The 70,966-nt window shown below is 45.8% G+C and overlaps 3 protein-coding genes and 1 long non-coding RNA gene across 4 annotated transcripts in view; 3 read left to right on the top strand and 1 right to left on the bottom strand.

The window, feature by feature from the left end:
* LOC309354557 (serine/threonine-protein kinase NLK2-like) overlaps positions 1 to 10,691 on the top strand; it is a 20,787-nt gene extending 10,096 nt beyond the window's left edge. Inside the window, exons 6-11 of the mRNA XM_081884767.1 lie at positions 1,398 to 1,607; positions 2,591 to 2,692; positions 2,821 to 2,907; positions 3,835 to 4,033; positions 8,445 to 8,538; positions 9,006 to 10,691. Coding sequence (XP_081740893.1) covers positions 1,398 to 1,607; positions 2,591 to 2,692; positions 2,821 to 2,907; positions 3,835 to 4,033; positions 8,445 to 8,538; positions 9,006 to 9,054 — 741 coding nt within the window. The 3' untranslated portion in view covers positions 9,055 to 10,691. The remainder of the gene's footprint in view (positions 1 to 1,397; positions 1,608 to 2,590; positions 2,693 to 2,820; positions 2,908 to 3,834; positions 4,034 to 8,444; positions 8,539 to 9,005) is intronic.
* A 7,335-nt stretch (positions 10,692 to 18,026) lies between these two features.
* On the top strand, positions 18,027 to 20,882 carry LOC309354583. Its single transcript, XR_014162355.1, has 2 exons — positions 18,027 to 18,412; positions 19,822 to 20,882. It is a non-coding gene; the product is annotated as an uncharacterized lncRNA (long non-coding RNA).
* Positions 20,883 to 23,834: 2,952 nt separating this feature from the next.
* SPN (sialophorin) lies at positions 23,835 to 37,199 on the top strand. Its single transcript, XM_081884789.1, has 3 exons — positions 23,835 to 23,969; positions 24,822 to 24,940; positions 34,212 to 37,199. Exon 3 carries the CDS (start codon positions 34,282 to 34,284, stop codon positions 35,458 to 35,460), a length of 1,179 nt encoding a protein of 392 aa, XP_081740915.1. The 5' UTR covers positions 23,835 to 23,969; positions 24,822 to 24,940; positions 34,212 to 34,281; the 3' UTR covers positions 35,461 to 37,199.
* Positions 37,200 to 38,877: 1,678 nt separating this feature from the next.
* On the bottom strand, positions 38,878 to 46,494 carry LOC309354550 (uncharacterized protein). Its single transcript, XM_081884755.1, has 2 exons — positions 46,269 to 46,494; positions 38,878 to 41,627 (listed from the first exon to the last, which is right to left on the bottom strand). The coding sequence occupies exon 2, from the start codon at positions 41,625 to 41,627 to the stop codon at positions 39,918 to 39,920; it is 1,710 nt and encodes a 569-aa protein (XP_081740881.1). The 5' UTR covers positions 46,269 to 46,494; the 3' UTR covers positions 38,878 to 39,917.
* Positions 46,495 to 70,966: the final 24,472 nt, after the last annotated feature.

Here is a 70,966-nt window from a genome sequence, read left to right as displayed (position 1 = left end):
TAGCTCAGTCGATAGAGCATAAGACTCTTAATCCCAGGGTTGTGGGTTTGAACCCCACATTGGGTGAAAGATTCCAGGGGGTTGGACTAGATGACCCTTGTGGTCCCTTCTTCCCTACCGTTCTGTGATTCTAAGCAGACTCAGGCGACAAATCCTTCAGTGCTACAAGGTTCTTATGATGAGCAGCTTGGAAGTATCTCCTAATGGTTAATCAAAATCTTCTTCCCTGCATTTTCTACCAATTAATTCTAGTCCTGCCCTTTAGAGCAGTCCTCTAAAACAGGGGTGAGGATCCTGTTGCCGCCCCCCTCCCCCCCCAAAAAAGTGGCTGCTGGGTTGCAAGTCACTGGGCACAGGGTCCTTACAGCCCCTCCCTGCGCTGGAAGACTGGCTCAAGTCCGACCTCTGCAGCAGTCCATTGGGTTGCCTCCAATGAGTCGCTCGCCTCCTGCTCAGTTCCCCTGCAACGGGAATTAGATAATGACTAAATCTGCAGGGATAAACGTCCAAATTAAGCAATGTTGCAGATGTCCACCCTCATTTCGGCAAAGGGCAGCTTTCCCCTGATAACGGAGGTGAAGCAGGAGACTTTTTCTTCTTCTCATTTTGGAGAGAAACCATTCACTGTATTTTTCGCCCCATAAGTCGCACCTAGTTTTTAGAGGGGGGAATGCAAGAAAAATAATTCTTTAAGGGGAGCGCTGAGCAGAGCCTGTATGCAACGGGCTGCCCTTCTTCCTCCTTGGGGAAAAGCCTGCAAGCATCGCACACACGCTCCGCGCGGCTCTTTAAAGGGAGCGCTGCTCTTGGGGGCTTTTCTAGGAGGTGGGGGAAGGGACTGAGGGGCTGCCCTCTGTCCCTTCCCCCACCTCCCGGAAAAGCCAGGGATAGCCGCGCAAAGCCTCCTCAGGGCAGCGGGTTGAAGGCTCCCCGTGCCCGGTAGAGGCTTAGCCGCGCAGCCTGCATTTGCGCCATAAGACACACACACATTTCCCATTACTTTTTAGGAGGGAAACAGTGTGCCTCATAGAGCGAAAAATACGGTATAGTGCCAGGACTGACGTAGAATACATGAAACGACAGTGAAGGAAAGGAACGTAGTGTCACGCTCAGAAAAGCTTTTTCACTTCTCACTATTCAATGAATCATGGCAGCCCACCAATACACAGCTGGGATCCATAAGAAAATCCTTCCAGGTCAAAGGGTGTGACTTTCTGGTAGGCCTGAGCCCCAAACACCTCTAATGGAATCAGGCTCACTTGTGGCTTTGAAGGAAGTTGGCTCATTCCACCAGGGGGCACTGCATATCAGACTGAAGTTGGAGAGGACTTTGGGCCAGATGTCTATGATCTTTGTCCTCCTTCTAGTGCTTGAAACACTCCTTGTCTTCCCTTCAGATCTGCGATTTTGGCTTGGCCCGGGTAGAGGAGCCAGATGAGTCCCAGCACATGACTCAAGAAGTGGTAACTCAATATTACCGGGCCCCTGAGATCCTGATGGGCACCAGGCACTACGGACGCCCAATTGATATTTGGTCGGTGGGCTGCATCTTCGCTGAACTGTTGGGCAGGCGTATCCTCTTTCAGGCCCAGAGCCCAATTCAGCAGGTAATGTATAGGAAGCCAGTATTGGGGAAAGGGTGGGAAGCTGTTGGTGGCAAAGAGTGTGGCTGGATCTAGAAGTGTTTCAATTAAATGTGTTGTAAACTTCATATGAGAAAATCAGGTTGGCAAAAATGGGACTCCACAGCGCCATCTGGTGGCACAGTGTTAGAATGCATAAACAATGCATATAAAATCTTTGCCAGTGTAGCTGAGTCCCATATCACCGTTGCTTGTGATTCTACAAAACGGCCACCAGTGGGCACCAAACAGCAATCCATCCATCCACCTACAATGCGAAAAAGACAAATTCTCATTTTCCTTAAAGATGGGTGACATCAAAATGACATTGCATATTAGGCTTCTAAGGATGTTGATCACTCCCAAGTTGACGCCAGGTGCCTGGAAGGGCAATGAGGTTGGGGGCAGATGGATGCATCAGCCAGAGTCCTGTCACTTTAGCTGCTATTGGTCTCACCACTCGTCCATCTCACTCAGTATTGCCTTCACAGTCTGACAGCAACTTCTCCAGGGTTGCGGAAAAGGGGCGTTCCCACTTCAGCCTGGAGACTAAACCTGGGACTGGCGTGCAACTAAAGGAGGTCCGATTGAGATACTTTTGAATGGGTCTAGAAAACAAAAACACACATTAAAAATCTGGCCTCGTAAGAATCAGGAATCGGTGTGGTTAAAAACGGAAAGGCAGGCTGGATTTCCAGCTGCTTCTGAAGACGTATATTTGGAAGTGCCTTTGATAGTTCCATAGGGAGGGAGTTCCGCAACTGCAGGGCCACCACTGAGAAGGCCCTGTCTTTGGCTGGCAACGTAATGGACTGTACCTGTGGGCATTCAAGGCAGAGGGACTCTGTAGTTGATCCTAACGCAGGAGCAGTAAATTTCTTCCTTTCCTGTCCTCCTGCCCCCTCTCGCCACTCCTTCTTTCTCCCTTCCGGCCTCGTGGCTCCTTTGCATTGTTCTGTGGTCGGCAGCTGGACCTGATCACAGACCTCCTGGGGACTCCTCCTGTGGCCGCCCTCCATTCAGCCTGTGAAGGGGCTCGGGCGCACATTCTGCGTGGCAACCACAAGCCAGTGAGTACAGCTGGGACTGTCTGTTGGGAGGGGGGATCTGTGAGGACGGGGAGGGAGGGAAAGAGGAAGAGAATGGCGCCAGGCATGTGCCTCTCTTCGCAGACTCAGCCCTCTCTGTCTCTTTCCAGCCGTCGCTGTCTGTCCTTTACATGCTCTCTGGAGAAGCCACCCACGAAGCCGTCCATCTGCTCTGTCGGATGCTGGTCTTTGACCCGGTGAGTTGGTGTCAGGGAAGGTCTTGACCCGGTGACGGCCTCTTGGGGTGGCCTACCTCACAGGAATGTTGTGAGGGTGAAACAGGAAGGGGGGGGAAACTATGTCTGCATTTTTTAGCTCTTGGGAAGAATGGCGGGATGTAAAAGTAATGAAATAAAAATAAACTATGAAACGTTAGGCTGCTGCTCTCTCCCCTGCCCACTGCATGGAAAAGAAGCAGTTCTGGTGGTGCTTCCTCACTGGCACCACCTGCAAGCACCTAGTGTATAAAGTGGTACCTCGGAAGTCGAACGGAATCCGTTCCAGAAGTCTGTTCAGCTTCCAAAACGTTCGGAAACCAAGGCATGGCTTCTGATTGGCTTCAGGAAGCTCCTGCAGCCAATCAGAAGCTACAGAAGCTGCGTTGGACGTTTGGGTTCCAAAGAACGTCCGCAAACCGGAACACTCACTTCCGGGTTTGCGGCGATCAGGAGCCAAAATGCTTGACTCGCAAGGCGTCCAGGATCCAAGATACGACTGTATGTTCTTCCGTTCCACAGTCACTCTGTGTCCCTCAGTAGCGTAGGGGACACAGCCTTCGCTTTCTCAGCCAGCCAGCCAGACTTGAGCCTGAGAACCTGCTGGTTTCTTGGTACCCACTACAGGTTCCTTGAAGTTCTAGATTATCTAATTTTGATAATCCAAACCACCTGAATTCCATTCGCAAGCAGAACACCCAAAGAGCTGCCCTCAGCAGAAGCAGAAATGTTTTGTTGCAGACCAAAGGCAGTGCTTAAAGTGAATTGTGGTGAGCCGAGGTTTGCTTTTCAGGTGTGAAATTCCAAGTTCAAGGTGCTTCATTCTCATTTGAATATTCAGCTTCCACTGTTCAAGTTGCAGAGAAAAACATTCAATGTTTGTCTTGACTCTCCTACTCCTGCCTGCAGGCCAAACGGATCTCTGCCAAGGATGCCCTCTCCCACCCTTACCTGGACGAGGGCCGGCTCCGCTACCACACCTGCATGTGCACCTGCTGCTTTTCCGTGTCCTCAGGCCGCGTCTACACCAGTGACTTTGAGCCCCGGGCCGACCCGAAGTTTGATGGATCCTACGAGAAGAACCTCACCTCCGTCTGGCAGGTCAAAGGTAGAGTGTCCTCTTCCCCAGGCTCCCTCCTCGCACCTGGGCAGTTCCACCCTTGGCTTTATTCCTTCCTCCTCGTTGTTGTTGTTGTTGTTTAGTCATTTTGTTGTGTCCGACTCTTCGTGACCCCCTGGACCAGAGCACGCCAGGCCCTCCTGTCTTCCACTGCCTCCCGCAGTTTGGTCAAACTCATGCTGGTAGCTTCGAGAACACTGCCCAACCATCTCGTCCTCTGTCGTCCCCTTCTCCTTGTGCCCAACATCAGGGTCTTTTCCAGGGAGTCTTCTCTTCTCATGAGGTGGCCAAAGTATTGGTGCCTCAGCTTCAAGATCTGTCCTTCCAGTGAGCACTCAGGGCTGATTTCCTTCAGAATGGAGAGGTTTGATCTTCTTGCAGTCCATGGGACTCTCAAGAGTCTCCTCCAGCACCATAATTCAAAAGCATCAATTCTTCAGCGATCAGCCTTCTTTATGGTCCAGCTCTCACTTCCATACATCACTACTGGGAAAACCATAGCTTTAACTATACAGACCTATACGAATAGCCTATAACTCTACGAATAGCCAAGGAGGAAGGACCTTCCCCTTCACGGATCACTGCCTTGCCGTGGCGAAGGGGCTTGAATAACTCAGAGAAGCTATGAACTATGCTGAGCAGGGCACCCAAGATGGACAGGTCCTAGTGGAGAGTTTTGACCAAACGTGATCCACCTGGAGCAGGAACTGGCAAGCCACTCCAGTATTCCTGCCAAGAAAACTCCATGGACAAAGACAAAAGTTCCTTCCTCCTTGGCTATTTTAATTTCTATCTTGGCTTGCCACACCAGGATCCCCGAGGCAACTGATGCTGATAGCGTTTGCAATTAAGTTGTAATTACCATATTTTTCGCTCTATAAGACGCACCAGACCACAAGACGCACCTAGTTTTTGGAGGAGGAAAACAAGAAGAAAAAATATTCTCTATCTCAGAAGCCAGAACAGGAAGAGGGATCGCTGCGCAGTGAAAGCAACAATCCTTCTTGCTGTTCTGGCTTCTGGGATAGCTGCGCAGCCTGCATTCGCTCCATAAGATGCACACACATTTCCCCTTACTTTTTAGGAGGGAAAAAGTGAGTATTATAGAGCAAAAAATACTGTAATACGTTTTGAAACACAAGCAGCAGGGGGAAAAGATCAGCAGAGAAAAACTGCCTGGAAACTGAGAGAAGGGTAGGAAACGTGATTCCCACCGTAAGTTGTGGATCTCGAAAATCTGGAGGGCCAAAGGTTTGCCCCACCTGCGCCCCACTTGGATTCCTGGATAGTCCAGAAAGGTTGCACGGTTAGGCTCGCTTGCTAGGGGTGTGCCCAGTTGGAGACAGCGGGACTTACTTGCATGTAAACACGAACAAGGCGGTTTGTTAAATTATATATACAGAGGCCCATCAGCAGGGCAGGTTCTGGCTTCAAGGAGGAGATAATCTAGAATCTGACAGGGACCCACCCTCTGTCACAGCACCCAACTGATATGTCTATGTGGAAAAAACTGCTTGGGAGGATTTTATTATTGTTGTTGTTGTTGTTCTTCAGAAAGGCAGCATACCCGTATCGTTTAAAATATTTTGTATTTATAAAGAAAGCACAGAAACGGTTTAAAATCAGGAGAATTTGCAACCATACATTTGCAGCATATCGCCACGTTAGATTCCAAAACTCGCAATGTGTCTTTTAATTGCTGCAACGCTTTTTTTGTTTTGTTTTTAAGAAATGAAAAGTTGCTTTAAAACAAACAAGGAAGGCAGCATGTTAGCAGTTTGAAATAAATAGCAGGGAAAGTGGAAGGAAATGGGGAAGCGTGTGTTTTTCTGTTGGGCTGAGTTACCGGCTGAGTCACAGGAGGGGTCTGGGAACTCGGGGTCATGTGCCGCGCAAACGGGTTGTGGAAAATGTCGTTTTTGAGGAGGAGGAGGAGGAGGAGGAAGGGAGGGGCACTGTGGCGCTGACCCAGGAGGCTGTTCTAAGCATGCCAGGGCAGCAAAGGGTTGTAGCTCAGTGGTTAGAGCACATGTTCCGTGTACAGAAGTTGCCAGGTTCAACTCTGGGCATCGCCCAGGACAGGGCAGGGAGAGTCTCCTTGCCTGAAACCCTGGAGTGCTGCTGCCAGCCAGTGTGGGCAGTGCTGAGCCAGAGGGAGCAAAGGAGAAGACCTATTCCTACATTACTCGTAAAGGGGAATGTGGGAGCAGGGGACCCTCAGGCCCTGGAAGGGGGACAAGGAGGTGGAGGAGCCACGATTGAACTGAGGGAGAGAAGTGGGGAGGAGGCCACGGGGGGGGGGCAGCTCTGAAGGTCGGGAAAAGGAGCGGCTGCTGGATCTAGGAGCAGGCAGGATTAGGCCAGCCTTCCCTACCCTGGCGCCCTAAATTTCCCACCAGCCCCAGCCTGCATCTCCAGTGGTTTTAAATGAGGGGCAGGGCCAGCACCAGACTGCAGGGGGCCCTCAGCACCGTGCCCTGACCTCCCTCCCCCAGCCACATACAGTGGTACCTCAGGTTAAGTACTTAATTCGTTCCGGAGGTCCGTTCTTAAGCTGAAACTGTTCTTAACCTGAAGCACCATTTTAGCTAATGGGGCCTCCTGCTGCTGCCGCGCCACTGGAGCACGATTTCTGTTCTCATCCTGAAGCAAAGTTCTTAACCTGAAGCACTATTTCTGGATTAGCGGAGTCTGTAACCTGAAGCGTATGTAACCTGAGGTACCACTGTAGTTGGATCAGCCATCTTTCTGTAGGGTGTAATGGGGTGCTTTCCCCCCAGCCCCCTTAGTCCCTTTTCTCTCCATTCACTGGCCGGGGTTGGAATCTGCATCGGCCAAGGAGCATTGCATTCTGGGTAAATTAAGATGGCAGCTTCACTCCCATGCCGACGTGCTAACCCTGCCTGCCCACCGCTATAACAGCCTCCGCGATGAGCAACAGGGCAGTGAGGGGCCTACCTGAGCCCCTGCTGTTTTTGGGCAGTGCCAATGGTGCCAGGCTCAATGACGGGAGCTGCAGCCCCAAACCTTTGGCGGGCTCTAGGCTAGAGAGGCATGGGCTGCACTGTGAGTCATTGGTTGCGTTGGCCAACTTTGACCCACGTCTGTCGCCCGCCCTGCAGGCTTGCTCAACCTGTGGTTTCCTATGTGCGTCTGTGTGGGGAAAAGCACACAACAACAAGGTTGTTGAAACAGCAAAAGGTACACCAGAGCACCACAGGAGCATTCTTGCCTGCCAGCGCCGTGACAGGTGGGATATAAAAGCAACTAAATAAAAGGCCAAACACCAGCACACTGAACTGAGCTCGGAAACAGGCCTGCGGCCTGCAAGGCTAAGTGGACAGCTGGCAAAATGGCTTTTTTTAGATCAAGGGTCAGCAAACGTTTCAGCAGGGGGGCAGCCCACTGTCCCTCTGACCCTGTGGGTGCTCGACTATATATTTTTTTTTGGGGGGGGGAGGATGAACGAATTCCTATGCCCCACAAATCGCCCAGAGATGCATTTTCAATAAAAGGACACATTCTACTCATGTAAAAACACGCTGATTCCCAGACCGTCTGTGGGCCGGATTGAGAAGGCGATTGGCCTGGATCCGACCCCCGGGCCTTAGTTTGCCTATCCGTGGCTTAGATTGGCCCCAGCAAGCAGCCTAAACAATCTGTTATTTTGGATTAATGGAATTTTGCAAGCAGTCATCAATAGCCACCTTCATGTGCCCACCACGGCAGTAAGTTTTGTGTCCAAGTGTGATTGTTTGGCAGGCCTTGGGGCGGGAAAGAAAGGAGCCCTGGGTGGGAAGGAACAATTTTTTTAAAAAAATAATATTTATTTAAAAAAATTGTTTAAACAGTAAGAAAACATAGGAAATAACATATACTTTTTCAATATCCACATTTCATTCACCTCTTTGGACTTCCTCACGACTCTCGTTCCTGCATTCCAAATTGTCAGACAAATGGTATATTTTTGCAAGCTTGACTGGGGTCATGTACCACCTATATATCATTTTCATAACATTTTCTTTCAAGGCATTACATGCCGTGAACCTCAGACCGGTGGTCCATAACCTTTCCCAGTCAGCAAACATAATATTATACCCTATATTCTGTGCCCGGGAAGGAACAAATTTTAAGGCAAAATTACAGATATGAAGAGTTGCTTGAACTCTGGGGTAGAATAGAGCTGGGTTGGGAGAGCAATGGTGAGGCTGGGGGTGAACTCAGTGGCTTAGCATGGGTTGTTAGCACCCGGGGCAAGGCAAGTAATTTGCGCCCCCTAACCCATGGATTTGCCCCCCCTGCACCCCCCACGCTACGCCACTGAGTGAACTGGGCATGGAAAAGAGAGGCGAATAAATGGGAGGACTGGAATGACAGGGGCCCCTTTCTCCCTTTCCAGAGCTGGTGCATAGGTTTATCCTGGACCAACAGCGGGGGAAACGCGTCCCGCTCTGTATCAACCCCCAGTCGGCTGCCTTCAAAACCTTCATCCGGTGAGTGTGTGGTGCTGCCCCCTAGTGGCATAGCTGGAACCCCCCCCACCTTAATAATAATATTATACTACCTTTTTATTTATACCCCGCCCATCTGGCTGGGTTTCCCCAGCCACTCTGGGCAGCTTTCAACAGAATTTTAAAATACAATAATCTATTAAACATTAAAAGCTTCCCTAAACAGGGCTGCCTTTAGATGACTTCTAAAAATCTGGTAGTTGTTGTTCTCTTTGACATCTGGTGGGAGGGCGTTCCACAGGGTGGGTGCCACTACCGAGAAGGCCCTCTGCCTGGTTCCCTGTAACTTGGCTTCTCGCAGCGAGGGAACTGCCAGAAGGCCCTCGGAGCTGGACCTCAGTGTCCGGGCAGAACGATGGGGGTGGAGACGCTCCTTCAGGTATACCTTAGGAGTGGGTTTCTGGCCTAGAAATGAGGATCTTTAAACTCTTCTTGTTTCCGCTCGGCAGCTCCACGGCGTGGCATTCCTCCAAAGTGTCCAAAAAGGAGGAGAGATGAAGGCGCCCAGTGGCCAGGGTGGGGAGAAAGAGAAGAAAGGAGAAGAAGAAAAAGGGAAAGCAAAGGAGGAGAAGGGCAGAATGAGAGAGCCTTTTCATCGGGTGATGGAGAGAGAGAAAGAAGAAGAAGAAGAAACAACCACTCTTCTTAATCCTGCACTCTTGAATATTTTGACTCATGGACAAACATTTGGGGTGGGGGGAAAACGTCTGTGTCTTTTTTTTATTATGAATATTAATATTATTTGGGGAGGGTGGGAGGGTTGGGAAGGGATTGTTTTTTGCATCAATTGATGTCTTTTTCCCTCCACCTTTATTGTTCTGCACTGGAAAACCCTTTAGGTTGTAGGTATTCTCCTTGTGCAACTCTCCCTGTCCGCAAACTCACCCCCAAATCTGCACTGTTCCCCGACATGCCTGTATTTGCCCATCTCCTGGCTGAGTTACCCTTCCCTCTCTGTCCCTGTATTATTAGGGTTTTGTATTGCTACCCCTAGCGGGTTTGCAGTTATTGGAGCGAAGGGGTGTTTGCTTTTCTCAGTATGTTCCGCCCATTCTGCACCAAACCCTGCTGTTCCCCCACTCCTTCAAAAAAATAATCCTCTTTAGGATCAGTGAAGGGTCTTCTTACTGGCTGCGTCTTCACTCCTATCTGCAAGGCACTGTCCCATAAATAAGTGGCATGTTTTATTAGTTCCCTTAAATGCTCTGTCCCAAAAGAACCACAGGTGGGGGGTAGAGTGGGGGGAGAAACCCAATTTCCTAGCTGGTATCCATACAGCCTTTATCAACCATATTGTTCTCTTAACTGTTCACACTGAATATTCTGCCACTTCTTACAATCAGAAAACGGGACTCTGGGCCTAAGTAAATATGATCAGTGATGGAACACCAATAGGTTTTTAAGTAAGTAAAGTTACAATGAAAGCATGGGGCAGGGATTTGAAGTGTGTGTGGCAGAGAGGGCCCAACCTTTTCCTTGTTAGTTGCCCCACCACTAACCCCAGAAAGAAAACACCTGAGGTACCACCTGGCTCCATTTTGGCATCTCCCAACGTAGCCTTAAAAAAAAAAAATCACTGCTGGGGTTTACTGTATAGTTTAGTTAGGCCTTCATCCTGTCATCAGAATCTCTAGAAGTTTCCTTCTCGCACCACCCTACTCTGCAGCCAGAAAAGCACCCCACTTCTTCTTAGCACTCCTCAAGGACACTTACTCCTCCCTTATTTCCACACCCGTTCGAAAATCTACCTCTTTTCTCCTAGTGTGTGTTTGGTTTGTGTGTTTGTTATTTTTAGCCGGGGGTGGGGGTGTTGAACTTTCATACTTCTGTTGTTAATTAATTTGTATTTTGTTTTCCTGGCTTTCTTTTGCGGGGGAGGGCGGCTGTTGGATTTTTTTTATTCTTAATTTTTTCAGTTTCATTTATTAATTTATGACCCCGTCGGATTTTAGAGACTCAAATCCTGAATGCGTGTGTGCGTGTGTGCATTTTTCCTTTGTCCCTGAAAAAGAAAATGAAAAAACAAAAAACACAACCAACAACCTGGAAACTTGAACTGTCTTGGCTGTAATAATTTTTTTTCCCTCCTAATTTAATTGTGCTCCATGGTAGCTGAATTAAATTTATGCTGTGTATTTTTCTTCTGTGAATTTTTTAATTTCTCTTCCTATTATTATTATTACTATTATTACTCAACCCTTTGAATGTAAATGCACTTTTCCTGGCAACTCTTGTTGCACATCTGGATCCCTCTTCCAGTTCTGCTGGGGCGGCAGGTTGCTTTTGAGGGGCGGCTTGGGGTGTGCACCTGCCCCAGTGAGACTGCAAGCAGGAAGTGCCCATCTGTGGGCTCCCGGCCTCGCAGGGCGTGCTCAGGAAATGATGCGATCAGGACGCCTCGACCACATCCTTTTCTGCCACTGTTGTCAAAGTGGAGGCAACCTTTGCTTTGTCGGGGAAGTTTCTCTAAGGCAGAACTGCACACTTGGGGGCCCACAAACCAAGGAATCCGCCGTTTATCAGGTGAGGTTTTCTATTTTTTTGGTCTACCCATTTCTGTCCACTTCCCCACTCTACCGGACTCAGCCATTAGTAGGTGGGAGACAGTTTCCTTTTAATGTCCCATTGTGGAAAACACCCAGAGGAAGAGGCCCGTGTAGGGGTGGGGAATCCGGGGCCCTCCGTGCCTTGCTGCACCTTGGCTCCCATCGCCCCTAACCATTGGGCATGCTGGCTGGGGCTGATGGGAAGACCACAAGCTCCCCAGCCCTGCTGTGAGAGAGTGACAGAGCACTTAAGAGCTGATAAGATAGCCATGTTCAAATATATAAAAGGATGTCACATAGAGGAGGGAGAAAGGTTTTCTGCTGCTCCAGAGAAGCGGACACGGAGCAATGGATCCAAACTACAAGAAAGAAGATTCCACCTAAACATTAGGAAGAACTTCCTGACAGTAAGAGCTGTTTGACAGTGGAATTTGCTGCCAAGGAGTGTGGTGGAGTCTCCTTCTTTGGAGGTCTTTAAGCAGAGGCTTGACAACCATATATCAGGAGTGCTCTGATGGTGTTTCCTGCTTGGCAGGGGGTTGGACTCAATGGCCCTTGTGGTCTCTTCCAACTCTATGATTCTATTCTATGATTCTATGATCTATTCTGCTCAGTCGGATGGGCAGGGTACAAAATAAAAATTATCCCCATCATCTTTACGGCTGCAAAGTTAAGCAGGGGGTGAGAATCCTAGAATTGTAGAGGTGGAAGGGCCAGAAGGGGCATCTAGCCCAACCGCCCCTGTAATCTTTTGCCCAATGTGGGCTTCAAACCTACTACTCTGAGATGAAGAGTCTCATTGCTCTACCAACTGAGCCATCCTGGGAGGGTCTCGGAAAACTGGAATGGGACTGAGAGGGACTTTGCAAGCAGGTTGAGCTTTGGGACTTGTAGCTGCAGAATAACAACTACAGTGGTACCTCGATTACAGACGCTTCAGGTTACAGACACTGCTAACCCAGAAATAGTACCTCGGGTTAAGAACTTTGCTTCAGGATGAGAACAGAAATCGTGTGGTGGCAGTGGGAGGCCCCATTAGCTAAAGTGGTACCTCAGGTTAAGAGCAGTTTCAGGTTAAGAACGGACCTCTGATACGAATTAAGTTCTTAACCTGAGGTACCACTGTATTTTTCTTTTCTTTTTTTAAAAAAGGACTGAGGTTTTATTTTTTAATACCGCTCCACCCACATCCCTTGATTACATCAAAAATAAAGCCCGGTACGACCAGCCTAATACAAATCGGTGATTTGACTCCTCCCTCTTTCTCCACAGTTTGGCTTCTTCCTGACGCGCCCATTCTGATTCTGGATGCGGCTTTGATGTGGCTCCATCGCAGTGGCCCACCCCCTCCTACGTTGTCAACGCCAGCCCCCTCGACGGGAGCCCAGATGCCTCCTTCCTCTGTGGCCTCGCCGCTCAGCGAGTGTGGCAGCTGCCTGCTGATCATGACAGGCATCGCCTTCATTGCTGGCCTTTTCATTGTGATCTCGGCCATCCTCTGTGACCGGGTCTTCCGTGGGTCCCTGCCCTCAGAAAGAAGGGGGCTGCCGTCTGTCTGGAGGCAAGGCGGGACGCTGTGGATCGAGCCTTCCAGGAGCTGCAGGGAGCCAGATCTCCTATCTCGGCCGTCAGAAACGGTGCCCCTTTGGATCCAGCGCTCAAACGACTGGTTTCTGGAGCAAGGGAGCTGCGATTCCCCTGAAGATACCCAGATGGAAACGCAGAGCCCAAGCAGCTCGGCCCCTTTCTGGGATGACGGCGAACCCACCTGGAGGATACAGCCACGCGTCACCCTGCAGGACCTAGAGAGCTTTTTCCAGCACAGCGGTCGGGGTACCTAGAGTGTTCCATGCCTGGTTTCACTTAAGGCGCCCAAAACCTTCCCTGCCCACTCCACTCCTTCCTGAATCCAAGAAAGCTCAAAGGTCACTGTGGGGTGTGAGACGGAAAATTTCACTCTTGGGGTGTTAGGACTTGGTTGGGAGTGTGTGGGAAATGGGCAAGAAAACATCTGGGGTTTTTAAATACCCTGCTGGTTGGTGTAAACATGATTAAAGGACATCGGGAAGGAGAATTCTGGGACCAAGGAGTTAACGTCTCAGTGTGCTGGAGAAGGAGGCAAAAATGGAAAGTCATTTTTTAAAAAAAATAAGTGATGAGAAAACCCACAGAGGTTTTGCTTCATCAGATACCCATTTTTTAAGCTTTCCTACCTGACTCACTTCATACATCTCCCATGCAAAATATGCCATTTCGGCATAAAGGGTTGGGGCCCTCTGGATTCCTATAAGTGATCAGCCCTTAAGGACTGCCTCCCCGCACATTAAACTGCCCGAATAGGAAGATCGTACGGTCACAGTGTTAAAAGGGGCTTCAGAGCTCAACTAGACCAACCCGCTGCTGATGCAGGATGAAAGGAGGCTTTCAAAAACCGCAACTGGGCGTCTGACATGCGCAAGAGTGAATGTGGCAACGAAGCAAATGGACGTTTTGTAATGGTTCTTGTGCTCTTGGCAGTTTATGCTAATATGCTGATTAAAAAATATATATGGTTGACCTGCGGCTTGTTTTATATTTTATTACAATAGGCAGCATTTTAAGTTTGTATAGAAAAAAATAAATAATTTAAAAGAACTAAGTGATGGGCTGCTGGGTTTTTATCCCGTCATTCTCAGAGGGTATTGTTACTGCTTTTTGAAGAGATGCAAAAAAGCCTTTTCTGTCATCGCCACCCAACACCCTGCCGTTGTGAGATGTTCTCAGGAAGCCTCGTTGATGGCAGATGACGGCTCGGCTCTCTTTCCACAATGGGAAGCGGCAACGCTTTGGAATACCGCTTCCCAGAAACTGCAGGAAGGGAGAGCGCTCTTGGGCTCGAATCCAGTCCTGCTTCTGGTTGGCCACTGTGAGAACAGGATGCTGGACTAGATGGGATGTTGGCCTGATCCACCGGACTCTCCTTATTTATATAGGGTGCGAAATGTCTGGGTTCAGCAAACGTCGGAATTTAATTAGAGCTTGTGTGTTAGAACCAGGAAAAAGCCAGACTTGTGTGTTTAAGGCAGATCCGTGTGTGTATTTGACCTCTGTACTTGCCGCTTCTAATCATTTAATTAGCATGTGTGGAACCTAATTATTGCTGCATAAACTTCCTAAACTGTGCATTAGGTAAAGGTAAAGGGACCTCTGACCATTAAGTCCAGTTGTGGCCGATTCTGGGGTTGCGGTGCTCATCTCGCTTTATCGGCCGAGGGAGCCAGAGTACAGCTTCTGGGTCATGTGGCCAGCATGACTAAGCCGCTTCTTACCTTCCCGCCAGAGCAGTACCTATTTATCTACTTGCACTTTGACGTGCTTTCGAACTGCTAGGTTGGCAGGAGCAGGGACCGAGCAACGGGAGCTCACCCGATTGCAGGGATTCGAACCACCAACCTGATCGGCAAGCCCTAGGCTCTGTGGTTTAACCCACAGCGCCACCTGCGTCCTGTGCATTAAGTTCTCTTTAATCCTAGGAAATCAGTATGTGTTGAAAGGTTCTAGACTAGAGTCAGCCTAATTTCCTGGGGAGAATGAGCCATTCGCACATCAAAAGAGTGGGGCCTTTGCCGGTGTTAGAAAAGGCAGAGGCAATGAAAGCTTGGGAGGAGCATCGTGATGCAAGCTGACTGAAGTTGGGGGTCAGAAGGACATGACTTTTTGCCGCTGGGCTAAAGGCTGCAGCTGCAAGAAGAACAAAAACGTTTTGGAAAGTGATGCTCTGAGCTGCTCCATCCAGACTCTGGTTGCATAGATGTGTATATAAACCATGCACCATAAAGACACCACGGTCTCTGCTGTGCCTCATTGTTCAAAAAGAAACAGTGCTTACAACCCCTGGAATCTCTCACCACTTGGAGATAGGGTGTGTGTGCAACATGATGTCCAGCTTTTAATTTTCCTTGAGGCCAGGAGTGCCGGCTTGGCCCATGAGTGCCCAGGTCCGTGGGTGCCATGCAGTGTGCATAGCGCTGGCACTGAAATTTGTGGGTGACCAGCCCCTTCATGGGGAGTTTTGTGGGTGCTCAAGGCCCCAGTGAGTTGGCAGCTATGCTGGAAGCTTTTCATAACATGTTTTAGGACTTTTTAAATCTCGGAGCTGTATTTGATTTGGAAGTTTTATTTGTTGCACCGCTCAGACTTTTAAATACCACGATTAAAAGAGACGATGGTTTTAATATGGCTCGCTGCTCTGAACTGTGCTTGTTCTCAAACACCACAATTGTTCTCAAATACCACGATTAAAAGAGACGATGGTTTTAACATGGTTCGCTGCTCTGAACTGTGCTTGTTCTCAAACAAATATGCCAGCAGATGCAAGTTCCAGTTAATACCTGTACTCATGACTAATAACCGCACACACTTAGCATCTTTCTTCTGCTGTAACCTGTCAGGAACATAGAAGTAGGGGTAAAGCATAGATGATGCTCACTCCAGTGAGGAAGGGAGCTGTTTCTGGCAGGGGAATTGAAAGTGACTAGTCCGTGGGGGAAGGCCCTTCACTCTACGCAGGCATTATGACTTTCCCTCAGATGTGAAACTGACAAGGGCCTTCTACACACTTGGCCTCTTGACTACGGCCCAGTTAGATGTCTCCATCTTAGTTTTTGTTTTTTAAGAAAAGAAGCCGTGGGAAGCTGCCTGTTTGAACTAATGGGAGGTTAGGGCTGCTTTGCATCTGGATTTTTCTGATCCAAAGCCATCCCTGAGTGAGTGGATTGCAGGAGGGATTTAAAATAAATGATAATTGTGTGCTTCACAAATGAGGCAGTCCACATGGACTAAAATTATGTAGCTGCACCACTGCTCTCACCTCCTCTAACTCTCACTGGCAAAATGGGCCCACTGGCTCAAATCATGACACCAGATCAGTGAGGATTGCCTTATGACCTGAAAATATGCCCCCTGGGGCACCTTGACTTCCACACGCACACCAACCCCCAACAGAGCAAGGGGTTGTATGTGTACAAGAAGCACATTCTGGCCACATTCACACTGAAAGCACTATGACGCCACTTTAAACAGTCATCATGGCTTCTTCCCCCAAGCATCTTGGGAGCTGTAGTTTGTTCAGGATGGTGCTAAGAGTTGTTAGGGGAGCTCTGTTTCCCTCACAGGACTAAAATCCCTAGAGCGATTTAACAGATGATCCCTTTCACAGGGAACTCTGGGAACTGTAACTCTGGGAGGGGAATGGGGGTCTCTTAACAACACTTAGCAGCCTTAGCAAACTACAGCTCCCAGGATTCTCTGGGAGAAGCCATGACAGTTTAAAGTGGTACCACAGAAATTTCAATGTCTTGTGCGAATGTGGCCTCTATATGTTCTGGAAGCAGCCGCACCGAGCACTGGCCCTCAAGATATTTGGCTGGGCTAGAGGGCCTGATCTTACCCTAGATTACCTGCATCTTTTCTCAACTATCTACTTCTTGCTTATATTAAGAAGCAGGCTTTTCAGATATAAACGCCCCATTATATCCTTCGAAACACACTAGATGCAGATTATCTCGCAAAACCTTTGCAGTTCCCATGCCCAGCCTTTCCTGTGGTTGGTCTTGTGGTGTCTTCTACGTTTATCTCAGTTCTTGCTGTACTCAAGCCATTCTCAGGTTGTCAAAGACCTCGCCGCCTCATGTTTCTTTCGTTTTTCTTGCCCCACAACCTTTAAGGACAGGCTAACATGCCAAAATTGAGCAGGAGAAAATCTTCCCTTCAGACTTTCCCCACACCTGGATAAATTTCTGCTAAATCTCACCATTTTTAGGCGGTTGCTAATGTCATAGGAAAACAGGGACAATCCCACCAATAATCCCTGTCCACACTGCTTACTCTTTCAAGGAAGTTTTTCAGAGTTTTAAAATAAGTTTTAACTGGTTTAGACCGTTGGTTTTTAAAACTGATTTTAGAAGTTTTAGAATAAGGAATTGCATTCTGTTATTGAATAAGTTTTGCATTTTAAAACTCATTTGAATCACGGCACCAGTCACAAGTACAGGTAAAATGGGGTTTGGACCTGCTGCTCTCGATGCTAATCCTATTTATTTAGGAACATGCACCATTTTGTTCTAGAAATAGATACTGCTACTACCTCAAATAATAATGTATGTGTCATATCAATTTTCAGGGCAACCAGTGGCTTTAGCGGGTGGGGGAAAATAGCTTTTGAACAATGTAAGTTGCCAACATTTGGGGGCCAGTGGGCATATTTGGAATTTTGAGAAAGTCTCCTTGGGCGCCAGACACACAATGGCTGCTGGGTTAGCATATCGCCAAATGACTTTGGTGATGGGCCCATGAAATGCTCCTGCAACAGTCAGCCCATCAATGCAAGGAAAGGCACCTACACTAGCTACTGCCAGATTCACTCAGAGAGAAAAACTCTATGAAGGTTAGTCTTGTGCCATCATACACAACACACAACTGTTTATTGTTGTTTAGTCGTGTCCGACTCTTCATGACCCCATGGACCAGAGCATACAAAGATCTTAGCCACAACCACGGTGATGGGGGCAGAGAGAGAGCAGGTGACAAATACAAGGCCCAAGGCATTTTGCTGCCTGAAGCAGAGCCCAAGTACATGCAGCAACTATCTCGGACAGGGCCGGGGAGCCCATGCTTCTCCTTGAGTTGTTGGGCCGAGAGGCAGCTAGCTGTGGGACCACCCCTGAGAATGCCCTCTCCATTGTTGTTTTTTAGTCGTTTAGTCATGTCCAACTCTTCGTGACCCCATGGACCAGAGCACGCCAGGCACTCCTGTCTTCTACTGCCTCCCACAGTTTGGTCAGACTCATGCTGGTAGCTTTTAGAACACTGTCCAACCATCTCATCATCTGTCGTCCCCTTCTCCTTGTGCCCTCCATCTTTCCCAACATCAGGGTCTTTTTCTCTTGTCATGAGGTGGCCAAAGTATTGGAGCCTCAGCTTCAGGATCTGTCCTTCCAGTGAGCACTCAGGGCTGATTTCCTTAAGAATGGAGAGGTTTGAAATTCTTGCAGTCCATGGGACTCTCAAGAGTCTCCTCCAGCACCATGCCCTCTCAGCGGCTGCCGAATAACGGTGGCACCATTCTCTGGACTGGATGTTAAGATGCTGGGAGGAGGGCCTGGATAAAGCCCTCCCACCACCCGCAGTCCAGCGCCGATAAGGAGACAGGCAAGGGGAGATAAGCAGCCGAGGACGTCAACAAATGTTTGTCGCCTTGCAGATGTCAGACGCTCAGAGAGGGACCTTGCTAGCCTAGTCTGGACGCAACTGCTCGACAAGACCATTGGCAGGTATGGCGAAGAAGCCACCCCACTCACCCCCAGTCCACCTGCTTGGTCTCTGCCAGTGCTGCCCTTCCCTGATGGTTTTTGCTTTTCAAAAGGGTGGGGGCGGAAACAGGGTTGGGAATGGTGTTTTTCAGGGGGTAAGGCTTTGCTCCGTTCCGAGTCCCACCTTTTCGTCTCTTCTTTTTCTTTCCTGTGATAGAGGAAGGCAGGATTTGAATTTTTAATTTGATTTTTTAGCTGTGTTTATGTGCGTGCATGTCCACAATTTGAACAGCTTCAAGCAGCAAAAAGTCTCAGGCCAACACTGCGTTCCCCACAGGACAGCCTGTGGAGCCCTGGCAAGGGTCTTCCGCAATTTAGCAGCTGAGTGGCAGGTAGACATTCAACAGGTGTAGTATGCTGCCTTCATGCCAGAGGATGGGAGCTTGTAGCCACTGCAACCAAGAGCACAGAAGCTCTGCCAGAAAGGATGTTTCAGCCACAGATAAATCTAATAGGGCTAATAAAGTTATCCAGTCTTCCTCTCCCCGCTGCTCCCCAGCTGCCCTCATGCTGAAATAGGCTCCTGTTTTCACCTGTGGGGGCCGGTCATTGCCTCTTAGCCTAACCTACCTAACAGGGATGTTGTGGGGATTAAATGATGAGGCGGGAAACCATGCATACCACCTTGAGCTTGTAGAAAAGGTGGAATATAGAATAATAATTCTGATAATAGTATTAGGTCATAAAGAGATACATTCTGTTGTTTATGAAAAAAATTCATGACAAACCGAATTAATAGTAGAACAGAACTTTATCCTTCACGAGGCCTGGGAGCCTGCAAAGCGTAGTAGTAAACTCTCTAACAAGGCCAGCCCTCTGAATCATTTGTTTCTCTTAAAGTAGGGTTGCCACATTTCAAAAAGTGAAAATCCAGACATAAAATTGGTTGAGCTTTTTTATTCAAAATTTGAGAGCTATTTTTAAGGAAATTCGCCAAAATATACACTTCCGACATGGGCCAGGATTTTCCCAGACATTTCAGAAATTTCAGCAAGGGCCTGGCTATGTATGCAAACACTATCTTAAAGGGGCCAACTGCCAGATATTAAACGATGCTGCGTACATTGCTGGAGGTGCCTGGAAGTTGCCCACCAACAGTTGCCATTGCTTTATTATTATTAATATTCTGTTGGGAGCCACCCAAAGTGGCTGGGCAAACCCAGCCAGATGGGCAGGATATAATAATATATTAATATATAATATACTAATATATGAACAATAGGCCAAGGAGGTAGACAGGTCGCCGACAGTCAATGTTAGTTTTAATTTGCAGCTATACATATACCAGCTATACATATACATTTACACATGCAGAATCCTCATAAATCTATGCCATCTTTTGTTTGCTTTCTGGGCCATGCAAATGACAGATGCCCGGCCTTGCCTGGTGGCGGCGCCAGCTGTGAGTTGAAAATGGAGATCTGACAGCTGTCTAGAAATGATAAGGTTGCCACATGATGAGGAAAAAGGCCTGTTGAAACATGGCAAGTCCAGCGTCTCAGCCGGATTCTGCATGCCTGGCCACATTCTAGGATTCACCACCTGCACCCTTTTAATATGTTGAGCTGCGGGTTGCGATTGCTAATGATATGTATTTAAAATATTTCACCCCTCTGGGCACCTAGTGCAGCTGCTTCCCTGCATCCCCAGAGACCAGGTTACAGCAAGGAATCAAGCCCTCAGACCACCTTGATACCACCTAATTAGGGTCGTGTCCCCAAGTGCTGTAGAAATCCTCAGTCCAGATCCTCGGTCAGTTGCTGCGGGGGGCAAGTGATCTCTCTGGAAGCCAGTGGAGACAGGCATCACCATCCTTGTTGATGCGTGAAAGGGAAAGCTCATCTCCACCCAAACTCTGTCACACAGGCAGAGGCCATAACGAAACCCTTGCAACTGGAAAAACATGATGATGGGGTTGAACTGTAGAGATGGAGAGGAATTCATTCATAACCAATTAGGTAGAAATTCAAACGCATCAGATTTGTGTTTTCCAAACCAATGAACCAAACGCCAACTACCCTTTCAAACTAGCACTTCTCTGATTTAAAAGCCTATGAGTTGAGGTAGCTGCTGGCTGCCCTCTCTTCTCAATGCATGCTCTTGGATATTTCTTTCCCCCCCCATTTATTTATTTATTTATTTTTAATGTTGCAATACATATATGAAATCTTTACATAATGATACATATACTTTATATTCGTAAATTCACACTTTCACATTTCATTACGTACCAACATTTATCCATTTCTTATTTCTTGCCCTGTGTCTTCCCTCCACCCCTGCATGACTTCCTTGTTATTATTTTGTAACTTTATTATTGAGATTGTAATTTTGTATCTTAATAATTAAACATTCAATCTTATATATCTGATTAGCTTAACTTAACCTTGTGAAATCAGCCTATACATATCAATAAATTCTTGTTGGAGCATCTTTTGGTCATGTATTCTTCTACCACATTTCCATTCCTGATTGAGATTTTGATTAGATTGCACTCTAATTGTTGCCCTCATTTTTGCTAATTCAACCCAATTAGCTCTTGGATATTTCTTTTACGTTTTGTCCTCAGGTTGCTGTTCCTTGTTGCTCCACTGCCTTCTGGAATTTTGACACTATGGAAACAAGATCTCTTTTCGGGCAAATAATGGGCTACAGCATGTCTTTTGGCTTCCTTATCCTTTTGGCCGTGGCCACAAATGGTGATGAGAATGCAACCGCAAAACCTCCAGACAAATCTTTGCCTCATCCCACTGTTGCAGCTGATGAATCGTCTCAAAATGCAACCGCTTCGGAGGCAATTCATACACCCACAGAAAATGGAAAGAACAAAACCCCTGTAGAAGTGTATTCTACTACTGCCTTGAAGCCTCTTTCCAAAGAATTGACAGCAGCTGCAAAACGGCCTCCGAATGCAACCATCAGCACCACTGAGAGGTCACCTAGCAAAAAACCAAGCGCAGAACCAGGACAGCCTAAGGGAGAAGGAGAAATGAGGGCACCACCTAAGTCAGATGAGAGGAATTCAGCCGAAACCCATGGTAACAGGGACTGTGGGGCTGGCTGCCGACCATCACCTACCACACCAGCTGCAACAGCTGGATCTGGTGGTCTGACAGCAAGCCTTGGAATCATCATGGCAGTGGTCCTCTCTCTCCTGCTCTGCTTCTGACCCTCGTCTGACCCCCTTGGTTGACGTGGGGCTCCCAAGCCATGAAGTCCACTCACTCAGGGATGTGGTAGGATTGTAGTAATGCTGAAAATACGCCCATGACATCTCCTCCGCTTCCAAACACCTAAGCCCCAAATATAATGTGTGTTTGTGTGAAATAAATTCTATGTTTTTTGAAAGAATCGCTCTGAGATCAGCCCTTTAAGCTCTCGGACTGTGTTACAGTGGTGAGACTGTATTACTCCTCTATTACCTTCCTCTCACCTCAAGAGTTTCGTATGTACACCAGCGCATCCTTGAAGACCTAGATTAACCCGTCTAGCTTTGCAGTTTAACCACCCAGCCGTTCCTGTGTTGGTCTTGACTTATCGACTCCTTTTGCTGTTCAACCGTTGAAGTTCATGGGCCCTTATCAGGCTGCCCCAGACAGGCATCCCTTCTGTGACTTTCGTTTCTTCGTGCCTTGCAGCCTGAAACAAAAGGCTGCCATGCCAGAACTCAGCAGGTGAAAAGCTTCCCTTTGCGCTTATCTCGGTGCCCGGAGAAGCCTTTTGCTCTGCCACCCCTGCTGAGGCCCCAAATGAGCCAGGCATCTCATTTGGAATCAACCATTGGGGGGGGGCATTTTTACCGAGACTGCAACAGGGGAGAAAAGGCTTAAATTTGCCTTACCAATGCACCACGCTGACAGGGTCCGCCATGAAGCCCAAGTGGCGTAGCAGTTTATCGTAAGATTGTAGCATTGGAAGGGACCCGGTGGGCCATGTAGTCTGACCCGCTGTGATGCAGGCATCTCAACACGCTGTCTCCCATCCAATTTGAAACCATACTGGGCCCTGCTTAGCTTTGCAAATGTGCTAGCAGTTTTCTTGCTGCGCCACTAGGAGTGGGGTGTTTGTTCAGGGGCCCTGGGTCCAATTCCTTGAATCTCCATGTTTTGGGCCATAATTCAGGGGTAGCTGAGCAGGGAGTCCCATGGGGGAGCATAGTGGTTTGTCTAGGGTCTCCACCAGGGTGTTTCCAAGTCTTACCCCTGGAGATACTGGGAATTGAACCTGCGAAGTTGTGTGTGCAAAGTGTGTGCTCTGCCACTGAGCTATGGCCTTTCCAAGGTTCAGCTCCCTCTTCCAGCTCAAACACATAATGGTGGCGCAGTGTTGAAGACCCTGGAGAGCCCATACTGCCCAGAGGGTACAAGACTAGGCGAGGTGGGCCAGGGGCTCAGTGTGTGCTTATTTTAAAATAGCCCTGAATTCTACTTCTGAAAGTGAAACATCTATTTATATTGTCTTTATATTGTCTTCCCAAGAGTTGCTTGGGAAGAAACCAAGTCTTTAGTGTCATCAGCTCAGTCCTCGGAATACTCTGCCAACAGAGATTCAGTAGGCACCTTTTGTTTCAGCTTTTGAAAGCCCGCCAAAAACTTTTCTATTCAGTCAGGCTTATGCAGGCAATGAAGAATGCATCTTTTCAAAATAGTTGGCTGATTTCTGATATGTGTGTGATTATTTATATGATTGTTGAAAATGACTGATTTTTTAAATGAATAGTGGAATATATAGATATTAAATAAAAATATATAAATATTTTATGATCAATCAAATGAATAAATATTATTTGGGGAGTGTAGAGGATATTGGGGAAGGGTTTTCCTGATCATTTGAGCTTGCTGTGTAATCATGGGATTCCATTTACTGTTCAAAGGATTTTGACATGTTGTACTTCCTGGTTTCCTCAGCTATATAAAATAAAATAAATAAAACAGTATTGTAGATGATAAAAATTAAAATTAATTTTTTTTTCTTACCTGCACCGATGATAGTCATTGTTTGGATGGGAGGCTTTTATCCATTTCCACAGTCACACAATCAATCAATCAATCAATCGCTGAACTGGGATTCACACAGTCACAAAAACAAATTAACTGAAAAAGCCTCAAATAAAAAAAACGCAAAATAAATAGCAAAAACAAAAGCACCAAATATAAGCTCCAAATATCACCTTAGAACACTGCAATCGGAAATGGAAGGCTTGAATTACAATTGGGGGGGACGCAAAGTAGCAGCGCAACAGGAAACACACAGGGGGACACAAAACGGAGCACATTTGGCTTCCAAAAAAAAGTTCGGAAACCAGAACACCTACTTCCGGTTTTGCAGTGCTTGGGTTCCAAGTTCTTCTTTAACTAAGCTGTTCAAAACCCAAGGTACCACTGTATTAGACAAACCAGAACCAGGCTGCAGACATGGGGCAGGCCAGAAAGGGACCCAGTCTAATTACAAACCTAACTCCACTTACCTGGGAGTAAACTCCCTAGAGTGCAATGCACTTTCCTTCTTAGAAGACAAGGTTAGTCTGGTAGTCTTACATGCACAACACACAAGATTTGCATACATCTGCCACAACACTGGTTGATACAGAGACTGGAGGTAACAAAAACGTTTTGCTGCCTGATATGGGCCTGTAGCACTTGGGCCAACCATTTAAAACGGGGGTGGGGATGCTGTGCTTCTCCCAATGCTGTTGGACTCCAACTCCCATCAGCTAGTCTGATGCTCTAACCACTGCACCACACTGACCCTCTCCATTGTGGCTGCCCAGAGATGGTGGAAGTGGAACCACCGAGATATTCTCAGGTCTGGATGTTCTAGAGGAAGACTTAGAGAAGTCACACACCCAGACACATACCCCACCCAGTCCCACAGCAATAAGGGGAAGATCTGCAAAAGAAGATAAGCTCTTGCCAGCTTCAGAGAGCCTGTGGTTGCCATACTGATATCTGGATGAATAAAAAGGGACGTTACTGCCCCAGTCTGAGCAGGATGAAAACCACCATCCACTTGCACGGCCAGTCTGCTTGCCTGGCAGCCCATCCATCTTACTTTCCTCGGCCGTTCTGTGGTTGTCCCTTCCTCGGCTGTAGGTGCAGGAAGCGGAGCTGAGCAGTGGCTGATCGTGTTTGGTTACTGGTGAGGCAAGTGCACTCTGCATGAGCTCTGAGGCACCCTTTCTTCACGTCGGCCGCCCTAACATTTTGTGTGGGAGGGTGGATAACTTTGGTGGTCCTTGGTTCCAAGACCTCTCGGTCTCCCCACATGTCCCAACGTGGGCAGGCCCCTCTCACACCCGCGATGCATTGCCAAGCTGACTACACCACTTCCTCTCTCTCTGCGCATTTAACGGTTGCTTCTTCTTTTTCAGTATTTCTCCACCGCCACCTCCTTCTTGGTTTCATTCACTCCTTCCTGCCTGGCCAAACAGAATATTGGTGAGGCGAAGGCAAAGCTGAGGCCTGCCCCACGAGAACCTTCCCTCAACAGGTGGGACCAGCGTTGCGTGAAGCCTTCTTCCTAAGCAAAAGGTAGAGGGGAGCGGGATGGTGGGAGATTGGTCATTTGGGATAGAGCAAAATTGCAAAGTATGGTGTGGAAATGGTTGTGTGGAAGGTGGGGTGGCGGCTGCGGAAATGAGAGGTGCATTGTTAAAGTGTGTTTGTTGTATCGTCCACCTGTCATCCTCGAAGGAGTTCTGTTGAGCATCTATTTTATCTTCACAGCAGCCCTGAGAGGTATGTTAGTGACTAGACAAGGCGGGATTTTAACCTGGCTCTAAATCAAACACTTTGTCTGCTGAGTAGTCTGCCCTGAGTTGGGATTAAGAGCTGAAAGAACAGTGGAAAAGAGGCTGCTATATGCAGAGAATCCAGCATCTTGACCAAGTGGGAAAATAGAGAAATCATGATAGAGAGATGAGGAAAGGCAGGAATTTGAATTTTTGAAGTGCCGGCCCTAACAGATGGGAGGCAGTACTTCTGGGGCTCAGCTTCAGGCGGCATAATGACTTGAGTTGGCACAGGAGTCTCCACAGGACTAAATCAGGTTTCTGGTCCTGATTTTACTCTTATAATCTAGGCAGCTATATAGTTTTATAGTCTACAGCCACATTTTCCTTTCCGGATGCTGGATGCATTTCTTAAACTCTTTGCTGCTCATGAATAACACATGCCGAAACGTGGAAAGTCAGTGAGCACGCTTTTTCTATAGTGATAAGTCACAGATTCCATGCTGCGTGGATGAGTGAAAGTGCTGTGCAGCCCTCAAGTTTCCCCTACACCGCCTTCAATTACGACATCTCACAGTAGATTCAGAAGAGCCGCAGTGGAGGAGACACAACGTGCACACTCTTGGCATCTCCTGTGTGAGCTTCCTACACAGGAACTGACAGAAGATGGTCCATTGTGGTGAGATGGGGGGAATCCCCCTCCCAAAAACTGCAGGAAAAGCACTCAGAGGACGAGTTTCTTTCAGGGCAGCCTCTCATAGCACTTTTCTGGTCCCTCAAGGGATGGGATGAGTTAGAAATTCAGATTTTTTTGCATTCTAATGAGAAACTTCCTAATCCACGCTTCTCAAGCCAATGCACAATTAATTATCCTTTGGAATTTGCACCTCTCCAGATTTTGCAGTGTAGATCTCCAAACCGAGAAGGTGTGCAAAAATGCATGTTAGTGCTTCTCCAATTTTCCACCTCCCACATGAATTGTTGAGGTTGTTGAGGGTCTTGGCAGACCACTTGATGATTTTTTCCCCTGCCTGCTGTAGCAATTGCAACGCGCCATGCTAGACGCTGCATGATTTTGAAATGCATTTTTGTTGCTGCTTTTATTTGTTATACTGTATTTGATTGCACTTTAAATTCCATAGAATTTGATAGACTTCAGAGTGCAAGTGTCCTTTGCAGAGGTGGCACAGACCACCTGAATGAAGCTTATGGGCCACTGGTAATCCGCTGGTAAAACACAATTTGGGAACCTTGTGTTAGGCACAGAAATGCATACGTTAGCAAAGATAATGTAGAAAAATCCATTGCATTATAGGAAATCGCTTACACAAAAAAATGTGCCCAATAGTCAAAACTGCATACCTTTAAAAATATGGGGGGTTTTTGGAGAGAATTTTGCACTCAAAAAACTGAAGAATTTTAATGAGGATTTTTTAAAAAACAGATTTGCTGTGGAAATGCAAAGATGTTAATTTAAGACTGGGAAACTGAGGAACTGATAGAAACTGAAATGGGCAGATATATTTGTCCTTTATCCTCAGGGTGGAGGATAAGCTGCGCCAAGGAATATTATACCAGGATCTTCCTCTGACTTGGAGCCTGCCCTGTAGAGAGACAACAATGAAATGGGTGTCCCAAACGGCACTGCAATATTTTTTTAGAGGGTTGGGCCTAGCAGGGATGAGGCAATGCTTCAGGCAGAGAACTGCCGTGGGCTGGAACAACCCTGATCATTCAGCTTTCTTTCTTTCTTATATTTTATTGCTTCTATTTCTTTTAATTATGGCAGTATGAGAGAAACACTAGAAAGAGAAGCAGCAGGCTGTGGCAGGAAGAGGGAGCGGCCCTTTTCATTCACCCGCCTTACACAACTGCCACCCGGTCCCTCCTCTCCCCAGGTTCTCTCAGCGGTCAGCCATTTTGTGGGGCGCACACAGTGAGGCCCCTTCCATTGGCCTCCTTTGACCCATTTTTGTTTTACGTTCCTTCCATGAGACACATTGTGGTTTCCTGCTGAAAGGCAGGATAGAAATATAATAAACGTACACAACAGAACAGTGTTGCAGCACACAGGCAGCATTTCCACACAATTATCTCATTAAGAGAATGTCTCAACATCAGACTAGGATACCTAAAGGGCCGTCTCCTTTCGTGGGAGCCTGGCAGCTTGCTAAGATGAAGGAAACGTTCGAGGGTGGAGGGTGGCAAAATAACAAGAGCCTCTGAATTGACAGTAATTCTCTAATGGCCATAATTACTCTGGTGCCAAGTTGGTTGGCAGGGATATTTGGTCTGGGCACATGACTTGGTACGTGAGGGAAATTCTTTAGCTGCAAGTGGCAGCAGGTAGGGCCTTGGGCAGTGCCAGTTTAAGGTTTCACAGCAGGCTTTGGCCAAGATGTCCCTCAATGGGCTTCAGCTTCCACTGCGTCACCCAACTCCCTCAACAATACCACTTGCCCTTGAAGTATTCCCCCAAATACTATGTCATGTGCTCTATCTTAACTTTCCAGACTCCACCCTTGGATGTTTCTTTCTGGAAAGGCTAGTCTGGGTCTTCCCTGTTGATATGGAAGAGTGGCCAGGTTCCCATGAGAGGAAACGGTCCTTTGTCTGAAGAAATCTCCTCATGGCCACCACCAGTTGCCAGCTTCCTATTCAACAGATACACACATATTCCTAATCCCAGCTCTGGGGCATGGTGGAGGTGTCAGAAGTTGATATTACATACCCCACAAGTGTCCTGGGGAAAAATGGGGCATCCTTTTTTTTATCGCGAGAGAACAGTGGCCATTTTGGTTGCTGTGATCTTGCTTGGCATTTATATGCATGGCATTTATACAGAGCCTCTCTCCAGGTCCCCAACAACTTCTTTTTTTTTTTTTAAATATTTTTATTAGTTTTTACACATATTAATGACAATACAAGACAAACACAAACATCGAAAACAAACAACAAAAATTGACTTCCCCATGCCTTCCCTTCGCCACATCCTTGTTTTACCATTTTTCGAGCAACTCATCAATCAGTCTTTAGTTAAGTCCCTTTTGAATTTCCTTAAAGTTTAAGATTTACAGCTGTAGTTCTTTGTTTCCTACCCCTTAACATCTTATCAGTCCACAATTTTACAGTAGTTTTTTAAATATGTTTTAAATTTCCCCCAGTCCTCTTCCACTGTCTCTTTCCTCTGGTCACGGATTCTGCCGGTCATCTCTGCCAGTCCCATATATTCCATCACCTTCGATTGCCATTCTTCCAGAGTAGGTAATTCTTGCATCTTCCAATACTTTGCCAACAGGATTCTTGCTGCCGTGGTTGCATACATGAAGAATGTCTTATCCTTCTTTGATACCAATTGGCCGACCATGCCCAAGAGAAAAGCCTCCGGTTTCTTTACAAATGTCCACTTAAGGACTTTCTTAATTTCATTATAGATCATTTCCCAGTAGGCCTTAATCTTTGGGCAGGTCCACCAAAGATGGTAAAAGGTACCTTCAGCCTCATTACATTTCCAACATTTGTTATTGGGCAGATGATAAATCTTTGCAAGTTTGACTGGGGTCATGTACCACCTATAGATCATTTTCATTATATTCTCTTTCAGGGCATTACATGCCGTAAATTTAACACCGGTGGTCCATAACTGTTCCCAGTCGTCAAACATAATGTCATGACCAATATCCTGTGCCCATTTAATCATAGCTGATTTCACTGTTTCATCCTGTGTATTCCATTTCAGCAGCAAATTATACATTTTAGATAAGTTTTTAGTATTGGATTCTAACAATTCTGTTTCTAACTTTGACCTCTCCTTCTGAAAACCAAGTTTCCTGTCCTGCTTAAACATCTCATTTATCTGACGGTAGTGTAACCAGTCTCGAACTTTATGCTTTAGCTTCTCAAAACTTTGTAGCTTCAGTCTTTCGCCATCATATTCTAAAATTTCACAATACTTAGACCAATTAGAGTCCATGTTAATTTTTTTCACTGCTTTCGCTTCCATTGGTGACAACCACCTACGGGTTTTACTTTCCAATAAATCCTTATATCTATTCCAAACATTATACAATGCTTTCCTGACAATATGGTTCTTAAAACTTTTATACACCTTTACCTTGTCATACCACAAATATGCATGCCAACCAAAACTATTGTCATATCCTTCCAGATCAAGAATGTCTGTGTCTTCAAGAAGTAGCCATTGCTTCAACCAGCAAAAAGCTGCTGATTCATAATAAAGTCTTAAGTCTGGCAGGGCAAAGCCCCCTCTATCTTTTGCATCGGTTAAGATCTTAAATTTTATTCTGGGCTTTTTGCCCTGCCAGACAAATTTAGATATGTCTTTCTGCCACCTCTTGAAACAGTCCATTTTGTCTAGAATCTGTAGCATCTGAAATAAAAACAACATTCTTGGCAATACATTCATCTTGATAACAGCAATTCGGCCTAACAAGGAAAGTTTCAGCCTAGACCATATGTCTAAATCTTTCTTGACTTCTGTCCAACATTTTTCATAGTTGTCTTTAAATAGGTTCACATTTTTTGATGTCAGATTTACCCCCAGGTACTTAACCTTTTTTTCTATTTCCAACCCAGTTTCACTTTGAAACCTATCTTTCTCCTCTTTTGTTAGATTTTTTTCCAGCACCTTTGTTTTCTGTTTGTTCAATTTAAATCCTGCGACCTGGCCGAATATCTCCATTAATTCTAAAACTCTTTTGGTACTAGCTTCTGGCTGTTGCAAAGTTAGCACTAAATCATCTGCAAATGCCCTTAACTTATATTGTTTTATATTGTTTGGATCCTACCTGTATTCCTTTTACCAGCTGGTCCTTCCTAATCATATTTAATAAAACCTCCAGGACCGATATAAACAGTAAAGGGGATATAGGGCATCCCTGTCGTGTACCTTTCTCTATTGGTATCTCATCCATTACCACATTGTTCACAATTAATTTCGCTCTTTGTTCAGAATATATTGCACCTATACCGTTTTCAAACCCTTGGCCTACCCCCATCCCATGGAGATTCTTCTTCATAAATTTCCAAGAAATGTTGTCAAAGGCAACAACTTCTGGTCTGACAGGGCTTGTCTTACATCGCAGCTCCTGGGATCTTTAGTACTCAATGCATGGGCTCTGCAGCTGAGCTCTGAACCATCACTCATGCAATCTGCATAATAATAATAATAATAATAATAATAATAATAATAATAATAATATTTATACCCCGCCCATCTGGCTGGGTCTCCCCAGCCACTCTGGGCGGCTTCTAACAAAGATTGGAAGCTTCTGAAATGTAAAAAAAAAAAATGCTCGTGTCTATAATGCATTCAAATTAAAACCACAAGGGAAATCTGGAGCATGGAAACCTGTTCGTATGTGGTCTTCCTCACTTGTCTTTCTCAGCTATCGGCTCGTTCCACACCTTCCTCTTCCGATCCCTGCTTCCTTCCCCCCAAAAAACCTCATCAGCCTTGCTCCCCGCCCTTTCCTGTCTCTTTCAGTTCCTCCTCGTTCAATTTGATTTGTGGGGTAAGACTTGAGAAGGCTGCAGAAATAAACTGGTCCTGTCTCCTACTTTACAGAGGACAGCAGCCCTTTGTTTGAATGGCTCCTCTGTAGGAAGGTGTGTCCCGTCCAAGTGGCACAGTGTGCTAATTCTAGACCCTGAACCCTAATAAAAGAGATCCCTTCAATCAGGGGTGGGGAACCACCAGCCCATGGGCCAAACCTGACCTGCCAGAGGTCCCAATTTGGCCTGTGAGAGCTGTTTCCCCCCAAACCATGCCCAGATGTGGCTTCACAGGAACTATTGGAAGCTTAAAGGAAAGTCCTGCTTGTTCTTTTGCCTGAAGCAAGATGCGCTCCTGTGCCTTGTTCTGGAAGCATTTTGTGGGCTGTACGAAGGAGTTCCCCTCCATTTTGTTGCTACCTGCAAAATCTGAGCTTCTATCTCCACCTCTATCAGCTGATATTTTGGGGGGTATTTTTTGGGGGGGGGAGAGCGAAAGACGCACTTTTCCAACCCTTTGCTTCCCAAAGGGTCAAGTGCTCCATGCTGGGCAATAGATATAGGACACAATATCGACCTAAACCTCTGGGAGAAACTCTGGAAAAGAGATTTGAAATTTACCGTGCGTTATTCTCTGAAAGAGAACTATTTGAAAATGATTCATAGATGGTATTTAGTTCCGAGTAGGTTGGATAAGATGTATAAAGAAATGGTAGGAACTTTTTTCATATGTGGTGGACATGCAGAAAGGTAAAAGAACATTGGGAAATGATTTATAATGAGTTGAAAAAAATGTTTAAATTTACCTTCCCCCCAAAACCAGAGTCCTTTTTGTTGGGAATAACCCAGACAGAATTTCCCAGGTGTCAAAAGTTTATTTATGTATTCAACAACAGTGGCCTGTGTTCTGTTAGCCCAAGAATGGAAAGTGAGTGAGGTCCCATGTAAAGAGGATGTTTAGAATTTGCAGGCTTAACGCACAGAATAAGAGAGCAAGAAGAACATATATTTAAAGAAGAGTGGAACATATTTATTGAATATATGGAAAATAATTGTACTCAGCTGAAAACACTGGCAGCATTCAACAGAGTAAACAATATTTGATTGGTGTAAAAGTGGAAAATTGATTTAAATGGTTATAGTAAAATATGCAGGAATGTGTGATATGTAACACGAACCATGGAAGAAGAAGAAGGGAAGTCACTGGATATTTTAAAGTTTGTAAATTTTTTTTTTTTAAATGTAGAAACTGAAAACTCAATAAAAATTACTTATTAAAAAAAATAAGCAAAGGGTCAAGCACCCAAAAGTCAAGCTGACTGTGGGGTGCTTGGGAACCTCACACAAGAGATTTTGACAGGTGGGAGGAACAACCTGCCTGTCAGTCACATGAAACCCCAGTGATGTTACATGACTGACAAATGCGCTGTCCTGCCCACCTGTCGACACTGGGCTGTGTTTCTCCACCTAACCGCTTAACTGGCCATATGCCATTGAAAATTAACATTTCTCTTCTCAGCCCCTCCCCATCATTCTAATTTTTCAGCTATGCCTATAAATTATATGTTCCATCATTTGTTAACTTTTTTTGAGTGATGCATTTCCTCCTTTTCCGGTGATGCATCAGTTGCTGCCCTCCTGCAGATGTATGTGGATTTCAGACGTGAGAACTGTGTCTGTCTGGTAGGAAGTGCCACTCCTTGTGGTAACCCTTCCTAGAACGGTTGTAGGCAGTTCTGCCCTCAACCAAGCCCCATTTTTTAAAAGTTCTCACGCACCTCACTTGAAAATACTGCTGGTTCATATGTTGTCTGGTTTAAAGGAGAATTCACAGATGCCAAGGTCCATGTTTGGCACAAGTACTCTTTGGTAAGAGAACCCAAGCAGAGATTTAAAATTTAAAAAAATACACAGCAAAGTAAAGTGTGGAAATATAGGCTGTTGGATCTTTAAAATATCCCCTTCTAAGATGCTTCCTAAGACCTCCTCTTCCCTTAGCATAGAAAGAGACTACATGTTTGGCATGTTAAAAATGGTTTACATACAAAAGCTTCAAAGATCAGGTTCGTGTGCTTTCCCATATAGCAATCAGAAAAAGACAGGCAACTAAGGTTCTAAAATGGTGAATGTTTATTTCCTAGAAACAAAAGGATGGCTTGCAGAAAGCCATTTGCACTCCTTACTTGCAGGAGCGCAAATGGTGTAATGGGAAGAAGGAAGGCTTGATAACCCTTTCTCCCAAGATAAGAGAGAGTGAACTAAGCCTGGCAGGACAGCTTACTCTATGGTCATAACCCCTTCATGCATTAATTAGAGTTAAGCACGTTGGTTATATGGGACTGAGTATCCCACAAATACATCCTTTTATTCACCATATGGTTCTGTCCTTCTAGATTTGCATACAACTCTCTTTCTAGCTATCTAGATTTTTCTCTCTTATCCAGAGCCGTCTTTCCCATTGGACTTAGTGGTTCGTTGCGCCAGGGTGCTGGCCTCTCAGGGGCGACCCAGCAAGTGGGGGAGCTGCGCGGCTTTGCTGGCAGCCTCCCCCTTCCCTGCACACCCGCCAGCTGCGCCCCGCCAATTCTATGGTTGGCAGGCGTGCAGCTTCCTTCCCAAGCCTCCGCAAGAGGAGAGTGATCCCCACAGAAGCTTAGGTTCCCTCCCAAGCCTCTGCATCTGCTAAAGATGGCCCTGCTCCCGGTCGCTGTCCTCCTCCTGCTTCCTGGCGAAAGGTGGTGCGCAGCCTTCCCGGGCTGCCTTCTCAGGTGGCCCGACGCCGGAGAGCATGTCCGCCAGCACGTTTTCCTGCTTGATCGCCGCCACCACGCTAGGGATCGGGGCAGTGGGGGAGGCAGAGGACATTTTCCACACCCCTCCCTTTTTTTGGAGTTGCCGGGGGCAGCGGCAGAGGGATCTTTGCACATGGCTCCGGATATGCTTAAGATGGCCCTGCTCTTATCCGATGTATAACATGTTCATTTCAAAGCCGCTGGGGAAGGCTGATAACACAGTGGTTAGAGCATCTGCTTTGAGTGCAGAATGTCCCGGGTTTAATCCCCAGGACTGGGGAAAAGATCTCTGTCTGAAATCCCAGAGAGCCATTACCAGTGAGTGGGGACAGCACTGAGTTAGATGGACCAAGGGGTTTGACTCTGTATAAGACAGCTTCCTTTTACCGTTACTAGCGAACAACTTTTACATTAAAGCAATACAAATCAATTCACCAAATAAAACTAGTTTGCAAGGCTAGAGACAGGGTGCGGTCAGCTCCAGACCTTGTTAAATGCTGGAAAGTGGGGTGCCCTGAGCCAAACAAGACACAATGCCTAGGAGAAATCCATGATGTGTAGCTCCCCATGATCTGAGCACGAGGTCCCCAACCCATCAGAAGGATTCACGTTTCCCTAATTTTAAAAACCCAGGTGTTTAGATATTCTCTTGCTCCCCTCTCTTTTCATTGCAATCTTCCAGGGGGGAAATGTTTTTTAAAAACTTTTCACATTTTGTTCTCAGGTTGCTGTTCCGTGTCGCTCCACTACATATCACTAGCCAAGCAGGCCCTGCCCTCTGGAGTTCTGCCGCCATGGAAACGCGATCCCTTCTCAGGCAAATAATTGGCTACGGCATGCCCTGTGGCGTCCTTATCCTTTTGACCGTGGCTGCACATGTTGATGGGCAAGTTTCTGCTACTTCAGACACACAGCCTGTGGGGACCACCATCTTTCCCCCCACGTCAACTTTCACAACTGAAAGGGTGGCCACAGAGCTTGCAACCTCAACCTCTGCCTCTCCAGCCAAGCCTTCAGCTCTCCCCTTGTCTCAGCCCACTGCTGCAGCTAAAAAACTGTCTCTAAAAGCAGCCACTACAGAGACTACTCTCCAAGATAGCAGCACGGATGAAGATGAAACTATCACCAACAATACATCAGGCCCCCATCCCTCTACCGGCCCTGCGATCAGCCTTACCACAGAAACAGCTGTTGTGGGACAAAAATTTGCAATCAGCCCTACCACAGAAGAAGCTGTTGTGGGACAAAAAACTGGTACAACCAGTGCCGTGGCAAACCCTCTCAATACAACAACAGCCCCTCTCGAGACTCCCATTGGGAGTTCATCTGGCCTCAAACCAAGGTCAAATTCAAAACAGACTACCAAGGGTGAAGCACAGCCAAGTCCGAAGCCAGAACAAGACGTGGGAGATGACACCAAAACAATGGACAACCGCACCAATTGGCCTGCTCAATGGCCCTCAACCACGACAGCTGTCCCCCAAACAACAAGCGCTGTCCCTGGCCCAAGAGCAAGCCCTGATGAGAAGAGCCAGACTGGAATAATTGTGGCCGCTGTCCTCTGTGCCCTTCTGTTCCTGATCCTCTTGACTGCCATCCTCCTTTGCTGGCGAAGGCGCCGCTCTGGCTCAACCAGCTTCAACGAGGGATGGGCAGGGCAGGTGGCACTGCCAGACGACTCGGCGTTGGATCGGGATGTCGAGCAAGGGGCAGCACCTGCAAAGGAAGAGGAGACCAAGCGCAACACACTCATCACGTTCTCCGGCAAGCGTCAGTCGAGGGTGCCTTCGGTAGCCATGGAGGAAATAGGCGAGAAAGGAGAGAGCGGGGAGAACCAGAAACTGCTTTGTGGAGATGCTGGCGGAGGCTCCAGCCCAGAGGCTTCTGGGCAAGCAAATGGTAAACTCCCAGAATCCACCATGCAGTCCTCTCAGGAGATTGTGTTCCCTCCACCCCCAGCTAACCAGGAGTAGCCTCTTCTTCAACAACCAACGGAGGACACACGTCTTATGCCCCTTTCTAACCCCCTTCCAGTAGATTAGGACACTCCATTGGCCCTGTTCCCGGTCCGCTGGGAGCTGGTGGAAGGGCGGAGGAGCCCAGGAGAGAAACGCTTGCACCACCAGTGTTTCCGACCACATCCTTTTTCCTGTTTGTATGGTATCTGCAAAACAGTGATCTTAAACCAGGAGTCCTGGTTTCCCAGCTACCTTTGCCTTAGTCTCGCCAAACCTCTTTTTCCTTCGAGAAGACAAGGGGTTTGAGCTGTTGCTTTTTCGCAGCTGTGCAGAAAACACCTTGGTGTGGTTGTACAGGTGGAAAATCCCAGGCTACAAAGAGGAGGGAGGTTGTGCTGGAGAAACAACGGCCTTCTATTTGTAGCAGAAAGTCTTGGTTGCCATTTTCAGAAAGAGGGTAAATTGACGACATCAAATTTGCTGCAATTTTCCACAACGTCGAAAACAGTTGTGGGCGATGAGCCCTATTACCAGAACCAGTTTGCAGGGGACTTTTAACGCAGAAGTGCGAATAGGCTAACTGGATATCGCAACCCTATTCTTTAAATCTATCCAGGCCAGTGGGCATGTAGGTTCATATGGACACTCTTCTCATTTAATTCAGGTATCATCCCAAATCTTTCCAACCAGACAGCTTACTGCTTTGTATCATATCAAAAGTACATCTTTTCAAGCAGCCAGTGAATGAACCCTTATTAGCCAGTTCTCCAAGATCTGTTGCAGGGTAAGCGGAGTATAGATGTTCATAATTTAAAGTAGACCACAAATGGGAGGAGTGTGGCTGGAGTAATGGGCAATATTTATTTCTGGATAACCATTACAGTTAAGTGGATTTTCAGGACCCTTTATTACAGATTGTTGCCTCTTAATATGCTTCGGTCATTCTTTTGGACCAATTATCAAGGCGTTGGAGTGGGTGGGACGTGGGTTCTCCGTGATTTATTTACCCAGGAGTTGAGGTTTCTAACTCCCTTGGAGTGAGAGGCAACAATTTCCTGAGAGGTAGATACATCAGTGTGCAGCAGCAAAAGCAACCAAGAGGCTTAGGGCACTTTAGAGACAAATGGATTAATAGCGGCACAAGCTTTCGTGAACTTGAATCCTCTTTATCTGATGAAGTGGCTTCTAATCCACGAATGCTTATGCCACATCCAAAATTTGTTTGCCTAAGATGAAAGAAGCCACACTGTTGTTTTGGCTGAGATAACAGGTGGTAATCATCTCGTACTTATTAGTACAAAATAGTTAATGATACTTTTGTGAATAGGCACTTAGGGAAACCAAACCAAAGACTCTCCGAATTTTTTTTACTGCTTTTCTGAAAGCCAGTGTTAGGGCAACACAAGATAGATGCTTTAAGATCCTTGCAGAATTACAGGTTCCAAAGTTCATTGGAACTTGGCAATTATCCTGGTTTTGGTCCAGTTTAGATTTCTGCTACAGGTCATAATCTGCGACAGTGTTTGCCTGCACAAGCCCCAATGAAAGAAATAGAAAGAGCTGTGCAAGAGGCCATCTGCCATTTTCCCTACTTGTCTCTCCTCCATTCAGCCTCTGGATAGCCCTGTCTAGTGTTCACTATATGTTCAATTGCTGTTTGCATCAATTTGTTGTGGTTTTTTTTTTTGCAGAGATTTATTTTTGTGTGTTGCCGTATCAAAATATATAAATAAAGAAGTTTTACTTTGGTTTAATTTTTTGGAGTGTGGTTTGGAACGATGTCGAAACCCACTATTTCAATCAGTTCCGAGTGACAGTGTAACTGACACGCAGTAGACCCATCTTTTTATATTGTATAATACTAAAATCCAGGTTACAGTGGTACCTCAGGTTACAGATGCTTCAGGTTACAGTCGCTTCAGGTTACAGACTCTGCTAACCCGGAAATACAGTATTGATATTGAATACAATTAAACAATAGTTTTAAGCATTCATATCCTGATGATTTGAACCTTTCAAATCTTGCCAATGATGGTGCAAAAGTGATTTAACAAAAGTTCTTCATCTCAAAGAAAACAAAGGCGGCGTTCAGAACGCTGGAATTAATTGCTCTAATCTCTGCTCGTGGTGTTTATCTTGCATGCAATTAGTTTGCAGGACTCCTGGGCTCTCCTTAATAGAAACTGGTTGTTCATCTGTATGGGTACACAGGAGAAGCCCTGGCCCTGCATTAGGGGCCTAAATCAACCCTGGGGTTGATTTGCCTGCCATCATTACAGGTTGGGGTGGGGCACAGTTTCAGGGTGGCGGTTGTATGTACTTCTTACCTTTTGACTGTGCTTTCAATGAAGTTGTAACTCCTCCCTTTCGCTCAAAGTTGGTTAAAGGCTAATTAAACTAATGAGCGTGCTGTGGTTTAAAAAGAAATGAAATTATCCTCCCTTCTCTGTGTACGCATTCATTCTGCGCCTTCATCTGAACTTCATCCAAATTACTGTATTTTTCGCTCTATAACACGCACCCGACCATAACACGCACGTAGTTTTTAGAGGAGGAAAACAAGAAAAAAATTATTCTAAACGAAACAGTGGATGTATGATTTTTGCGGTTCATGCTGTGGCCCCAGACATGTGATCTGACAGTGAGTTTGGGGTAGCCCGGTGCAAAAATCCTGAGGATCCATGTGGATCCATGCTTTGTAACCACGTTTTTGCACCACTGCAGCCCCAGGCAACAGTGGGTGCGTGATTTTTTTTGGTGCAAGATGTAGCCATGGACATGCTATGTGATCTGATGGTGAATTTGGGGTGACCCAGTGCAAAAATCCTGAGGATCCATGTGGATCCGTGCTTTGTAACCACGTTTTAAGTGGGGAGGGAAGGAAAAGCACTCAAGGGACAAGGAGCACGCGTGGGGTGTGTGGAGAAGGATGCTGCTAATAATGCAGAAGAGGAGTATAAGGGGAGAAGGCTCCTCTCCTCTCCCACTTTGCTCCTTTAAAGCAAGCAGGCTCTGCTTTTCTCCCTCCTCCCCGCTCATCCCCGGCTTAGCGAACTGAAAAACTTTGCTGCTATGTAGCGAGCTGAGTGGGGAGGAGAGAGGGACAGAGAGCCTGCTTGCTTTAAAGGAACCAACCGGACAGGAGCCACTTACACTCGTGTAAGCGGCTCCTCTCCCCTCCCGCTTTGCTCCTTTAAAGAAGCAGGCTCTCTGTCCCTCTCTCCTCCCCACTCAGCGGCTCTTCTCCCGCTTTGCTGTTTCAAAGCGAGCCACGGAGGAGGGAAGGAAGGGGAACCATGGATCCTCTGCTCACGACTGCAGCAGATCCCCCCCGCCACCCGTAGGCATTCCCTCCATAACACGTACAGACATTTCCCCTTGCTTTCTGGGAGAAAAAAAGTGAGTGTTATGGTGCAAAAAATACAGTACATTCCTTTGATTCCAGATCTTAAGGGATTTCTTGAAGTCATTACAGGTAACTTGCTGCGGGGAAATGGCTCAGGAAGCATCTTGTTTCATTCTCTCCTCCCCGCCCCTTTAATTTTATACCACTCTCATCTACCACAAAAATCTCTCTTGACTAATTGGTACTCTCCGTTCGTTGAACCAGCATGAGCTGTCACAAATAAGCACTGCACTGAAATGGTACATTTTAAAACAAAAAAGGAAAGAAAGTAAAATAAATACATTGCTAGCATTCTTTACCACCAACAGTAGCACAAGAAAATCAAGCAATGTCTAAACTTTGCAAAGATTTTTCCAACAACAGAAGTGGCGCCCATGAGAGAGGTGCCAGAACTGCGCTCCAGTGTGCTCCGGCTGATAAAATGCCGACTGACTTGGAGAATCTATTGTTTTCTGTATGTAAGAGATTTTATTTTAAACGGAAGAACATTCAGTCACGTGAGACCCCACCATCTACAGTCTAAACTTCAGACTGCTGCATGGGCTGCTCCCCAGACACACCTTGACAATCTCAGAGAGAACAAGGCCTGGAATAGGAAAACGCAGACTTTTAAGTTAATGCAGAAGTGACAAAATTCCAGACTTTGCAGTTTCAAGGTGGCACGTTGGAATTCACAAGGCTGAGGCCATACTCACACCTTACTTTTAAAGGATTGTGATACCACTAAACAGTCATGGCTTCCCCGCAAAGAATTATGGGAGCTGTAGTTTGTTAAGGATGCTGAGAGTTGGTAGGAGACCCTCCGTATTCCCCACTCATAGCTGAAATTTTCAGAGCAGATTAACAAGCGATCCCTCTTCACTGGGAACTCTGGGAATCATAGCTTTGGGGTGGGAGTACAAGTCTCCCAACAACCCTTAGCACCTTCGATAAACTACAGTTCCCAGAATCCTCTTCTGCATTTTTCCTGAGAGGGGACTTCTTCTTGTATGGAGGACCATTCAGTTCTGATGCGAGCCTGGGATCCGAGGCTTGAGGTGGTTGCCTGGGCCTCTCGCCACCCTTCTCACACCCCCACTTCACGCCCTCTGTTGCCGTTGTCGTCATCCTTCTCCTCCGACTCCTCCGAGCACCCTTCTTCGTGGCTTTCCGCTTCCTTCTCCCCGCACATTCTCTGGCAGCTCTCGTTCCAGCACATCCGCAGGTGGAAGTAGCCGGCGCAGGTGATGATGAAAAGGATGGAGGTGAAAACCAGCCCCCACAGCGCCACCCGTTTCTCAGCCCTGCCATTTATGGTGCACTCAATCCGCTGCTGGCACCTGGGAGTCGACGGGGTACATACCCAATACGCCCCCCAGAGCCTGGGCATCTGGAAGATGAAAATGACACAGAGGAAAGAGATCTCCAAGGCAAGGATAAGTCCCACCCAGATATCAAAGAGGGGGACACCACAGATGTTAGTGATCCTGGGCCTCTTCTTCCGCCTAGAAGAAGATTCTCTGTGTCGGTCGTGGTGGTGGGCAGCTTCACACGGCGGGGTCGCGTGACATGGCTCAGACTCGGTGCATGTGCAGGCCGTGTCTCCATGGTAACACAGCATCGGCCCGGCAGCCATGCCTGGTCCGGACATGACCTGAGCCTGGCCAACGGGCTTGCAGTGGGAGTCTCCAGCCATCCACGGCTGGTTGCACACATTGCTTCCAAAGTCCCCATCACTCCTGCCTGTGGTGTCAAAGGTTACGTGGCGCTGGTCATGCACCTTACACCCCTGAGCCGGCCTGCGTTTGATGGCCATGTTTGCTTTGTCATCTACCCAGGGATGGGCAGGGACATAGCCCATACTGCCTTCGGTGTCTGACTTGCATTTGGTGGCCGTGTTGTATTTGCCATCATCACGGATACCTTGGCCGATGTACCTTTTAGGTGTTCCCATAGCATACCCATCAGCCAAACCACCTGATTCTTGACGGTCGGCGTATCTCCAATGGAGGGGCTCTCTGTGCTCGTCACCTGGCCAAGACTGAGGGGGCATTTTGCCTTTGTAAGGTGAGCCGCTAAGGGAGGCCGAGGTGCTCTTGGTGGCCACGTGGCACTGCTCCTTTTCACCGCAATAGGATGCCGCAGTGGTTTGCCTCATGTGACCTTGATGTGCGGCCATCTTGGTTTGCCTAGCGTCCGTTGGACCGTAGCTCACACTGGGGCCATACCCTTCGGCCATGGGAGCCGGATGCCCCCCGTGCCAATCATCCCAGTGGGTATAGTAAGGATGGTGGGCATGGTGGCGATGGTGGGCATGGTCGTGGCCATAGTGCCTAGGGAGACCACGGCGCCCAACGTTGTAGATGGTGGATATGTCGGGGACGCCACTGTGGGATGCTGTGGCAACAATGGCCAAGCCTTCCCCTTTATCCCTATCCTCTTTCTCTCTCCTCCTCCTCTTCTTCTTCTCCTTGGGGGTGGTGAGCCGCAGGAGCCCTACGAGAAGGATCAACGCGATGAATACCAGCCCCCATGTTGCTGCGATGGAGATGGGGAAATGTTGGTTGTAGCACAGGGCTGTGCAGAATTCTCGCGACAAGTCGCCTTCGCCCTCGGTGATACTGCAGCTGGTGTCGTCTTTGATCTTGTCCCAGGGGCCATTGGCGAAGAAGATGGCCATGATGCGGAGGCCCAGCAGGAAGTACCATGGGTTCAAGCCCTCGCAGTCGAGTGCACCGGAAAGGGAGGACAGCAATGGCCGAAAAAGATGGATAAGACCTGAGAGGATGATGGACATCTGTGGAGAGACAGGGGTAGGGGTGGGAAAGGGGAGGTTAGGCCTTGGGCAGGAACCTGCATTGGAATTCTACCCAGGGCCAGCACTGGGATTTGGTACCACTGGGCATTAACTGAGGTACACTCCACAACAGGGCCCCCACTGTCGACCCACAGAGGCTTTAGCCTCCTCCTTGCCCTCATTTCCTGTTCCTCTGTCCTATGCAAGCAACCACACAAGCGAAGAGAGGAAGCGGCTGTCTATACCTGCCTTGCCCTCCCCTTCTGGGTGTTAGCCACGTTGGGCTCGTGGCAAAAAAATGGGGAGCAGGCACTGTGACATAGAGAAGATGGACTTGCTCGGGGAGAGGTCCCACAGAAGGCCTCCTGCCCCCCCCCCCAATCTAGTCAATGTGCTTTCATTATTTGGGGTGAGCCAAACTGGGTTGTGGGATGAAGGGGAAAAGCACAGAACTCTCTTCCTCAGCTTCCAGGGTGGACATAGGAAGAGCCCCAGTAGATCAGGCCAAAGACCCATCTAGACCTGCAGCTGTCAGGCTTCAGGGAATCAGCTTCCTACCCCATGGCCGTAAATGAGCAGATCAAGCAAAATGAGTTCGTACCAGTTTGTTTCTTTAATAAACACAGCGAAGGACAAAGGAAAGCATCTACCCAGAATGGAGGTGCTCCCAATTAAGGGTCACTCCCCCCTCCGTCCCTATTAATCTACTTCACTCCTACGTCTTGTATTCTGGGCTTGTAGCCTCTGTGCTTTCTGTTCCAACATTTTCTGAGCTCTCCGTGACTTTGGAGATGAGGGTGTGTGTGGATACTATCCAAAGACTGTGAATCTGTTAACTCTCTCTCTCCCAGTGCTTCTTCTAGCTGTTCCCCATCCAGTATTTCCCAGCTTCTGCCTTCTGAACTATGCCCCTCTGCAAACCACTGTTCTAAATCTATGCTGTCCTCCTGCTCCTGGGAAGATTCAGGAGCAGAGCAGGGGGAGGAGGTGGCTCCCACCATTCCTCCTCATTGCAACCCTCCTCAGCACGGTCCCTGACAGGTGCCTGCTCTCACAGTGGCCACGCGGGACCTGAACACAACAGCACTTTCCTAATATCATACCCTCCAACATTCCTCAGATGAAAATGGACATTCCACACTGCCCACCAACTGACCCTGCGCAACACCCCCTCTTTTTTTTGTCCCACACCCCAAAGAGCATTTCCTTTTAGAAGTGACACCACCAAGACACAGCACACACACCTCCACTGTCCTGAGAAAACCCCTTAATCCTGGTTTTATTTTAGTTTATTCTTTGGTAGATTTACAAAAAGAAAAAACACACCAATAATTAAATTTTAGAAAGGGGTGAGATTAGATGAAGATGCACAAAGCATTTTTTATATTAAAAAAAAAAGATCAAGACTCCTCGCACTCCGCTCTGTTCCCCCCTGGCTGTCACGCGGCAGCTCCTCCTCCTCCTCCTCGCCTGCTCTTCGAGCTGCCAAAGGAAGGCCGGCAAGCAGTGGCCATGAAGAGGCAACGGGATGCTCCCTTGCACTACCACAGCGCTGGCTCATCCTCCTCCCTTATTTGCCCTGGTGGGGCAAATAAGGACATTGCAGTATCAAATCAGAAACCGGGATGGCTTTTGTAATTCCGGGACTGTCCCTGGAAAATCAGGACACTTTGTTTGCAATTTGTGATTCCCAGGAACTAGTACTCAGAGGCTTATTGCTGGCTTGTTGTCATTGATAGCCTCATCCTACATGCAACCCAATTTGCGCCTGCGGAGGTTAGATGACTTGCACCAAGCAGGAGTTATGCCACACTTTCCAAAGCATTTCCCCAAAGCTTTCCTGGTTGGAAGAAGTCCAAACATTTGGGAAAGTGGTTTCGTTGTGCAAGACCTACTGACCAACTGCAACTGGGCAACCTGAACTGGCAGGTATGTGATCGAATCCCAACCGAAAACTGTGGCGGTCTGGAAGTGCCCTGTTTAAGCCTTACCTGCCAGGTTTGCTAACGCCTGGCTTTCTGTCTCCAGCCTTCTGCTCGTTTCCAGAGTGAAACCTCAGTAAACAACCTAGGCGTTTGATTCAAGCTTGAAAACCTCTGGTCCAGCCAGCACTGGACTTCCCTTCCTCCCCTCTTCCGCAACTTCCATTTCCTATTGACTTTCACAGTCATCCTCTTTTGTCCACTCCTTTCTTCATGCCTGTTCCACCATCAGTTTCTTTCCTTCTGTCTCCTTCTCCCCCTTTCTCTGATTTACCCACAGCTAAGGCCAACCTTTCACGAGGTCCTGAGGCCTTGTTCAGGCATTAGTCCCTGCCTTCCTCTGCTCCACTTGAAGCGGGTCACTTGGCCCAGATTGCAGGGCTAGGCCTGTTTACGTCCTTCAACATTAGCATGACAGCTGCTACCAGAATATTCCTTTGTCAGGCAGATTGCTGGTTTGTAGTGGTTGCTTGATGTTTCATTCATGGGAACTAATAGTTAGGAGATGATCTCTTGACGGTTGGGAATACCTCCCTGAGCACCTCCAGACTCTTGAAATTGCTGTGTGGGTTTCAGTCGCACACTTGCAAACTCAGGTTGTGCAATTTTTGTCTATTCCGAGGCTTTGCACAGCAGACCCACTTACCCCAAAAGCTCAGAGTTTTTGTGATAAGCAAAACTATTGGGAAATGCACTGGGAAATGTAGGGTGACACTTCCTTTGAAGGAATGTCATCTAACCACTCCACAATGAATATCAGAATGAATATTCATTAAATAGCTTCTGGCTGCATATACCCTATACATTTAAATAACATGACACCACTCCCCACCTACCAAATAATCCCGGGAGCTGTAGTTTGTGATGGGAGCTAGGATTTGTAGATCTGTGACGGTACAGACTACAATTCCCAGGATTCCTTTGGGGTGCGTGCTTTAAAGATATGGTGTACATGCAGCTGTTGCCTAATCTCCCTGCAAACAAATCAGGATACGTGCTCAGTGAGCAGCTCACCCGGCAGTGCCCTTTGTTTCTGAATGAAAGACGGGAACACAGAGAGGGAGTTGTGTTGTGTTGAGTCAACTGAAGTATTGGATCTCTCTCTCTAGAGAGATCTGATATAGGTACTGGATCTGCTGCCATATAGGTGTGTGTGCTTTCTATGCATATTTCTATGTAAATACATGGAGCAGACCTAAGGCTCCATTTGAATTTAAAGCAGCATCCAGACACCTATGGTTTCCCTCCCGCAAGGACTGCAGGTTCTTAAAGGTGTCCAGAGTTGTTAGGTAACCCCCTACTCCCCCCCCCCCAGAGGTACAATCCTCAGAGTGGTTTAACAGTCAATCCCTCTTCTCAAGAAGCTCTGGCAAATGTAGCAGTGTGAAGGGAATACGGTTCTCCTAACAATTCCCAACACCCTTAACAAAGTATACTTCCCAGTATTCTTTGGGGAAAGCCGTGACAGTTTAAAGTGGTGTGATATTGCTTTAAATGTCTAGTGTGGGTGCCAATGCCTCTGTGGCCCCCTCCTATCAGCAGGAAGCAAGACCTGGTAGAACTGTCTCTGGAAGTTTCCTTCTCTCTTACGTTTCTTTGGTGGGACATTTTCACAGCCCCCATATTCCTTCCTTCTGACTTGCCTCTCCTCACATGTTTTCACTCATCTAATCCCAACAGTGGAATCTTTCCGCCACTAACATATTGCTATGGGTTTCTAGGTGCCAGGCTCCCCTAATTCCCTGGGTCCAGTAGGTGTTAGAATTCAGTCAAGGCTTGGGGAGCTAAACTGGATGCCAGACTGCTAGATCTTGGACCCAGCTCCCCATGTCCAGGAGATCGCCTGGGAGATGAGCCATTGGGAGGAAAGGTAATGGGCCTTAAAGAAAGCCAAGGAGAGGGGGCTCTGTGCTAGACTCAGCTCAAAGTTGTTGGAAGATAAAGCCGGTGTTTGAAGCAGAGATTTGAGAGTTGTCTAGAGTGATGTGTATGCTGATAAAGGCAGCAACCTGGAGAGAGGGTCAGAGCAGATGGCTCCCCCCAAAGAATCGTGGGAACTGTACTTGACCATTCACAGAACTGCAACTCCCAGCACCACAACAGACTGCAGTTCCCAGAAATCTCCTAGCAGTGCTTGATCTATAACATAGAACACAACTACTTTATAAGATGACCACCCCGCTACCAGCTGCACTGGGCTTTGGTTAAAAGTCTGCTTCCCTCCTCTTCCACCAAACATGGGGCCAATGCATTCCAAAATCCTATTTTACGCTAATGTGGTGTCTTGTCTGGCGGTACATATGTTTGCTTATTCTTGTGAGATTTTTGTTTTAGTATTATTGGGGTTTTTTAAATGCTTTGATTTCTAATCCGCCTTCATTTTAAACAATCAGTTAATAAATGCGGTGGAATTCTCCTAAGCTGTGAACTGCTGCCTTCAAGGCTCTCTCATTCTCCAGGGCCTTCCTACCACATGACGTATTGTCCTGAGGTTCTGAGTTTTCTTGCATGAAGTGACTTAACCTGCCATGGAGTCGCCCCCTTGGCAAGTTACTTCTTTCGTTTTATTTCTCAGAAAACAAAACCATTGGGCCAAGTTAGCTTCTTGTCCCTGTTAGCCAATAAATGTACGTACCCCTGTTCACTCTCCTCTCCGTACCTGATAACTTGGCTACGTGGGTTTCCCCTTCTTCTTTCATCCGTCCTGCTTTGGAGTCCAGACCCTCTTGCCAAACCACAGCTGATCCTGAATCCTGCAGTGTATATCCTAGTTTGGAGGCAGCCAAACAACCCGCCAGTCAGACCGAGAGCACAGGTGAAGACACCGACAACGTGTGGCAGGGCCCGACAATATATTGAGTCACTCCCTGCTCACTTGGATTCCTGCCCTGGCCAGGCAGCCTCACTTCTGCTGCCAAGAAATTCCACAACCGCCCACAGGGCACCTCGGGCTGCTGTGGCAAAACAAAGGCTCGTCCCGATCATTAGTGTGATTAAAGCTTCTGCACAGAGGAGACCGCATCCGAGGATATTTTGCAAAGGTTCCTGTTGCATACACAGAGAAAAACCCCAAGACTCTGCCCCTAAAACCGCAAATGTGGGAAAAGCTGACAGCTCCCGATTTTCCTAAAGATAATGGGAAAGAACCATCCCTCTCCCATATTATCCAATTTCCTCTGACTCCCGCGCAAACCCGCCTCTTTTGCAAACTTAGAATGACAATGACAATGAGAGCAATTTGCAGTCTGTAGCAAAGCACCAAACACCTTCCTCATGCTAGGACCAATGCTGTTTTTAGATGGTTCACCACACATACTCTCTCACATTGCTCAGATGAAAATAGAGACATTGCTCACTCCCCACCAACTGACCCTCCTCAACCCATTTTTTTTTGTCCCCCAACTGCGGAGCACTTGCTGTCAGAAGAAGGGCATGTGCCACCACCACTATGCCAGTGGGACACAGCCCACATACCCTCCATTGTCCTCAGAAAACCCCTAACTCCAGCTTATATTTTATGCTGTTCTTTGGTAGATTTACAAAAAGGAAAACACACACCAATAACTAAATGTTAGAAATGGGCAAGATTAGGTTTCCAGCTACGTCACAAGTCAATGGCGGTAACTCCTCGCTGCTCTCTGTGGGCAGTGAGGAGGTTCAGGCAGGGGAAAGCCAGGATTGATGATGCAAAAGTCCTGGCAATGTTCCCCAGTGGGGTCTGGGGAGCTCACTGCATCCCGCTGCACCACTCAAGCCCGTGTCTGTCATGGGTCAGGAGTCAGCTTCACCTGCTGAGCAGCAGCCTGAAGGAGCAGGAAGTGAAGTGACTCCATCTGCCTTCTTGCTCCTGATGAGAACCAGCTGGCTCCAGCTTTTTAAAGCAGAGTTTCCAGCCTCGGTCAGTTGCTGGAAATGACATTCGTTGTTCCTGACCAGACCTTGCTGCTTCTTACTTCTCGTGACCATAGACCCTCGGCTTTCTTGACCCCCGTATCATCTGACTACATGAAATGAGATACTCCTGACCTTAGGAAAGGACTGGACCTTGTTTGCCGACTCTGCCTCCAGGCAAGTTCCCCTCTGAGACTTGGCTGGTTGGCTGCCTTCCCCCTCCACTGAGCTCCCCTCACACAGAGAGCCAGTGTGGTGTAGTGGTTAAGAGCGGTAGACTCGTAATCTGGGGAACCAGGTTCGCGTCCCCGCTCCTCTACATGCAGCTGCTGGGTGACCTTGGGCCAGTCACACTTCTCTGAAGTCTCTCAGCCCCACTCACCTCACAGAGTGTTTGTTGTGGGGGAGGAAGGGAAAGGAGAATGTTAGCCGCTTTGAGACTCCTTTGGGTAGTGATAAAGCGGGATATCAAATCCAAACTCTTCTTCTTCTCTGCCATGGCTGGCAGAACAGGACTATGACAGTGTCTGTCAACTTGAAAGGCAGAGTGGGTGCGACCTGGGAGTGTGTGCCTGCCATGGATTAACCTCTGTCTCAGGCATGATTTGTGCTTGGTTCCTCAATAATTTGGACAATTGGCATTAATCAAGAGGTGCTCTTTGACCGACAAGGTTTTACTATGCCTTTCTCATTCGACCAAGGTTGAATGCAATTTCTTTAAAATTATTCCTGGACTGGACTAGGAGTGCTGTTGGAGGAATGGAGTGTGGGGGGGGGGGGGAATGAACTGCTGCTGAACAGATGCGGTGAATGAAGCCGAATTTGAGAAAAGATATTGCTTTTAAATGTGCGCTGAGGAAGAACTCCAAAGTGGAACTTTAATGGCGGAGTTTGGATATGCACTCTGAATTTATGGCTGCAGCTCGTACGCTAGTCTGTAAACAGCGGAAGGAGTGGAATGCGACCTTGTACTATCCATATAAACACTGCAATGAACCGAACAATGGAAGATGTAATTAACTCTCCCAGCACACAAGGTCCGGAACAACAATGAAATGGATTATTTATAAGATGTAACGGATACATGGAACTTTGAAGTGTCAGGCATAGCCCTATTGGCTTTAGCCCAAACGTAGCAGAGTTTTCCTGCACAGCGAAGAAGCTAGTTGCGGCAGTAATGACTAGTCAGCTAGACTCGGAATAACTATTTACAGGATTTATTTAAAAAGGAGAAAATAAAACCAGCAGAGTTTCTGCATACAAATAAAAGCAAAATAAATCCTCTCTTTCTCTCTCTCTCAAAACCATACACAGCACTTCTAACTCCTAACACACCTCACCTCAAACTGAGCTAGCAATCCCTAGTTAAGAGTTGAATGCTGGTCGTTAACCAATCAGAGTAAGCAGTTTCTAGGTCAAGCTGACCTGGGCTTTCTGCCAAGAGTAAATTGACACTGCCTTGAGTTAATTGTTTGAAGCCAGAATCTGCAAGTTTCCCATGAGAATCAATTAACAGAAACTGAACAGTTTATAAGGTGAAAAAAGTGGCCAGCTGGAAGAATGGTTTAACGGCAAGTGAAGCATGTCAACTGGACACTAAATAAGAAATGATACGGCTATGCGAGGAAATGATGACGATCGTATGTTTGGAAAAGGGATGGGAAACCTCATTTTTAAGAAACTGTATTAAATTCATTTGGTTCAATCTGTAATAATTTGGGGAAATAAATAATTTGGGGGGGGGAGAAATGAAATGGGCAAGATTAGATGGGGATTCACAAAGCATTTTACGTATTAAAAAAACAAGATTTTGCTCCTCATTTCTTCCCACCCAGGGCGACCGTGACCTCTGCCTGCCTCTCAGTGTCACATGGCATGTTGGGGGGGAGGGCCTTGGAGGCCACAGTCTCCCCTCCTCCTCACCTGCTCTCCAGCAGCTGCTATGAGCTGCCCAAGGGATGATGCCGGAAGCGGCAGTCATGCAGAGGCCATGGAGAGGCAATGGGATGGTCCGTTGCTGCTGTCACCACTCAGAACAACCACTGGCTCATCCTGCTCCCTGAGCTTGGCGGTGGCAGCACTGGCGGGGGAAATCGGGGCATTCTGGGATCAAATCAGAATCCAGAGCGGCCTTCATAATTCCAGGATTGTCCCTGGGGAATTGGGACATTTTGAGGGTTCAGGCACCCATGCTTCACAGCAATGCCTATCTCCCTCAGGTTTGCCAAAGAAGCCTGCTTCTCCTTGCCCAACAGTAGGGCTGGGCCTGTCGATCATCATAGTGTCCCATCGTCTTTTCTATGCCAGCAGCTACTTGGGGCTTGCTTCAGCTTTCAGGGGGCTTTGGGCAAAGTGATTTTGGGTGGATCCCTCCTCTATTGGTAGACTCTGGTAGCCTTTACCCAACAGCTGAAGGTGGTAGCAGTGTTCTGGGTCGCTTTGCAGAGGGCCCTCCAAATCCTCCAATGAAAAGAGGGACGTCCTACCATACCCTAGGGACACTTGGAGGGTCTGTAGTTTTTAAAGCGTTGCTCAGAACTCTGTGAGGGGCAAACTACAGTGCCCATAATGCTTTGAGGGAAAGAGTGTATCTCATACTTGCTTTAAAGGTATAGTGGGTATGCATCTCCATCAGAGGTAATGCAGGCAGGCAGACACAAACGGCAGGACCTTTTTGGTGGTGACACCAAAAATAAAGAATAGGGGGACTGCATCAACACCCATCGCTTCCCACAACGTTGAAAACTTGCTTTTTTAAGCAGGCCTTGGGGGTGGTTCCAGACAGGGACTTAATGTTGGAAGTGGATCATTCAGCTATCAGAAACAGGTTGTTAGAATCAGTTTTTTTGTTTGTTTTAAAAGGATCTCTGCAGAGGAATTTGAATTAAACAGGGGGATGGAAATACAGGCTAACATTTCATGACATCATGAGGCAGCCGCAAAAATTGCACATGAATGAGGAGCACTGATCCCATAAATGAACACTCGCCTGGAAGCACACAAAATCCACCCGAGGGATGAGGGAGCCTGTGGTTCTCCGGGTGTTGTTGGACTCCAACTCCCATCAGCCTCTGCTAGCATGGCCAGTAGTCAGGGATGATGGGAGTTGTAGTCCAACAAAAACATCGGGCGAACCACAGGTCCCCCCCTTTGGTTTAGGGAGATCCCTGTCCTGTGGAACCTTTTGAATCCGTTTTTAATTATGCTGTTGCTATTTGGCAAGATTGTTTCTTTTCGTCTCACATTTTTATTTTTCATACTCATCGGCTGCTGTGGTTGTTAATGTTCTTGAAGACCGTGCAAATTAAGTAGATAAAAGTCTTTGTCTCCAGCGGTGAGAGGAAAGCACTTTATTAAACTGGTGTTCAAAGGCCTGCCGCTTCTAGTGCTGCAGGTAAGTTATATAGGCCACCCTGACTACTAGCGATTGTGAATTTGCCTAATCCCCATGTAAAGGCTGTCCCAAGCTGACAGCCATCATCACATCTCGTGGTAGGGAGTGTGCAGTGTGGGAAAGGCGAATTTCAATTCACCTCTATTGGATCATCCAGGATTCTAGTATTATGAGAGAGGAAGAAAAACGTCTCTGCATTGATTTCCTCTCTACACTATGTTTATTCACACACAATCGACCACACTATGCATAACCTCAAACACCTCTATCATGTCCCCTCCTGCCATTTTAAAACTCCCTTTTCTCATAGATCCCAACCTCCATTTTGATTGCTTTCTTTCTGCACCTTTTCCAGTATATTTTTCGAGGCAGGGCGACCAGAACGGCACCCGGTATTCCAAGTACAGTTGCACCATAGATTTGTACACTCATTCTGTCAGATTTATTTTTAATCCCTTGGTTGATGATTCCTGACATGGAACCCACCCATTTCACAGTTGCTGCACACTGAGTCAATGTTTTGGTTGAGATATTCATCATGACCTGAACATCCCTTTCCTGATCTGTCACTGCCAGCGATGGATATGTGGAGTTAGGCTTCCTACACTGCCCCACGTACATGACTTGATACTAGATACAGTGGTACCTCGGGTTACATATGCTTCAGGTTACATACGCTTCAGGTTACAGACTCTGCTAACCCAGAAATAGTGCTTCAGTTTAAGAACTTCGCTTCAGGATGAGAACAGAAATCGGGCTCCGGCGGCACGGCAGCAGCAGGAGGCCCCATTAGCTAAAGTGGTGCTTTAGGTTAATAACAGTTTCAGGTTAAGAACGGACCTCCGGAATGAATTAAGTACTTAACCCGAGGTACCACTGTATTTGATTCAGTTTGTATTTAAAGGTGAACCTTCACACGCCACGCTTGCCAGAAGGATACATGGACCAACAAACAGCCATCCTTCAAAATGTGCAACGTTCTGAATTTTGCAATACAGTTCCCCAGCCAAGTCATGTGTGCAAAATGCATACATTTGGGCAATTTTTACTTTAAAATGCATATATTAGCTGTGCCAGATTAAACCCTGTGGAGGTTCCTAGGCAGCTGAAATCTCAGGTCCCCACTCGTGCATCACTCTAGTGGGATAACATTGAACTAAGAAAGCTTGGTTTTAGTTTTCTTTCTTTCTTTCTTTCTTTCTTTTTGCAATTTTTTTTTTATTGTTTTCAACATGTAATTCTTTCCCCAACAATCCTTATTGTCACATTATAATCCCTTTGACTCTGCCGAGTCCTGACTTCCCTCCTTCCCGACCGCTGGTATATACATCACATACTTTTTGCGTATATTATTGTCCTAACTCTACTGTTTTACATTGGAGGTGTTATTCCAGTCCTGCTAGTGTCTTAATATTTTTGTTGTTCTCCTTTATATATTCAAAAAATATATTCCAATTGTTATTGTATCTCTGGTCCTCTAGGTCCTGGATCCTTCCTGTCAATTTGGCAAGTTCCGCAAAATCTATCATCTTCACCTGCCACTCCTGGATGGTTGGTAAATCTTGTGTTTTCCATCTTTGGGCCAGTAAAGTTCTTGCGGCGGCTGTGGCGTACATGAACAAGTTCTGGTCTTTTATTTTAATTTCTTTTCCCACCAGACCTAGCAAAAATGCCTGTGGTCTTTTAGGGAAAGTATACTTAAATATCTTTTTAAGTTCATTATAGATTAACTCCCAGAATCTTTTTACCTTGCCACAAGTCCACCACATAAGAAAGTAATCTCTGTCTATTTCCCTACATTTCCAACATTTCCAGTCTCTTTTCCTATACATTTGAGCCAATTTTATTAGCATCAAATGCCATCTATACATAATTTTTAATACATTTTCCTTTAAAGCCATACATCCTGTAAATCTCAAACCAACATTCCATAATTTTATCCATGCTTCCAGCTCAATATTGGGCACAACAACAAGGTTTTAGTTTTCTTTCAAGATCAAATCAATATTATTTTGATCCGCTGTTGTGGAGAACCCAAAAGTCCCATAGGCTGGTGCCTACTCTGCCTATTTGGTAATCTGGTATTATGCATTAGTGAAAACAACATAAAATGCATTCAGGAACTCCCTGTCCCCCAAAATGTGTATATTAAGGTGAAATTTCCTAAGCTTTATGAAGACTTTTTTTAAAAAAAGCCACCCCAAAGAAATATGGAAAAGTGCAGAACTGAACTTAAGGTTTTGAAAATGAAAAACTGAAACCAACAGATTTCCCCCATCCCTGCTTCACATTTTTTTACACTGAACCACATTTGTAATTTTTATGCCTGTTCCTCTAGTCTGGGGGAGGATCCTTCATGGTTACATTTTGCTTTTACTATTATGTCATCGGCATCCTTGGCTGTCTCGCTGCTCACTCCTGTCTGCAGTTCATGGATGAGCAAGTTCAAAAGTTCTGGTCCCAAAATAGAAGTCCTTCGCAGGGATGAGGAGCACATCTTTCATCTGCCCATTGTGTGAACTGTTTAGTCTCTCTGCTTCCAGATGACCTGTTTATCGAGCATTTGCCCTGATTTGTTTGCTGGGAGAGTAGACGAAGTTGCATCGAGCAAAAGCCGCCTCACTCTTTCCTCATCACTTTCCTTGTCGCAAACCATCCAGGAGGCAGGGGAAAGCAAATTTCTTGTTCAAGAGCTTCCGATCGATCTGAATTTGCCACTTTGTGAATGAATCCCTCATGAAAATCACAGCAGTCTGCAATCTTCCCCTGCACTTTAAGCGGTTATCAGCTGATGAACAGGCCCCTCCTCTTATCCCACGGCTGTGAAGTTGGCACAGTTGTCCTTTAGCGAAGGACTACATCGAAAGCTTTTTGAAAGTCAAAATACATGCTGTCTTATCAGATCACTCCAATCACATGCTTATTTATTCTCAAAAAACATTTAGTGAAACAGGACTTACCCTTCCCATGGCGATCCTTCTTCAACGAATCTTATTTTCTTCTGTAGGCTGGAATAATGTCACCGATAATAATGCTTCCTGCCAGCTTTTCCAGAAGAGGTGTCAAGCCAGCTAGCCTGCAGTTTCATGGCTCTCCCCGAACCCCTTGTGTTTAAAATGGTTTCCCATCGGCTACTTCCCATTCATCAGCTACGGAGCTTCAGATCCTCCATCTGGAGATGCTGAGGAACAATTTTTTTATGCATACAAAGCTGTGGCTCATCAGCTAATCCCAGCCGCTGCATCCCCTGCAGCAAGGGAGACGAGGACATCTCAGGTTAAATAAGATGAAGATGCAGGAACAGGATACACGAGGCACCGGCCCTTCCTGTCCCATCCGCATCTATGCCACATCTTACATTAAGATTATGTTTTTCTTAATGGAAGAGGCAAAGGATGGTTAAATGTGTGTATGTGATTTTTTAAGCTTACCCCGCCTTTGCCCTCAACATAGCCTCCCGGGCAGTTTGCATGCTGTGCATCGTTCATCAACAAGAATAAACAAGGAGAGCTGCCCTTAGCAACAGATTAAGCAAGGCTTAATGCTGAACGCCATTGTGATGAGCAGGTATTGGCTAGCATTAAAAGTCCAGGCAAACAGGATGGACTGGCATCTGTAGTATAGGAAATACGTCAGCAGGCAAATGCAGTAGCTCTTTTGGGACTCTGTTCCACAACTGCTGAAAAGGCCCCCTCTTCCTATTAGTCATTTGCCTAATCTCTGAAGGTGGAGGCATCTAGAGTAGGGCTTCAGAAGTACCGTATTTTTTGCTCTATAAGACTCACTTGTTCCCTCCTAAAAAGTAAAGGGAAATGTGTGTGCGTCTTATGGAGCGAATGCAGGCTGCACAGCTATCCCAGAAGCCAGAACAGCAAGAGGGATTGCTGCTTTCACTGCGCAGCGATCCCTCTTGCTGTTCTGGCTTCTGGGATTCAGAATATTTTTTTTCTTGTTTTCTTCCTCCAAAAACTAGGTGCGTCTTGTAGTCTGGTGCATCATATAGAGCGAAAAATACGGTATATCTCAGTTGAAGGGCAAGCTCATCTGAGGCAACATGGTCCTCCTGTAGAGCTATGGTCTATCTGAGGCGATCTGTGCCCCCATTGCTGTTGCTATTTCAGTTTATTACCCATACTACGCCCAGGATGGGTTCCAACAATGTAAAATCCTATAGAGAAAACAATTAAAACAAATTACAGTCATAGGAATAGGGTATGTCCTGAAAATGCCTATCTCTGTAATAAATGTTGGAAATGTAATGAGACTGAAGGTACCTTTTACCACCTTTGGTGGACCTGCCCGAAGATTAAAGCCTTTTGGGAAATGATCTATAATGAAATTAAGAAAGTCCTTAAGTGGACCTTTCCTAAGAAACCTGAGGCTTTTCTCCTGGGCATGGTTGGCCAATTGGTGTTAAAGAAGGATAGGACGTTTTTTATGTACGCCACCACAGCAGCAATAATTCTTTTGGCAAAGTATTGGAAGACGCAAGAATTACCTACTCTGGAAGAATGGCAGACAAAGGTGATCGACTTCATGGGACTGGCAGAGATGACCGGCAGAATCCGTGACCAGGGGAAAGAGACAGTGGAAGAGGATTGGAAGAAATTTAAAATATATCTTTAAAATTGTTGTAAAGTTGAGGAGTGTTAAGATGTCAAGGAGTAAGAAATAGAGAATTACAGCTGTAACTAATAAGTTAAAGAAAATTTAACGAAAGGGATTTAAATAGTTGATTGACTGGAGGAGTTGCTAAAGAAATGTAAAACAAGGATGCAGTGAATGGGAGGTATGGGGAAGTCAGGGGAAAGAAGGTGCATGAAAATAAGATTATGAAATTATACATGTTTAAATGTTTGTATGTTTATGTTTTGTGCTTTGTTTGTTTTTATTATGTGTTTGAAAAAGAAATAAAAAATTTATTTAAAAAAAAGAAAAAGAAAATGCCTATCTCTGGCCAGGGACAAAGGATGAGTCTTCAGCATATGGTGGAAACTATGTAGTGAAGGTGCCAGGCACACTTTTTGGGGGAAGAACGACCAAGGAGTTGCCATGGAGATTGCCCTCTCCCAGGCTGCCACTCCCCCCCCCCCCAATATTTCTGAGGGAAATTACCAAGAGAGCCACCTCGGCCACTCTTAACACCTGAGAAGGTCTATAGCGAAGGAGGGTGTTTTTCAGATATTCGGGGCATAAGTTGTTTATGGCTTTAAGCTCTCGTGTGAGCTTCTTGAACTGGGCCTGGAAATGAACTGGCAACCAATGCAGCTGTTTTAAAACAGGGGTAATAAAGAGAACCTCAGCCACCTGAAGTTTCAAGTAGTATTGATTTGAATCAAGACTGTTCTTAGAAATGGGAGCCTCCCACATACAACCTCATGCTCTCCGACATGCTGCAAAGGAAAATTGGGACATTTGTTTTTCAGGGCCATGCTCCCATGTGAGTCACAGGACTTATGTGAGAATGTGGCTTGCAAAAATGGGAGTCTTTTGGGGCCGCACTCTTGCAGGACTTCCCGGGATCCAATCAGAAGCTAGGATGGCTTCTGTAATTCCAGGATGTCCCGCTTAAAGCGATTCAGTTGAGTCGTATGTAACCTTAGCTAGGCTGGCTGAAGAGAATACCTCTGAGAATACATACCGGCAGTATGTTCCTCCTTTGCAATTTAATCACAAGAGCATGCCATAAATATTATTTATTGCTGCCTACTCTGTAAACAATGCAAATGTACAATGCAGTCTTGCATATGCCTACTCATTGGCACGCAGACAGTTGAGCATGTGGATCCAGGCCTCCAACGGAGATCTCAACACACCTATATGTGACAAACTGGAAGCAGGTGATCATGAAACAGTCCTAGTATTTTTAGTTCAGGAGCAGCTACAGAGGCTCTGAATCAGCCCTCAATGCTCCAATCGAATCTGGACATGGCTACAACCACACACCTCAATCCCTGTGGCTACTTTAAAGGAAAACACAAAATGTCAGGAGATCTGATCAGAGATCTTCCTTCCACATCACCTGTATTTTGGCCTTTCGTGCTTTCACTGCTCGGCCTGCCTTGTGCAACCCGAGTCAGGTTGCGTTCAGTTGGCATTGCGACAAAGCAAATGTTAATCCACACTTTCCAGTGCATTTCACTGCCGCTTTCCAAGAAGGAAAAAATGCCAGATCTTTTTGGGGGTCAGTGTGTTTGTTTCACAAGAGCTCCAAACCAGCTTGAGTTGCACAGCCTGGATTTGCAGGGGTGTGACGGAATACCACCACAAAACAGTGACCCAAATACACAAGCTTTTTAAACAGGCAGGAAACAGAGGGAGGAGCAAAGATCTGGAGGAAAGATTCTAGGGTTCTTGTTTTTCTAGGGTTGTTTGAATCAACAAGATCAAGAGTAAAACAGGCTTCTACTTCTTTTATCCTGAGCTTGTTCTTGCTTTTAATTATTCCTCCTAGGAATAACATCTTTGAGTTTTAATCTGTCTCTTCATCTTCCTGTAATAACGCCAGAGATCATTAACATGTTAAAAGCCTAGTTATGCAGCTTATGTCTGGCCCCATCTCTAACATACACAGATAAATATCTATATCTTCCAACCAACAAAGTGCAGAAACATTTTACAAACTTGATTGGGTTCCTGGATAATCTTTTTTTTTTTGGGGGGGTGCAGTAAATTACACCATCTCCTTTATATAAATAGAGGAAGGTGGTGAAGCTGACAGCAAGGAGTATAGCAGAGCTGTAAGTGGACACAAGCAATAACAATAATAGAGAATAATATTAAAACAATACTGTTTAAAAGCCACACCTGATGAGTCCAGTCACATCATGATATCTTGCAGAATGATATTGTTTTGAAAACACAAGGTGTTGTCCATGTCTGGTAAAGGTAAAGGACCCCTGGTCCAATCAAAGGTGACTATGGTGCTCATCTCGCTTTCAGGCTGAGGAAGTCGGCATTTGTCCACAGACATGTGGCCAGCATGACTAAACTGCTTCTGGCACAACAGTACACTGTGACAGAAACCAGAACGCATGGAAACGCCGTTTACCTTCCTGCCGCAGCAGTAGCTATTTATCTACTTGCACTGGCATGCTTTCGAACTGCTATGGTTGGCAGGAGCTGGGACAGAGCAAAGGGGGCTCACCCAGTCATGGGGATTTGAACCGCTGACCTTCTGAGGCTCAATTCATCTCTGTAATGGCAGTGTAAACAAGGAGCAACATTATCGCACCTATACTGGAAAAAACTTCAGCTGCAACAACCTGGAGGATTCTTCCTGAATGCCAAAATATGAGGAGTGTTGCAACGAAGGATTTATTGTGTGAAATCAGTGCTTTGAGAGTTGTGGAAACAAAGGAGAAAAAATCCCCACATTGGTGGGAAAGAACTTCAAAAGAAGCCGGTGATGAGAGAAGCAATTGAGAAAAATAAAAGTAGACATAGCCGCACAAGGTGAATTTTTCCACTGCAGTGGTACACTGAAGAAATGTGATCGTTCCCCTCTGTCCTAAGGCACCAAGAAAGTCATGTGACAGGTGAGCCACCAATTACTGTGGATTGTGCGACAGTAGACAGAATGTATTAGTGCCATTTCCTTGGACAACAGCCAATCATATTTGGCCAACGCCTTCCCCATGTTTTGCAGATGCTGCCCTTTACACCAGCTGAGCAAATTGATGACAGGCGTCATCAATATCTGAAGCAATGGCACTGTTATAGGAACATGTATCAGACGACCTTCTGATCAACACCTACGGTATTTCGATCTGAATTTGAAATTTGAAGTACTTCACTGACAGACATACAGGCAATCCCCCCATTGACGCAGGGGTCACAACCTGAGGCTTGGCATGTGTCAGTGAAACTGAAACACTGTAGAAAAAGCCTGCAAAAACCCTGTTCTGCCTGCCCCCTGCCCCATTCTGCCCCCTTTTTTGTGACATTTTCATTTCTGGGTTCATCAGGATACACATGTGTGCAGTCGCCCACATATTGAATGGGTAGTTGTCTGTATTAGACAATATGCTTCAGATGATATGTCAAGCCCATTGTTGTTCTTAGTAAGCTAGTTGTGTTAATTAACTTCAATAGGTCTACCCTGAATAACAGTAGCATTGGCTACAACCCTTGGTATACTGCTATAATATTGTGCATTTTTTGGTGTTCTGTCTGTGTGTATTCCAGCTGTTATTAAAATGCCTTATTTATCAGAGGTATTGCTGCATGCCATTGTTGTAAACAAAATCTGCCCTTTCCCCCTTATGGGGTATCCAAGAGCCCATATAGAGTCCTTATGTGGGTTTTCCATTGGTAGGAGAAAATAACAGAGGCCAACCGGAGAATACTGAGAAGCAAAGCAGCTAGTAAGCCTGATCTTTATTAAAGCTGTTGCAACAGGGTGCTCCCCTCACACGCAGGAGGATGGAGGAGGAACCAGAACACAGGTGTGCCTGCCCTTATATAAACATTTTAAATTCCCTGCCCTGGAGCTCAAGACCACCCCTCCATACATCATACCTACATCACAGAAGGGGTGTAACCCATGACCACCCCCCACAAACATCACACCTACATCACAGAAAAGGCGGTCTGCAACAGAAATTTGAATGCTGTTGTTTTTCCTGTCTGCCAGGTTATCTGACAATGCCTTATCTGATTGCCTTTCCTGGTAGTCTGGCCATTCCTTTGAAATGGTGCTTACTCAATTCCTGAGACAATGGGAAGGTTCCCTCACCCCCTCCCTGCTTGCAGAGAAAATATTTGGTCAGTTTGATTGTCAAAACAGTTTCAGGATGGTTTTCCTGTGCTGCTCCAGATATGTGGTTTATATATTTATGTACGTGTTTGCTTGGTACATTTATTACATATCTAAGACCTTAAAATTCTTATAACACCATCCCCTGTCTCTGAGCGGTGCAAGATTCCAGGGGGTCAGGATGCTTAATCCAGGCTTTGTGTTTCCTTTTGGGAAAGAGGCCAAGCAGACACTTGGGTGTTTTCAGGATATATGGCTTCTTTACACATATATACAACATGAGTCAGCGATGGAGGGGTTCATAGCACCAACACCCTAAAAGGATCTTGTTTCTCCCACAGCCACAGCCTTGGATTCAAGCAAAAATCAACCATCACCCATCACACTCTGACCTACTCTCCAGCTTGCTGCCTTTATCAGCCTACAACTTTTGTTCCTCTAGTTCACATCACAGCCAACCCTAAGGACTCTAATTCAAACTGGCTTTGTCTTCTAACCAACTCTGAGCTGGCCCCATCCCTTCTCCTTGGCTCTCTGAATGGCTCATTACCTTTCTTTTGTTTTTTTTTACTGGATCATCTCTCAGGCAATTATCTCAACAGGAAATTGGCCTGGCTTATATTTCAACCCTTGCTGGACCCAGGGGTTCAGGATGCTTGATTAAATTCTAGAATGTATTGGATCCAGGAATTTAAGGCTCTGGCATCCCCATACTAATAGCTCTATTGCTTTTTTTCTGGTGGGACGCATACCCCTAAACATTTTGTGAATCTAAGTTTGGCCTCATTGAGGGGCAGTATTTAAATATGAGTAGGAAAATTAGAATAAGCCTTAAACATGTTTTTTTTTGGGGGGGGGGAAGAGCACTGAATACTAATGAATATTAATATTAATATTAATGAATACTATAGCCATTACTGAAAAACCTGAATATTGTAATTATAATTGTTTAAAAGGGGATATTTGAAGCAAAATAAAAGGGGTTGCATCATGGATGGGGGTTTTTACTTGGTGATTTTTTTGGCACAGTTGATTTTCTGAAGGTACTCAGGATTCAGGAATGACAAGGCAAAGGTCGGGAACAATGGGTCTTTTATGTCTTGCTGACATATTACAACACTGGGAGGAGAATTCTCCACCATCAATTCAGTACTCAATTGCAGAGCCACATTCCCATGCCCCCGTGCAGCAGGAACATCAAAAAGATATGCCCATAGTCACCTGGGTTGCCTCTACCTGATGGCGATGGGTGTGATTTCTTGGTGTTTCTGTCAGGAGTTCAGTGACTAATAAATCATCTCCCACTACCTGCCATAAGCGAAACCTTATTCTTACTGTTTTCCTTCAGCCCACATTCTCGTTTTTTCTTCCCTTCTTCTGTATGCATAGTTCACTGTAGTATTTAAAATCCATGTGGAAAGACGTTTGAGAAATAATAATAATAATAATAATAATAATAATAATAATAATAATACTTATATCCTGCCCATCTGGCTGGGCCTTCCCAGCCACTCTGGGAAGCTTCCAGCAGAATATTAAAAACACAATAAAACACCAGACATTAAAAACTTCCCTAAACAGAGCTTCCTTCGTATGTCTTCTAAAAGTCAGATAGTTCTTTATTTCCTTGACATCTGAAGGGTGTTCCACAGGGCGGGTGCCACTACTGAGAAGGCCCTCTGCCTTGGTTCCCTGTAACCTCACTTCTCATAGCGAGGGAACCACCAGAAGGCCCTCAGAGCTGGAGACACTCCTTCAGGAGAGGTCAATGACTGTTCATGGGTTTCCATCACACAGCTGAAGGTTTGGCTCTCCCATTAACCTCTTCACTCAGTCCCTCCAGAACAATAGGATAGGGATGCTGGAGGATTCCAAAGGAAATGGGAATGGGTGTGGATACTGGAGATATTTGCTTATTTGTCCTCGGCCTGAAACGAAAATCAATCCAGTAAATGCAATTATTATGCAATTGCTTTTGGTCTGCAAACAATACATGATTATGTTTTTTCAGCCATTTGCATTGCATTTCCTTTCCACTTTGCATTTCCATACTGGGGTGGAATAACATTTGCATTGCATTTCCACAGTGCAATGGTACAACATAGTGACAATACAATTTCTGTAAGTTATGCATGACATGTAATTCACTGTGCAAAATTGTATAATTTTGCCATGGTGGACAGTGAGACAAGGCACACCTAGTTTTTGGAGGAAAACAAGAAAAAAAAATATTCTGAATCTCTGAAGCCAGAACAGCAAGAGGGATCGCTGTGCAGTGAAAGCAGCAATCCCTCTTGCTGTTCTGCCTTCTGGGATAGCTGTGCAGCCTGCATTCGCTCCATAAGATGCACACCCCCCTTACTTTTTAGGAGGGAAAAAGTGAGTCCTGTAGAGCAAAAAATACGGTAGATTTTGATATGAGATGAATTGCAGCGGGTCAGAAACAGTGCTGCAAACTCAATAGTTTGGGGATTTTATTCTTGCAGTAGAAGTCACTGATAGGTGTGGGAGTCCTGCTGAGAGCAGTGCAGATGATGAAGAAATTGGTCTTCTTGGCAGAGCTGAAGCATGAAAATGGTACCTTACAACATTAAGAGTAACATGTCCGAAATAAACTCATGTGCTTCAGAAGCCACTGTGCACAGGAAACTGCCAGATACTTTATCAGACAATTTTTTTTACATCTAGGCCAGTATTTCCTAAGGCAGCCCTGGAACAGCTTGTTCAGGTAAGGGAAGGTTACACAGAAGGATGAAGAGAAGAGAGAGCAGTGAAATTGTCAGAGTGGGAAAGTGTTTTATCTGTAGGATTATTTTCTTAGCAGCACCTCCAAGTCAGAGTAACTATCAGATTGTTGGATATTTTCTTAGAGATGTCGCTCATTCCTCCGCTTTGTCACCTTGTAGCTCTGTTTAGCTTATAAGCAAGCTGGGTGCCTTTCAAAACTGTCTGTACAGTGGGAGCCCATTATCCTATCTTTCTGAAATGTGGCTGCTCTGATCCTTCAGAGGTGTATCGAAAGGCCTGAAGCTTTCATGGCAATAGGGTAGAAAACACTCAAATGACAGACATTAGAAGACTGGCTAGGTCCCGCCCTGAAACCAATGGGAAGCTTGTAGGAGATGCAGCTTTTAAAATTGCCTCTAAAATGAGGACCCTGTTGTCTCATCTACAGGGCCAGCCTACCCATGAGGCAAGGTGAGACACAGAAACTGGGAGGAGCTGTCGCTCCATCTCCTGTGCTTTTTGGCCACCTCTGCTTCCTCCTTCGCTGCACTTTTGCCAATTGCATTGTTGCAGGAATTTATGTATAGGTTGGGGGTGGTGGTGTTGCCCCTCCAGCAGATATCATGGACAGGCAGCCCACTACCAAAATCAACACAATCGCTTTTGTGACTTTTGTGGTTTGTCCCCACAAATCACTTCATCACAGTTTCTTCCTATCTAATCAAAGGGCCTTTGCTGCACGATACCAAATGTAAGAATTCACTGATAAATGTATCTATGTACTGGCTCACTGGGGAAACTTCAAAAATTCATATAAACATGTGAGCTCAGCTACTCAGCAGCCCCTCTGCCTGAGTGATAATCCCTGGCATCCTGATAGCTGAGTGCCAAACAGGTAGGCATTCCAGAAATAGCAAACCCAGATGAAGACAAAAGGGTGTGATTAACTCGGCTGGGAAACAGGGAAATGTAAATATATTTTTTGTTACACTTGATGGGTGTTTGGTGGAGGGCAAGGAGAACCATGGGGCAGGGTCCAGGATGCTCAGATTACTGCCACCAGACCTCCCCTTTCATGATGTAACCGTGATGTATGAGTGATGTAGTTTTGGGGGGGGGGTATAACATGGGGATTAGCTGCTAATAAAAGTTTGGGGGCTCTTTTGTTCGGGGCTTCCATCTTGTTCCACCTTGTGGCAGGTGGGAGTCGTGTCGTGACAGTCTTCAATAAAGACCAAGCCTGCGAGTTTTGCTCTGGTATTCCTGGCTGGTGTCTTTGTTTTTTGTCCAAGGGAGCCCTCAGATTTCTCCGTTAACAGCGCAGACCGTACAGAGGCTGTCCAGGAACAGGTGCAACGCGGCAGAGGCATCCTTTCTGTTTTGCCTCTAGGGACAAAACATCCTGGGCCAGCCCTGCCTATCTATATGGAATCTGGCTGCCTGAACCATTTCAAGGAATAGCCGGAGGTCTGAATAATCTATGCTGTCTGGATGAAAACACCAAAGTTACCGGCCGAAGACAGCCAGCTGGGTCTTCCACTGAGATTAATGACAAGCAAAATAAATGGGAGTGTAACCGGTACACCCAATTCAAATGTCTCCTGAAACTGCAATTAGCCATGGAAGGGGAAGAGCCCAAGAACAAAATGGTGCCTGTGTATTGCCCCTTCCATGGCTCTATTAGCATCTCTCTCTCTCTCTCTCTCTCTCTCTCTCTCTCTCTCTCTCTCTCTCTCTCTCTCTCTCTCTCTCTCTCTCTCTCTCTCTCTGTGTGTGTGTATCACTACAGGAAACTGGTGTTTCGGGAAGGATTCAACCTGGTGCTTTATTATTAGAAGTAAAAACTGCTTGCTGTGATGAATAAAACTGTTTTGCCAAATGGCTCAGTTTCATTAGCTTTCATATGCTGATTCAGAAGAGGGGATCATGGCCACTAAATTCCTGCAAAAAGGTAGAGTTCTTACAATGTACAAAACCAAGGATGCTTCCATGCTATGGATGGAAGAGAAATTTGATTCAGTTTGCATTTAAAGGTGTGCATAAAATGCATATATTAGTGGAAATAACAAACAGAAATGCATTACAGTGGTACCTCGGGTTAAGAACTTAATTCGTTCCGGAGGTCTGTTCTTAACCTGAAACTGTTCTTAACCTGAAGTACCACTTTAGCTAATGGGGCCTCCCGCTGCTCCTACGCAATTTCTGTTCTCATCCTGAAGCAAAGTTCTTAACGCAAGGTACTATTTCTGGGTTAGCGGAGTCTGTAACCTGAAGCATTTGTAACCCGAGGTTCCACTGTATATGGGGAAATTGCCTTGCATAAATGTGTATATTAAGGAAATTTGTACTAACATGTTGGTGAATTTTCAAGAGTTCTTTAAAAACAAACAAACACCAATCTCAAACGGTTGTGCAAATGTGGAGAACTGGCCTTTAGAGTAGGAAAAAAGAGAAACTGAGAGAAAACAAAATGGATACACTTGGCCATCTCTATTCCAGACAGGTGTTTTATTCTGGGATCGGTGTTGCTCATATGCACCTGTTTTTCACAGCACCCAGCCTATATTCCGCCTGTTATCTGGATTTAGTCTTATCGTGGAAAATCAGAACGAAACCAAAAGCATCTGTTGCCAATGACTGTTTGCTCCTATCTCGGAGCATCCTGGGCAGAGTTCAAGTCCTCCTGTGACATGTGATAGCAAGAGAGGAATTGAGGATACAAAGACCGGGGTGAACCCAAAGACTTGCAGGCAATGAAGTCAGCTTAGGCGTGTGTGGGTTGCTCTGCGCCCCAGGTATTTGCAGGTTCTAACTTATTTCCTGCTCGTCCCTGAATGGAATATATTAAGATTATGCCAAGACCAGATGAGGAAAGGAAGCGGTATGTCCTGCTGTGCAAACTGATGTGCCAAAGGAAATTCAACACAAAAAGTCACCTATGGTTTGCTGCCCATTTAAAGTTATACTCCTAGTGGACCTGCCAAAATTAATGGACCCGCATTAGTCAGGTCCCTCGATTTTAGTGATTCAGAGTATTGCTAACGTGGGGCACAACCCTTAAGATACCAGCAAGGAAATCGTCAACATCCAGAGAGGCTAAGGCAGGAGGAACTCTGCAAGAGCAGGCCCACGGCTCATCTAGTAAAGCATCTTGTTCTCCTGATTTTTCCTGCATCGTGATTTTTGCCCATGCCTGCTCTTGTGATTTGCCGCCCTCCACAAGAGGCAGAGGGTAGCTGAGCCAGCAGAGTTAACGGGGCTGCAAGAATCTGGATATATTATATTGTGTAAACTCTAATAAAAATTTCTGCAAGGGGAAACCAGAATCATTGACATGCTGTACGGTTTCCCCTGCATTTTGATTTGTGCATAGCACACACACACACACACACACACACACACGATATACAAACTGGGTTTGGACGATATATTGATATATTGCCCAGCCCTAGTCCTAGCCAGAGCCTAGAACAAAACATCTTCCTTATTTACAAAACTTACACTGGTCAAATAAAACAGCATACTTCCTTCTCCTCTAGCCATCCGGCTCTGAGACTCAATTGCTGATTCATTTACAACTTCTGTTCATCTACACACTGACTGACCTTTATTGACCACATACCCTTAATAAAGGCACTTGTTGCCAGGGAGATTTTTCTGTTGCCTAGCAACCTGTTCAAGACCAGTTCTCAAGTTCTTTCTAGCATATTCCAACATTGGCCAGCCCTAGTCCAGACTAGAGCCTAGAGCAAAACATCTTCCTTGCTTTGTATTTAACATTTTAATGCTGTTATCTCCTTTGGTCACTTGTATTTACAATTCTGAGTTCAGGGGCGGACCTTGGTAATATGCCGCTCTGTGTGAGGCCAGTATTTGATGCCCTCCCCTCAGCTTTCATGGCTCCAGCTTAAGCCAAGCTTTGGGAATGAGGCACAAGGCAATCGCAGGGTCCCAGAGCCCTCCTACTTCATTCTTAATGCCTGGCAAGAGCTTGCCTGACTTTGGGAAGAGGCATGAGGACTCTAGGATCCTGTCAGAGCCGTCATGCCTCCTTCCTGAAGCCGGGCTTTGAGAAGGCACCCTCTTTGGCTGTGCATCCAGTGTGATCACACCACTCACCTGGCAGACAGGAAAAACGACAACATTCACATTTCTGTTGTAGACCACCTTTTCTGTGATGTAAGTATGATGTTTGTGGGGGGTGGCCTTCTATGATGTATGTATGATGTATGGAGGGGTGGTCTTGAGCTCCAGGGCAGGGAATTTCAAAATGTCTATACAGTATAAGGGGAGGCAACCTTGGTTCTGGGTCCTCCTCTTTTCCTGCATGTAAGGGGAGCACCCTGTTGCAACAGTTCACTAAAGATCAGGCTTACTTGCTGCTTTGCTTCTCAATATTCTCTGGTTGGCCTCTGTTATTTTCTCCGACCGATGGAGAACATACAAAGGACTCTATAAGGGCTCTTGTGTACCCCATACGGGAACAAGACCAGATTTTGTTTACAACGGTGTTTGTTGCACTTCAGGAAGGTGTCCTGACTCAGTCCAGTCACAGCACTGGATTTCGTCATGAGTGGCAATGAGGTTGCAAGGATTATTCATTTTGCTGCCTGTAATGGAAACTTCCTTTTCCGGTGTCCTAACCAGATGGGTAACTGTTCCAGGACAGGAGGAGCAGGGGTAGGGTGGGCACATGTTGTGAAATGCCTCCTTTGGTCATTCCCAAAATGCATGGCCCACAAGGGGAACTGAGAGTGTAGTATGGGAAAATTAAGAAACTCTTTGCACTATATCCATGTATGTAGAACTCACTGAGAGGGCAGCAGACAGAGAGAGGAAGTTACTGACTCAAAGGGAAGGTACAGGTCGAGGAAACAACTACCAAGGAAGTGATTCAGCACGGAAAGCACACCTGCCAACTGCTCCAACTTGAGCGGGACATCCCAGAATTACAGAAGCCATCCCAGCTTCTGACTGGATCCCAGGATGCCCTGTTTTGACTCCCGAGAGTGCTGTCCCGAAAGATGTCCGTTTTGTGGTGCCGTGCTCTCTCGCAAGTCACCTGGATTCCACAAGAGTGCGGACCCCAAAGACACACATTTTGGGGGGCCATGCTCTCAAGTGAGTTACGTGACTTGCGTGGGAGTGCAGCCCCAAAAGTCACGCATCCTGATTTTCCTTTGCGGCATGTTGGAGGGCATGCAGACGGGAGAGCGCAGGAGGGTCAGAGAGAATTAGGAGCTCATTCAGATAAAGTTCTGTGTGTCACCTGAGGAGGTGAAGCTGAAGGACCAGTTTGTATGGCAGAAGGACTTCCTATTGAAATTCCTTCTTTCCTTTTTTTTTAAAAAAATCTTTATTAATTTAAACTACACACATATACAAATAATTTACAATCTCATACTACAAAAAGAAAATTAAAGAAAAAACAATTAAGAAAGAAGAAAATAAGAGAATACAGAAAAAATAGAAAAAGCAGATTTACGTACATAAAAAACTCAATCTTCCTAATTAATACTTAAATAAACACTTAAATAAAAAAGACTTCTGACAAAATGAGTCTTCCAATCATTCTCATTGTACTGTTTTTACTGTCTTTTTTTCGCACAGTTTTATATTCTTTAGTATTGTTCCCGTCTACCCCACAAATGCTATTTGTTGTCTTTACAAGTATCTCTCAAGTTCTGCTAACATGATGTGGTTGGTAGAATATGATCTTATATAGTCCTTAAATATTCTTCATCCTTCAAATATTTTCTGGTTCAATACTCCTCTAACTCTTCCCGTCAGTTTTGATAGTTGTAAATATTCTAACATGAGTATCTGCCAATCTGTAATTGTTGGTATTGTTCCATTTTCCCATTTCCTTGCCACCAGAATTCCACCACAGCAGCACAGCAGCAAGAATTATGGAATTCCTTCTTTTCAACCAGTGCTAAACTGGCTAAGCACAGACAAGAGTCTGTCCTGTGTTTGCATTGGCTTTCAGTCTTGAAAACTCATAATGGCTTGAAAAGTGTGTGGTGTGATTAATTTAACATAAAATCAATACACACTGTCCAAACTTGGGAGCTCTATGAACCGAGGGCAGATGCAGTTCCAGGAATGAGAGTTGTTTTTGATGAAGGATGTTCAAGGAGCAAAACTCTCTCCTGTTGTGGAGAGAGAACATAGCCATCATGGCTAGTAGAGATTGATAAATCGTAATTATACTTCTGTTTGTTTGTTTTTTAATAATTTTTATTACCGTAATTTTCAAACACACAATAAAAAACAAACAAAACACAAAACAAAAACATACAAAACATTTAAACACGTATAATTTCATAATCTTAATTTCATACACCTTCTTTCCTCCGACTTCCCCATACCTCCCTTTCGCTGCATCCTTATTTTACAATTCTTTAGCAACCCTTTAGTCAATTTGTCTATTAGTTCCCTTTCATTAAATTTCCTTAAATTTATTAGTTACAGCTGTAATTCTCTACTTCTTACCCCTTGACATCTTAACACTCCTCAATTTTACAACAATTTTTAAAATATATTTTAAATTTCTTCCAATCTTCTTCCACTGTCTCTTTCCCCTGGTCGCAGATTCTGCCGGTCATCTCTGCCAGTCCCATAAAGTCCATCACCTTCGTCTGCCATTCTTCCAGAGTAGGTAGTTCTTGCATCTTTCCAATACTTTGCCAGAAGAATTCTTGCTGCTGTGGTAGCATACATAAAAAAGGTCCTATCCCTCTTTGACACCAATTGGCCAACCATGCCCAAGAGAAAAGCCTCAGGTTTCTTAGGAAAGGTCCACTTAAGGACTTTCTTAATTTCATTATAGATCATTTCCCAGTAGGCTTTAATCTTCGGGCAGGTCCACCAAAGGTGGTAAAAGGTACCTTCAGTCTCATTACATTTCCAACATTTATTATTGGGCAAATGATAAATTTTTGCAAGCTTGACTGGGGTCATGTACCACCTGTAGATCATTTTCATTATATTTTCTTTTAAGGCATTACATGCCGTGAATTTAATACCAGTGGTCCATAACTGCTCCCAGTCAGCAAACATAATGTCATGACCGATACAGTATCTTGTGCCCATTTAATCATAGCTGATTTCACCGTTTCATCCTGTGTATTCCATTTCAACAGCAAGTTATCATTCTTGACAAATTTTTTGTATTGGGTTCTAACAGTTCTGTTTCTAATTTTGACCTCTCCTTCTGAAATCCTATTTTCCTGCCCTGCTTAAATGTCTCATTTATCTGATGGTAATGCAACCAATCTCGGACTTTGGACTTTAATTTCTCATAACTCTGAAGTTTAACCTTCTCACCGTCTTGTTCTAGAATTTCACAGTATTTTGGCCATTTAGAATCCATATTAAGTTTTTTCACCGCCTTAGCTTCCATTGGTGACAACCACCTGGGAGTTTTACTTTCCAACAAGTCTTTGTATCGAATCCAAACATTATATAATGCTTTCCTGACAATATGGTTTTTGAAACTTTTATACACCTTTGCCTTGTCATACCATAAATATGCATGCCAACCGAAGTTATTATCATACCCTTCCAAATCCAAAATGTCTGTGTCTTCAAGAAGTAGCCAGTGTTTCAACCAGCAAAAAGCTGCTGATTCATAATAGAGTCTTAAGTCCGGCAGGGCAAAGCCCCCTCTATCTTTTGCATCAGTTAAAATCTTAAATTTTATTCTGGGCTTTTTGCCCTGCCAGACAAATTTAGATATGTCTTTCTGCCACCTCTTGAAGCAATCCATCTTGTCCAAAATCTGTAACGTCTGAAATAAAAATAACATTCTAGGCAATACATTCATCTTAATGACAGCAATTCGGCCTAACAAGGAAAGTCTCAACCTAGACCATATTTCTAGATCTTTCTTTACTTCTGTCCAACACTTTTCATAATTGTCTTTAAATAAGTTCACATTCTTAGATGTTAAGTTAACTCCCAGGTATTTCACTTTTTTCGTTATTTCCAAACCTGTTTCACTCTGAAAACTCTCTCTTTCTTCCATTGTTAAGTTTTTTTCCAGCACTTTCGTTTTCTGTTTGTTCAATTTAAATCCTGCTACTTGACCAAATATCTCAATTAGTTCTAATACTCTTTTAGTACTAGTGTCTGGCTGTTGCAAGGTTAGTACTAGGTCATCTGCAAATGCCCTTAGCTTATAATGTTTGGCTCCGACCTGAATTCCTTTAACCAACTGGTCCCTTCTAATCATGTTTAACAAAACCTCCAGGACTGATATAAAAAGCAAAGGGGATATTGGGCATCCCTGTCGTGTACCTTTTTCTATTGGTATTTCCTCCGTTACCACATTGTTTACAATTAACTTTGCTTTTTGTTTAGAATATATTGCACCTATACCGTTTTCAAAACCTTGGCCTACCCCCATCCCTTGGAGATTCTTCTTCATAAAGCTCCAACAAATATTGTCAAAGGCTTTCTCCGCGTCCACAAAAATTAAAACAGCCTTCCTGTTGATGTCCACCTCTAACAACTCCAAAATATCTATAATGTTCCTTACGTTATCTGACATATGTCTCCCAGGGAGAAAGCCAGTTTGGTCCTT

This window comes from Podarcis melisellensis (genome assembly GCF_964234715.1).
Source record: "Podarcis melisellensis genome assembly, chromosome: 13".
NCBI lineage: Eukaryota > Metazoa > Chordata > Lepidosauria > Squamata > Lacertidae > Podarcis > Podarcis melisellensis.
This window is presented reverse-complemented; position numbering and strand designations above follow the sequence as displayed.

What these genes read in the sequence shown, in the direction of transcription:
- LOC309354550 (XM_081884755.1), bottom strand. Translation starts at nt 41,627, where the DNA reads ATGTCCATCATCCTCTCAGGTCTTATCCATCTTTTTCGGCCATTGCTG.
- SPN (XM_081884789.1), top strand. Translation starts at nt 34,282, where the DNA reads ATGGAAACGCGATCCCTTCTCAGGCAAATAATTGGCTACGGCATGCCC.